The 72089-nt window shown below is 39.5% G+C and overlaps 1 protein-coding gene and 1 pseudogene across 1 annotated transcript; both read left to right on the top strand.

Annotated features, from left to right (window-relative positions):
* The first annotated feature begins 40060 nt into the window (after nt 1-40060).
* On the top strand, nt 40061-48129 carry LOC137282546 (arylsulfatase B-like). Its single transcript, XM_067814309.1, has 14 exons — nt 40061-40157; nt 40995-41106; nt 41471-41522; nt 42920-43023; nt 43242-43348; nt 44109-44173; nt 44341-44442; nt 45028-45091; nt 45599-45696; nt 46481-46617; nt 46943-47001; nt 47174-47297; nt 47495-47637; nt 47957-48129. The coding sequence occupies exons 1-14, from the start codon at nt 40061-40063 to the stop codon at nt 48127-48129; spliced, it is 1437 nt and encodes a 478-aa protein (XP_067670410.1).
* An 11020-nt stretch (nt 48130-59149) lies between these two features.
* Nucleotides 59150-70036, top strand: LOC137280978 (high affinity choline transporter 1-like; annotated as a pseudogene).
* Nucleotides 70037-72089: the final 2053 nt, after the last annotated feature.

Genomic DNA, 72089 nt, shown 5'->3' with positions numbered 1-72089 from the left:
TGGTCATGATACTGCATTTTGACTTGAAGTTAAGTACAACCCTCCAATTTTTCTGTAGAACCTGGTTACTATCAAAGTAAATACAAACACTGCCTTCAGTGGATTGAGTGAGTTTGGTTTTACGTCGCTTTTAGCAATATTCCTGCGATATCACGGCGGGGGGACACCAGAAAATGGGTCTCACACATTGTACCCATGTGGGGAATCGAACCTGGGTCTTGGGCGTTCCTCTCTCTATCCATTTCGTATAGTCGTGTAAGTGCCACAAGGACTTGTTAAATGTGATGCAGTTGATGTGCACTTTTATTGCCTGAAATAAAGTAACTCAACATGTTTGTAACGCGGGCCAATGATGTGACTATGGTGGATGTTAGTGCATGTTGCTCAACGATTGTACACAGAACGCGCAAGGACTTGACAGATTGTTCATTATCCAATGCATTCACATTGGCATTAGCAAACGATGCAAGGAATTCAAGTAACGGTGAATGTCTTTCTATTAGCCACGGTGCCAACGCATAATGAATATAATAAAACCCATCCCTTTGATAATGCCTAGATATCTCTGTGCGCCCGTCATTGTCAATTGTTGTATTGATTGTCTCAATGGCGATGTCCTCTGGTGATAATTCAGGTTGGATTAAATGTTCCTTCGTATAATCTATGCAGGCTGTACCTGCTATATATATACGTGGATTTTACTTTTAGTTAGCCCAGTTTTAAAAGTGTGTCATGGATGGCCTTGGCATGTTTCTTTGAGGAAATTTTATAAACACTGAACGATTTATGTTGAGCAAAAAGGTCGGTCATGACGGCTGCAACTGCACTTCCTATTCATTTTGTTGCAGCTGTATGAAGAAGATTTTACACAGACGTGCCAATAATTCCTCTTTTGTTTATTACATTTATCACAGTTTACATTTATAAGTTACGTTTATTTTGAATGCATGTGTACTTGTTATCATGATGAAATGTTCCGTTACAACTACTGTACTGTGTTATGTATGCGATTTTCACAATGTGGATATGGTAATGAGAGGACACCATAGCTATTTCACGGTTTTCGACCCCTACAGCGCATTACGTCCCTTTGCGGAAGTTTGTGCGCCAATCAAATGCCAGTTCCGAGGAGTGTTCAGAACCGCGAGCGCCCGTATGGGTCCTGCACGGATGCGAGCGCTTGCTTACATCAAACCATTTGTGACCAACTCGTGTTATTCCGGGGAAAAACTTTCCGTCTTCTTGCTGGAGGTTACGGAAAGGACCGAGTGGTGACGAATGACATTAAACATGTATAAGACAAAATGTTACAGATGTCAACTTCTTTATCCTGTACACAACGTTTCTTGGCTATTCCTTGTCCCTTCGTCAGGTGGATGCTTACTAAGGATGATGATTTTGATGGGTTTTTTTCCATTAAACATGGTTGCCATCTTTGTTCGCTTGGCGAGGGAGATGTGAGGATGGCTCGCGGGCGCTCGTTGGGGCACAGGCGTTCAGGATTGGGGGCTCGCGATTCTGAACATCGTTCCACAAGGTGAGTGACATAACTATAGATAAAAACATTTACTAAGCACGTTAACGTTCATAAATGCGCAAAATGGCGAGGCAGACCATATTTCTTTCGGACCAGTCGACCAATATGCGATAAATTCCCGTTTGTTTTTTTTGTTGTTTTGTTGTTTGTAAGGAACGCACGTTGTGCAAACTGTACACATACCATTGCTCGCAAGTGTAGTGTAAGACCGCGGGCGAGCGCAACGCGCGTTTTTATGCCCATAGCGAGCTCGTTCCATCCCTAATATTAGGGATAATCACCGGAATGACCCATTATCCTTGTTTGTAGGGGTGTCCTGAACCTGCGTAACACATCAGCAGGTTAGCATACTATGTTACATATCATGCCTACAAACCTTAGCTCATTATATCAATGAAATCGTCATCCGTAACTTATTACATATAATGCGTAAGAAATATATGCATGAGAGATATAAATGATTTTGATTTAAATTACTTACGGTTTGTGAGCGCATGGCCAGACTAAAAAATAATCCAGGCTGTGAGAATCAGACACGTGTGTGGCAATACTGAACACAAAGCAAGGTTCACGTGCTCGCGCGGCGTGAGCTGTTGTGCTCAGAACGACACTGTTGCTAAATATAGCACATAATGCATGGCGTGCAACTTATTAACACCGAACACCTGTATTCTCGGAAAGAGGAAGAAGGAAGGCGTTCAAACGAAATATGTCAAATAAAGACTAGCATAAACATATCATGGGCATGGTGGGCGAGCTGGCTAAGGCGCCAGGCTAGTGATCCAGCGAGGTTGAGGTTTCGGGATCGAGCCTACCTGTGACCGGGTGTAAAAACCTTGGAGTCAACTATGTGTGCAGACTCTTTCAGAGTTGTCACAACGCCCAGTGTACAGTACACAACCCTGTGCACTTAAAAGAACCCACGAATCCGTTGGTATATTACCAGATGGTGGCCACATGAATACATGCATACACCTAGTTGCGGGTACAGCAACGTGCAGTAAACTTGGACAAAGTGCTGTGACTATGTGTCCCAGTCCACCCAGCTGTCAAATGGGTACCTCGTTAGGATGAGAGAGACACAATAAACTCGGTGCGCCTAGTGGCAGCAATAGTTGTATACTCCCCAGGGAGTTGAGATTGAAATACGATGTGCTGTTGAGATTGACATCCGGTGATCGAGGGAAAATACCTAACGCCTAGAGAAATTGCCTTGCAGTTTGATTTGTGAGCTATACAAGAACACTTATAATAATATCAAAGGAACAATTGTACTTGCACTGACGGTATTGAAAACAGAGTTGTTGGGAATGGTTTTAACAATACCATAACTATTCCTTCCCAACATATACAACACTTATAAACTGAGATTTTACTTGACCATATAGCAGTCGTGTATGCTTTACTGTTTTCTAAAAGCATGTATATCCTCGTCAAGGTAATATATAATTTCAATAATGCGCTGCCTCTTCAACTGAATGGCACTGTACCAAATGCTGATAGTTATTGTTTGTTTGAAAGATTTCCTATCACAACCTCTTTTGGCAAAATAACGTGGATGGTGCTTTACTGTTTCTTCTACCTTTATGCATGGGAGTGATGTCAGATACTGAACTGCACTGGCATATCTTATGTATATGTGAGTGAGTGAGTGAGTGGGTGAGTTTACTTTAACGCTGCACTCAGCAATATTCCAGCCATATGGCGGCGGTCTGTAAGTAAACGAGTCTGAACCAGACAATCCAGTGATCAACGACATGAGCATCGATCCGCGCAATTGGGAACCGATGACATGGGTCAACGACGTCAGCGAGCGCGACCACCCGATCCCGCTAGTTGCCTCTTACGGCAAGCATAGTCGCCTTTTATGACAAGCATGGGTTGCTGAAAGCCTATTCTACCCCGAGACCTTCACGGCTTTTCATGTTCAGATACCCATGCTTGTTGTACGAGAAGACCAACGAGATCGGATGATGGTCTTGCTGACTTGGTTGACACATGCCATTGTATCCCAGTTTCGTCGATCGATACTCATGCTGTTGATCATTGGATTAGTTACAGACTGCCACCATATAGCTTGAAAACTGCCGAGTGCGGTCTAGAACTGAACTCACTCACTTTGTGCAAACCATCATTCCCTGGCAAAATCTAAACCATTTAACGCTCACGTGACAGTTTTTCCATCCTCAATGCCCTCTACACAAAATGTTTGTTGGAAATCATCATTTCAACAATCTTTCGCTGCTATGTACAGTACACGTTTTGAGTATTTGAACGATTTATTGGATACCTTCTGTATCAATTGACTTGCCATGTTTTTTCTTATATATATTAACTGTTCGTTACACATTTACATATTTACTGCATTCATATTCTCTGACAATTTGGTTTATCCACTGTCAGATGGTTTCCACATGAACATTTTATCCTTGTGACTGTTGACACATGTTAGAACATTTCAAACGCATCTGTGTTTGAACAATTCTCGATGTTTTTCTGTGTCCATTAACCACTGTCAAAGGCAACTTCTACAGTCATTGTCAGACTGAACAATGCATTTCAGCTTTTGCTCCTGTACCTTCGTAAGAGTAATTCTTTGATTGATTTTGATATTTCACGAACTCATTGCATGCTTGCTACAAAAGGCGTAAGAATTGGATAACGGGATCGAGTGGTCAGGCTCGCTGACTTGCTTGATACATGTCGTTGGTTAACTATTGCACACATAGATGGCCATGCTGTTGATCACTGGATTGTCTAGTCCAGACTCGATTCTTTACAGACCGACGCCATATAGATGGAATATTGCTGAGTGCGGCATAAAACTAAACACACGCACTCATTCCCGTACTCACGCATGAACATTAGGCTTCCATCAGTGCATTTGAAAATGCAAATTGAAAATGTGCATGTGTATTTTGCATCTGCTGCTGGAAATAACAGTCTGTGACAGAAGTTGTGTTATCCGTTTTCTTTTGTTAACACCTGAGTGTTGTTCAATGAGTGCAGTTAATGGCAATGATGTACCATCGGCGTCCATATCATCCGCATCAATGCCCCCATCCTCAAAGGTCTCCCTGTTGATACTCCTTGTATGTCTCGGACGCTCCTCTTGTCCAAGTGTTCTGGTTTGCGAAATCTGCCCATCAATAGTCCGAAACAGTCTTGCTGAGCTGTGAAATGAATCGTGCCTCTTCTACCCGGCAGTCAGTTTGCCGTTGTCCCTATACGGTACAATCATGTAGGTGGACAAGACATATGCAGAATCGCCAAGAAAGTTTTTATTCCTCGGGTAATTGTTCATTCATCAATCAATTTGATGAAGGAAAGATCCCCCAAAACACAAGTACACGTGTATGGAACCAGGATATGGGGCATATACATTCAAACGGTTGAGTTTATTGTCACACACAACCGTTAAATGGAATGCAGGAAATTCTGTTCTGCATATGTAAGAGTCTCTGCAATCACGAGGTCCTGGAATGAGGATGTATGTTCCATTAAAAAACCAAATGCTCCAAGAAAGCCACAGTGTGCAGTATTCCTTTCAGTAATGGACCTATAGTCCTCTTTTCGAGGCAATGTAGTTTGCTTGGGTAGAATTTGTTTACTGGTCATTGCCCTACACACGTTCATAAAGCAGTACCGTTAAGAACCCTTACTCTCACCACAACGATCCACGACACTTCTCTTGATTGCTGACATACCACCGGCAGGCCAGCGGTCTCATCTCAGACTACTGGGTATCATTATCGGTTGTTGTAAATAATCGTACATATTTCATAAATGTCGACATACAAACTGCACTGAACGTATACATACGAAGTTGTATCATGCACTGTTGCATAGACATTGTCTTCACATACATTGTGTCAATAGAGGGAACAGTTGTAACACACAGCATGCAATTCATATCGATTTGTTATCAGGCACAGACTGATGCTAATTGGCATGCATGCAATTAGTCAGTCACTTATTTACCTGAAAGGGCGGTCTCGTCATGCTGAAGTGGGCCCAAAACATCGGATCGCTGTATCGGAGCAGTGTTTTTGCTACGTAATGTTCGATACGGTTTGTCCCAGGAGCCTCTCGCGTCTCCTCACAGATTTTTTTTCTTTTTCAGAAATGCGTAATGCAGCAGCCACAGCCTCATCAGCATATGATGTATCCATGATCGGTTCAGGCAACTCTGTTATCGCTGCTTGCAACACGATCGATACGAGCGCTTGCGTGCGGTTGTAGTGCGGGCGTTCGCGGTTCGGAACAGGCCTCATCTTTAACCAGTGCGCCAGATGCACATTGAATCATTTTACGACCTCATCAAACAGGGGCAGTCTGTGATTCCAAAGATGAGGTATGCTGCCTGTCCCTCCACATAAAGTTCAGAAAAACGGTGATATTCAAGTCCAAAAATAAAATTCATTTGTGAAACACAGTTTGTTATGAGAAACAAGGATTTTACTGTAAGACAGTTTAACCAGAGTTGTTTGTCGTTCTGTTTTCACTTTCACAAGAGAAAATTCGGATCGGCTGACAAGTAGGTCATTGTCCGAATAGGTTATTCAGACTTATGTTAAAGCACTCAGCCGAGTTTATCTAGTTCCCTTATTATTTCGGTGTTAGTTTCAGGGATAATTATATATTTTCTGACGAGCAAAGTGAGAGCGACTTGACTGTTCAATGGAGATAATTGTCAATAGACAGAGTTGCATAGGCGATCCGTCCCGACCCATCAACGACCAAGTAAAAGAACACCAGACCTTTGTTACCAATTCCGACAGCAAATGAGTCAATTATGACCATATCACAGCACGTCCCAATCATCAAGAATTTCATATAATGGTCATTAATGTATTTGTTACGTCGTCCGCATTGTTGAGAGTAAATGATCAGTGTCAAGATTGTTGATGACGTAAATGATACTATTAACGTTTATAGGTTGATAATCGTATAGTTTACGTTTAAATGTATCAGGCCTGGGTCTAACAAATTTCATATCCACATACATTGGACAATGGTCACTGCAAATAGGGTCCCACACCCCGCGACCCAACGCCGTAAATCCACATTTTGCATGGAGGATATAAATAGATTGATTACACTACTGGACTGAGGGGTAATTCGAGTCGGTTTGTCCGTGTAATGGTTCCAATACCTGAATTTACGTTTACTTTAATTTAAAATATCTTCATTTAAGTCGCCCATAAAAACGGTACAAAAAGATCGAGAGTAATTCCTATTGACTGATCAATTAGATCCGCGTACGCAATGCTCTGTAGAAGGTTCTCATGATGTAGGTACGATGTTTACATCTAAGTCAAACCCATACACCTTCAAGTGCAGCAATATCCTGCTGATGCATATGCTCCGCTTTCAGATCGTCTTTGGCAAAAATAGCCACACCATCCCCGTAACTCCATCTACGTTTGCGGAATGGAGGCTGAATATCCCGGTATATGAATATCATCGTTCGAAATATTTTTATGCATCAATGTTTCAGTTGTGCAAATGATATCAAAAGAATTAAATTCAACTTTTATAGCATACAATTTGTCTTTGAAACTGCAAACATTTAGGCGGACTATCTTTTATTTATCTAAAGGATGTACGTCTCCATAACAGAGTATTAAAAGAGATGTGATAGTATACTGACAGATTTGCTGAAAACGCAAACATGTACTTGTCAAAGATGTACTTACAATAGATAAGTGAAAATATTTCATTAGCTAACAAACTGCATATGTGATTGTAGCCCTACTGCAAATGTCCCTATTGCCTGTCTGCACTTACTGATGTCAACCGGCATCTACATATTCCAATGCCTGTCTGTCTGTTCGTCCGTCAGGCGTGCGTGCATGCATGTACGTATGCAGAGTGAAATCTCTATGAACCAAAGCAACAAACTGTGAATCAGATCTATGTTACTCAAAGGATCATGTACCAGTACCTTCCTCAAATATTCAGTATACACTAGCAATGTATCGGGAAAATGCTACTTTCATAAAAGACTAAAAGGCATGTGAGTAATTTCCCGTTTACAGTCTGTCATTGTCAATAATATAATAATAAATTATAACAGGAATAGATATTTTCAACGAGAAACCAAGTCCTATGAATAGTCAACTTCGTTATTGCAATGAGTGTGACGTTTCAGCGTAGATAATGCTAAGTTGACTATCCACAGAACTTGTTTTTTGTCCATCATTAGAGTTTCTAAAATGCCTCTCAAAGAAAACAAACCTCACACATTATGGGAGTGAGAAAATTTGTTTAAGTATGTCCCATCTCGCACATGCAAAACATCAATACATAGGTTCATGCAGCATAAATGTACAAGCCACAAAGGGCTATAAAAGACACTTGCAATAAACTGGCATAAAATGTTGCAATATATGGTATGTATTCACACCTGATTTCTTTTCACTTAAATCTTTAAGACACAATTCATCAATCAGGACGCGTTTGTATGACTAGTGGCACCCGTGGCACCTCTTCGTGGTGGGTGCTGGGTAACTCTAAGTGCTCGCCACTCGAACTCTTGTCTTCAAGTTATTATAATATTTCTTGCAACCATCCACTTTAAATTCAAATTATTGAACTGTATAATGATCTTGCTACTGGCCAGTCTTCTGTTGGTTACCCACCCATGTAAGTATTTCTGTTAACACAATTGCCGATCTTGCTGCCATGACTGCACTCAACAAATCTGTGACACCACTTCTTATTCCATACTCTGATTTTATAGCTAGCTTTAGAACTTATATCCGTGATCTGATGCAGAAGAAGTAGGACACCCAAGTGGGCATTAATAAGTGGTAGTCCCTACATCGTGAATATAGTTTATCTAACATAGTTAACCTACGTAATTCACACAAAATGTCACCAATGTAAACATGTGATTTGTACATGTGAGTGATTTGTACAATGATGAACAAACTTCATTCAATTCGGATATATCCGAATTGAATTAAATGTGTTCATTATTGTAAAAATGGGTGTCCCACTTCTGCATCAGATCACGGATCAAGGAAGAACTTGATGTCGATCACATTCAGTTTAGGAATGGCAAATGCACAGGTGATTCTACGATTTCTTTCTGCATCTCGTGGTGACAGATGCTTGTGTGTTGGTGGTTGTATGTACAGTGTGAATAAGAGGAGGAATGATTGGATATCCTGAGAATTCACAGGCGAAAGCCACTGCAGAAACCGTCATTGACAGTGATGAAGGTGAAAGGTGTCCATTGTCATCCTCATATCGTAGTAGAGATAAAGATCCGCCTGTTGCAGTTCAGCGGTGGACAAACACGCCAGGACCTTTTAAAGCATGATAGTAGAAACGGACAAATTAATACCAGAGATATCCAGATGCTGCATCTCACCTGCTTGATGTGGGATGATTTCGGATGCGACATAAAATGAACGAAACATTTTCTGCTGTTGTCTGTGCTTTCAACCGCACAATCAAGATTATCACCTTGTGTGAACACTGGACTATTTCTTTGTCTTTGTAATCAGCCGTTATATGATTTAATGTCATATGGAGTGGCCGTCGACCTTTCTTCTTAACGTAACCGTGACATGTCAACCAATGGACGACGTCCTGTGCTGCCACCGCGAGGATATATGCAAGTGAAGGGCTAACCGCATTAAGTAAAAATAGCAGCCCTTTCAACAATGACTGTCGCGTATACGCACGAATCGATTGATATCAAACTGAAATCAATTGTTCGTTTTAAGTTACGTATCAAATACTCATCATTATAAATATTCCAACACTTCCCTGTTAATTTCGAGACGAAAATGCTGAACAGGTGTGAATGTTATTGTAATGTATAGTTCTTTCCTAGAAGTCTCTACGCTCAGGGTTTAATGAACGTAACACCTGCATTGTGCCTTAAGCCACACAGTATTCACTGGATTGAGGGTGAGTATCAATCGCAAATACGGACATGCTAGAACCTCCATCAGTTTGGACTTGGCAGTACTTCCACAACTTCCTTGCAGGCTTGTTAACAAATTATCTGGATTCAAGGTGTTGGAGGTAAGTCGATGTGAACTCTTACGCTGAAATCCGAGTCGAATTTTACTGTCCGAGTTACTTTGCAGTAATTCTCATACATCTGTTTTATCTGTCGTGCTCGAAGTGCATATGGAAGAATGTGGTAGTTGTATCTTGTATGGGGTTGGTTGGGGGCATTTGATTTGATCCTCCGTGAGAAATTGTGATTGGTAACAATGATTCATGGTTGATCCTATGTGAGGAACTGTTATTGATACCGTCAGGGATCCCGTGATTTATGGTCATAATTTAACATTTTACACATATAATAAACAGTTATTGTGATTTTTCCTAACTAATTTTTTTACTTTTTCTCGATAACTTTTTCTCCAGACAAAATGAAATTCATGCGACTTGCATTTCTTAACATTATTACAAATATACTTGATGTCATTAATACAATAAACATGAATAAGAGCACCCATACAGCCAAAGTAATCTTAGTTCTGCAAAAGCCAGATGAAAACTTAAGATTGATTAAGTCTTCTTGAAGTGGCAATAAAATAAAATTATTTACTGATTTGCTAATGTCACAATTTATGTATCTGGGAAATTCTAGGCTACCATGCAGCGCGTCATTTATGTTATATCTGTGTTTGAAATAAAATGAAATTTCTTATGGGATATAGTTGGACTCTAATGAAGATAATGACAGCATTACATACAGTGTCTGTAGTGGATTATTTGACAGAACCAATGTTGATATCAAACCAGAATTAAATATTACAATATAGTGAAGTTTTATTCTTGTATTCATATCGAGATTCTATAAATGTGAGTAAAGAATCCTAAAGTTCAATGGTACAAGGTATATGTGATTTAGCACCCGTGAAGGTGCCGGAGTCGTATAGGTCTTCAACAAACCCATGCTTGCCACAAAAGGCGACTGACGGGATAGTCATAGTCGCCTTTTATGGCAAGCATGGGTTGCTGAAGGCCTATTCTACCCCGGGACCTTCACGGGTCAATTTGAAAATGACAAATGTTGAAAGGTCTATCACAAAAGGTCACATTTTTTACTTAATATTGTCCTGGAAACTATGTTTTGTCGAGAACCATAGATAAGAACAAAACCGTCTCTATACACTACACAAGCGCAAGTATATAGTTCTTGCTCAAAACAGGATAGTTAATGCACGATTTCTCCTACCCAAAGAGCAGATATAGTGTGTTTCAACCGACCCTTCATTCATGACTACAAGTATTCCATAATGACATGCCACCGATGTCTCCTCTCTGACTCACGAGTTGGACTACTGTCATATTAAGATCTTCTTTGGTGTATTTATCTATGCTATAATACAGGTACATCTAGTGTCTCCACAGAATGTATTATGCAATAGTCATTAATCTGTACCAGACTACCTTTAATACAAATAATGACCATGCTGTTTCAGGACAAGCGTCAGGTCGTCATCCACTTGAACCCAGTGGAACAATGGTGACGAAAGGTGTGTAGTTATAGTTTCAATGTGGGGTTTACACGAATACCGTGTTTCAAGTTTTAGAAATATTTGCTACAGTCACGATGTAATAACTTACCGTTCACTCCCTCCCCAACTTTCACATGAAACTATTGGTCTTTAATTGGCATCACTTCTTTTAGCGTGAATGCGATTTGACTTCAGTTATCAGGTATCACCTGTATACCAAAAGATTACAAAAACAGAATCCAGTTGTTAATGCCAGGAAATTATCCATACTCCGACTGTGTATCAGAAAGGCAAATGTAAGTAACCCATGCAACTTTCCATTAAAAGATATACTAAAGTATGGCGCACAATTTCAAAATATTGTTGAAATCGAAAATATTTTCTGGAAGGATGCCTGGTGATTGCCAATGGCTGCCCGTACAGTTTCCGTTGGCATAACAAAACGATTTTGCAGGTGATGACGGACAATCTGCCGATTTTGCCTCAACGTTGTCACAGGCAGTCTTCTACTGCCGGCTGTGCTTCCACTAGCTTGGACTTGTTCCTGCAGGCGCAGCATATAGTTTGAAGATGAACAGAAAAATTGACTTGCAGTCTGGCCAGCATTGAGTCATCCTAAATCTGGGTGAATGATTCAGTGCATGTTCAATGGTTCTTCTTATAGGGATAACACCCCGGGATGCACGTGTATTGTCATGTTTATGGTAATTTGGAAGACAAGTTACTTTCTCTGGTTTTTAAGGTTACAGATTAGTTCCTGTTCTAGTACTGGTGGTCGTGGCTGTCATTCTCAGGACACATTTGACACTGAATAGGAATGAAAATCAGCGCCCAGAGACACTGGATACTGCGGTCCCACTTCGTTCTAGTAAGAGGTTTCAGGTTTTATTCACCAGCTCTTCAACTGAGACGTTAAACATTTGGAACTGAAATTGCTACAGTTGTTACGATTAGATGTGTACCCTGTGGGAATAGATGCCTTTATGGAGAAAAATGAAATTTGATGTAGTCTACCATGAAGGCAAGAGTGATTTCAAAACGATGCTTTTTGCAAAGCTTAAACACACTTGGGTATACAGGGAAATGGATTTAGCATATTCCGTAAAGGGACCAAAGTGAGTTATTGTACAACACATATTACTTATGTCCCAGATAAAAATAGCCGTGACATAGTCTTCTCATTTAGTCAAAGTCACACAATCGGCTCTGCTTTAGGACAAAAAATAATATGGTAAGAGTTTTGACGTTTTCATGCCTACCATTGTTTCAGACTCTCGACTTGGTCAAGAGGGTGACTTCAAAAAGTTGTTAAAACTCTATCAGCAGAAAATGGAAGGTGTGTCTGTTTTTAGGAGTAGCCTGTGCAAGTTTTTTTTAACATATATATCTCCACTTACTCTCCAGATACTAATACCACTATTACTCAGTGCTTTGGAGAAGAGCAACACAAACCTCCACTTTTAATGTAATCATTTGAAACCCGGTTAAAGAAGGACTCAACATTCCTTCTGTGCATAAGCAAGGAAAAAAGTACAGAACAAATGACTGAGTGAATTCTCCAACGTCGAAATATTTCAGACTCTTTATGACAAACCACACATTTGAAAAATAAAATCTTAAATGTTCCTTTTAAATCGCAGCATCGCGGGCATTGGCTGAAAGGTCTGCAATACCTCCGCCAGTTGAATGTTCGGAAAGCTTGCCACCAGGTAAGTTTGTACACAGCTTATCAAATCACTTTAACAGGCATAATTATTGTATCCCTAAATGCTGAAATTCATTCACGCGTTTCAAAACATTTTACAAATATACTCTCATTGTTTGCCAGTTTGTACATGAACATCATATATTCAACGGAATTATCCACATACCAAATTGACAGTTCTCTGTATTAATTTAGTGTAAGTCTCAACACAAATAGTAATGAGTGACTAAGAACGGCCTTTGAATGTCCATTGTCAGGGCTAGCTCCTACATGTGAGCAGTGAAATAAAATAACCAAGAATAATAGTATAACGTTGATTTTTGTTTCTTTTCTTTTGTCCTAGAAAACAAATGTGTTGATCCGAAATGCAACCACACCGAGCCGCAAAGTCTCTCAGCCAAACTTCACAGCATCTTGGATTTGGCGAGTTCTGAAGCCAAGTCGACTTTGAACAGAATTATGCATTTAAAAGAGATGCAAGTGAAGCCTACAGGAAAACAGGTGCTCTTCATCACTGGAGCATCGTCAAACCACTATCTTGAGTCTCAAGCAATGCTGAAGAATTTTCATGAAACTGTCTTTCCAAACATGAAGAATATTTCGCTCATTTACTATGACCTTGGACTTACGCTCGAAGAACGTGCAAAGGTATATCGATCTTAACGTGTTGTAGACCTTCTGGGAATGCTATAGAAATACTTTTGTGAATTTTAGCTGCTGCTTACATCTTGCGAACTAATCTGCAACTATAGGGAAGACGTCGCTGGTCCATTATCATGAACTGTGTTGACGCTTACTAAATGTAATAATGTACTCTTGCCTTGACATGCTCATCAAATTACTATAGAATTGATATACATTACTGGATTAAAAGCTCATCTTCAAATACATAACCATGTGCTATTCTACACTGTTTAGTCGAACTCATACATGATAGGGACCCAGCCATTAATGCAATCCGGGGAGCACACTGCAAACAATAACGTAATGGAAATATCTTAGTAGTAAAGTCCTTGAAAATGATCAATGTTTATAGGTGCAGAAGCACTGTAGATGTGAGGTGATGGTGTTCCCTGTTACAGAACTAGAAGACTGGATGAAGAATCTGGCATGTTTTTCCTGGAAACCGCTGATAATACAGGTAGTTTCGTGTATATCTTAACTATGTGGATTCAATCAATCATTGACAGGAACCAATTGTAAATACGTTATCAACATTACTGCCTGACAATTGAACAGTTATGGCTGATTATTCCCCTTAACACCGTCCTTTACTTTCAGGCTAATATTAGGTCTGCTGACATGCTGGTTTGGTTGGACGCTTCTTCGAGACTCACAATGAAGGGACTGAAGGAAACACTAGAGGATGTCAAATCCCAGGGAATGGTTCTACGACCTGGTGGAAACGTAGCAATGCCTCAACATATTGACACGCAAATGATGCAGTACTTTAATTCCACAGCCTGTGCGTATTCCCCCTACAGAATGACAAGTGGTTCTTTTGTTTTCCTCCATAATGAACAGTTTGTCAGGGATGCAATACTCACACCATGGGCCATGTGTGCTGTAACTCAGAATTGTATCTGCCCTAAACATGCTGTGTTACACTGCAATCGAACTATTCGTAAAAATGGAAAATGCCACAGATACGATCAAGCTGGATTAAGTATGATTGTCACGAAATTATTTGGCCAATATATTGAGACTTTACGACTCAGTAAACTTTCATACGAGGTCAAACGGGGAGACAAATATGAATATTTTGATTACTTAGAGTCACGGGAACGGCTACGTGTTCATTGAGAGTTCAATAAACGATTTAATTCACAGTGCATGTAGTATTGTAATTTAATCATTTCAGTATATGTAACCTTCAAAATAATACAATCAATTCAACAGTTAAGTAAACAATAAAGAAACGCCTTACAGTGATGTGTCCTGCTTTTGAAACCAACCATAAGTCCTTCATTTAATCAAAAAGGCAAGAAACCGCCAATCGTCAACAGAAGCTGACAAATGAGAACTAGGCTAGTACGAACACAAGAGTACCACAGTTGGCGTCCCTAATATTCAACGAAATGATAAGAATATTGCAGCCCGTGAGTGACCTATTCAGCCATATTTCGGCCACATGCACTGAGAGCAAATGTATTAATGTTTTAGAGCAAATCCTTACTGGAGGACATAAAATCTTTTTCATGGATCACCTGCCACAAAACGTGTCCCACCAGGATGAGAACAGTGGAGATTTACAATATTTCTGCTTCTTGGAATTATTTATTGGACCTGATGTATAACCCTGTCCCATCTCCATGGAGTCTGACAGTCTAACAGTTTACAGTTTGGAAGCTTGCAGCTGACCATGACACTTGGAGACTAGATGGCCATTGTGCAAGGTATATGTGGAACACCAACAAAATTATCTACACAATACAATACAACTAGATATTTGTATAGCGCCGATATCCAGTTAGTTCAACTGCTTTTTCCCTTCGATCATTGGATGTCCATAACAACGGCACATCGTATTTTCAATCTCAACTCCCTGGGGAGCATACAACTCTTTCAGTCTTACCAGGCGCACCAAGTTAATGTGGCCTTCCCATCCTTACGAGGTACCCATTCACAGGTGGGTGGACTGGGACACATAGTCACAGTACTTTGTGAATGTTTACTGCACGTTGCTGTACCCGCAACTAGGTGTTTGTACGTATTCATGTGGTCACCATCTGGTCATCTACCAACGGATTCGTGGGTTCTTTTTAAGTGCACAGGGTCTGGCTTCTGCTTGAACATGCTCTGGTTACTTCTATCTCGATCATTCTCACTAGGTTTAATCTTGTATGTCTCAATTACATTACAAAGGTAAACGTGTTTAATTGTTGTGCCTATTCATTTTAGTTCTTTATGACTGCTACGAGTAGGGACACAGCAGTTGCTTTTGGGTTGTTTGTTTTGTGAAGTTCTTTGTCTACAAACTGTGCAAATTCAAACATCAAAGACGACATGGCCGACATATATTCGATGTGACGTTATTCTTAATACTATTGTTAATGCTATCGACAATTTATGTTTACGAAAGAATATTTGCTTTGTGATAATGGCTTAAAACGTGAATGCATGAACCGTATATAAAACAGCCCTGATCCAATTTAGATCTAGCTGATGTTCTGTACAGATAGGATTTCCTTCTTCATGGTGTGAGGCTATAGTAGTTCCAATACCTAAACCTGGACGTGATCATACGACCATCTTATTATCGTCCGATTTCATTAACTACTTGTGTTTGCAAGACCATGGAACGCATGATAAATAATCGACTCGGTACTTGGAAACAAATAACCTCATAACAGATATACAGTGTGGTTTCCGTAAAAACAGAAGTACTGTCGATCATCTAGTGCGACTGGAATCATTTGTTGAAAACGCACTAATTAACAACACGCTGTGTCTATCTTTTTTTATCTCGAAAAAGCATATGACCCAACCTGGAAATATGGCACCTACATGATGTACATGATTTCGTAGAAACCAATCCTGGTCCTGCAGGTAAAGGGTTAAGCAGCTCAGAGGTCAATGAGTTGAAATCGGACATTTTACAGGAGTTTCGATCAGTGCGATCAGATTTATCAGCAATAACTCGTGATATTCGTGAAATTAAAACACAGAAGCGCAAGTTAAGCGCAACTGTTGAGGAAATAAAAGAAAGTATAGAGGAAATTCAGGGGCAACAAACAATATTTCGTTTAGATATTGATGCCATAAATGAATGGCTTGAACACTTGGAACAAACCACAAACACGGAAACCTCTGGATGATCCATGCTTGATATCCAGAATGAAATTGAGAAATTGGATCAGTTTAGGAGAAAAAATAACGTGTTGATTTTTGGCCGAACGGAGAAAGCAAATGAGACATGTGCTGAAGCTGTGAGTTTAGTCTGCGACAAGATAAGCGATTTGTTACCGGAGGACAGTGTCCAGCTGAGTCCATCTCACATCGCCGAAGCCTACAGGATCGGTAAGTGGTCTGCAGGATCCAAGAGACCCAGATCCCTGACTGTTTCATTTCTTAGTCGAGATTGGAAACTATGTGCGCTAGGGCTACGAAGGGTGCTCGGAAATAATGGATATGGTATTTCATGTGATCTTACATTTAGACAGAGACAAACCATGAAAGATATCCGTGCACAGAACAAACGCGGATACTATAAGAAGGATATTTTGGTTGTAGAGGACATTGTTACTAATAACACTGCAAATACCACTGATAATAACGTTGATAACAACACTGAAACCACTGACAACAACACTGACAACGAGGTGCTAGACCCCAATGTGACAACCGGCGCTCAATCCCCACACGAGGTCACCGACATTGTTAAATAGCGATCTGGCCATGCCCATGATAAAAGTGATGCAATATCAAACACAAACTTTCCATTTTGGAACGTTTCTGGATTTGCTAATAAAAGCAATGATACTGTCTTTATTCGCTTCATTACCCAATTTGAAATTGTTGGGCTGACCAAAACTTGGACTATTTGATTTCCCATACGAGGACACATTCCATGGCTTCATCTCCTGTACTATCAACGCGATCAAACCCGTTCACAGGGGAAGACCTTCCGGAGGATTAACTCCGCTTGTGAATAGAAATATTAGTCATTTTGTCAAGTGGTTCCTTAAATCCGACAATGCTATTTTTCTTCTCATGGATAAACGTACATTTAACCTCGACAAAGATATTCGTGTTGCCTGTGCTTATGTTAACCCACCCGGTTCAGTATGGTGTGATCAAAACCATTCGAATTGTGGTGTTGCTCTCTTCTTAAATGCTTTAATTGACTGCACTGAAATGATTGATACAGATATCGATCTCATCATAGGAGGGGACTTTAACGCTAGGACATCGTCGCTTCCTGACCACGTCGATGATGATATTGCTGAAATTCTTGGAGAAGAAGGTCTTTCAACTCTTTTTGATAAAGTAAATATAAACAAAGCGTCATGTGATCACGTTGTAAACAGTTTCGGGCGTGCTCTCGTAAATATGTGTGCAATACTGGGCTTATCAATTCTTAATGGCCGCTATGGATCCGATCGTGGCAAAGGCGACTTCACATTTATCAGTCACACTGGGGCAAGTGCTATTGATTACGTTATTGTGTCAAACAAAATCTTCAATCGCTGTCAAAACTTTGACATTCTGTCGAGGGCGGAGTCATCACATCTCCCGCTATGGTGTACATTGCAACCACGTGACCAAACTCGAGCCGTCGAGACAGCCGATGCAGCACGTGCAGGTCGTGAGAGCTACCGTTTCGTCTGGGATATTGACAAGGCTTCTACGTTTAGGGATAACTAGCTATCACCGGATGCTGTTGACGCACTTGACCGATGTACGTCACTCCCTGATGGCATAGATGACGCCGTAAAAAAGTTCACCGACATAATATGTGATGCTGCAGAGGACATGAAGCGCTACAAACGGCCCCGACACACTCGTTCGGAGCCGTGGTTTGACTCAGAGTGCCGTTACAACAGAACCGAGAAGGAACGCCTTCTCAGAGTGTATCGCCAGTGTAAAACTGACATACATTTGGCTGCTTACATTACAATGAGGAATAAATATACTAGTCTACTACGTACCAAAAAGAATGTTTATTTTGAAAATCTCAGTGATAAAATTGCTTCATGTGTTACAGAAAATAAGACCTTCTGGTCTACGCTTAAAGGTTCATCTAATTATTCCAACAATATGCCTGATATTTCGATGGAACAGTGGTTTGATCACTTTAAGCAGTTGCTTGTGTCCTGTGATACGCCAGACACTACAGATCTACCCGTGCCTGATCTAGCTGACGTGGACGAGATGACACGCTCTATACTAGACTCTCCGATTACACAAGATGAACTTTTGCTGTTATCAAAGCGTTAAAGTGCGGCACGTCCGCTGGAGCTGATTTATTAATTGCTGATTTTTTAAAAAATATGCCTCAGATATCCTAGTACCTTCCCTTACAACTCTATTTAATATTATGTTTGAAAATGCATATTTTCCTGAAGCCTGGTGTGTCGGTGCTATTATGCCCTTACATAAAAGCGGTAGTATCCATACTCCATCCAACTATAGAGGTATATCTCTGCTGAGCGTCATGAGCAAACTGTACACTTCTATTATTAACAATAGGTTAACCTACTGGTGTGATGTATATGGTAAAACCGTAGAGTCTCAGGTTGGGTTTCGGCGTGATTACTCCACTATTGAAAACATTTTCGTTCGCCAGTCTGTTATACAAAGGCATCTTGGGAAGAGTAAAATTAAAATATATGGTCTCTTTGTGGATTTTGCCAAAGCTTTCGATAGCCTTAAACATATGAAGCTGTGGTCAGTTTTGAAACAGCAGGGTGTTTCTGTTAAAATGATTAGGCTAGTACAGTCTATATATAAATCTGTCAAAGCTAGCGTTAAACATAACAACGCCTTTTCGGAAAGTTTTCCATGCTCAGTCGGTGTTCGTCAGGGTTGTGTCCTTAGCCCCCTTTTATTTTCTATCTTTATTAATGAGTTGGCAGTTGAAGTTGAGCAGATTTCGGGTCCAGGTATACAGCTACATCCTGATATCACACAGTTGTTTCTGTTACTATTCGCTGACGACGCTATGTTACTTTCAGACTCCATCATAGGGCTACAGAGACGTATCGATGCATTGGTCTTAATATTAATTTGAATATGTCTTAACGTTAATTTAGATAAAAATAAAGTAGTTGTCTTTAAAAGGGGTGGATCTTTATCTCGGAAGGAAAGATGGTTCTATAATGGGAAAAGGCTAGAATGCGTCAATTCCTACAAGTATCTTGGCATTACATTTACTAGAACGTTGGCTTGGTATAGTCATTTTATAAGTGCTTCTATTCAAGCTAAAAAGGCTCTGTTTGCAATACTACATTCCCTAAAACATATAAAGGGTGTATCTTCAGATTTATTCTTTCGCATTTTCGACGCTAAAATTGCTCCTATCCTCCTTTACGGTGCAGAGGTGTGGGGGTTTTATCAGAATGACTATATTGAGTCTGTTCATACTCTGGCGTGCAAGAAGTTCCTAGGAGTAAAACTAGCAACATCCAACAATATAGCTCGGGGTGAATGTGGGCGTTTTCCTATGTACATTCAGGTGTATAAAAGGTCCATTAAGTTTTGGTTGAAATTAGTGTCTATGCCAAATTGTCGTAATCCCAAAAAGTGTTATAATATGTTCGTGCAAGCTTCTAAATCCGGTAAAGATAATTGGGCTACTAGGTGTAAGAAGTTGTTGTACAGTTTAGGTTTTGGGTATGTTTGGGAACAAGAAGACGTTATTAATCCAGGTGTATTCTTATCGCAGTTTACTTCTCGTTTGAAATTTGTTCATGAACAGAATTGGCGAAATTCACTCAAAACCGGTAGCAAATCTTTCATATATTCTTGTTTTAAATCTTATCTTTCAAAGGTGTCTTATATAGAGTGTGTAAATGTAAAGAAGTTCAGATATGCTCGGTTCAGGTGCTCCTCTCATCAGCTTCACACGGGGCGGTATTCAGGTATTAGTAGAAATAGTAGGGTTGTAACATGTGTAAGCTTGGTTATGTTGAGGACGAGTTTCACTTTCTTTTAGTTTGTCAGTCTTACAAGGAACTGAGGCAACAATATATACCTTGTAAATATTATACCTTTCCAAATATGGAAAAATTTAACATTGTAATGTCAACTTCTAATGGTGATCTATCTACATCTATGAAGCTATGCTCTTTAGATCAGCAACATTTTATTATATGTACGCCTTGACATGTCACAGCATGTACTGTAGTCATGGGCCGATGGCCTACACTATTGGAAATAAATGAATTGAATTGAATTGATAAATAATCGACTTGTTGGGTACTTTGAAACAAATAACCTCATAACAGATATACAGTGTGGTTTCCGTAACAACAGAAGTACTGTCGATCATCTAGTGCGACTGGAATCATTTGTTGAAAACGCACTAATTAATCTTTTTTTGATCTCGAAAAAGCATATGACCCAACCTGGAAATATGGCACTTACATGATTTACATGATTTCGGCTTGCGAGGTCGTTTGCCTGAATTCATAGCCAACCTTTTAAATAACAGACAATTTCAAGTCCGCGTGGGTTATACCCTGTCTGATCATTAAAATCAGGATCAAGGTGTTCCACAAGACAGTATTTTGTCAGTAACACTTTTTAGTATAAAGATATACAGTTTATCCAAAGTTTTAAACGATTCAATTGATGGATCGTTATTTGTGGATGATTTTAATATTCCTTGTCGTGGTAAAAATGTGCATACCATTAAACGGCAACTACAGTTGTGTGTAAACAAGATCAATAAATGGTGTCTTGAAAACGGCATTACATATTCTAAATCAAAACTAACTGCATACAATTTTGTCGTAAATATAAACCACATAACGACCCTGAACTATCTCTAGATGGCACACCAATTAAAGATGTGGAGGAAGCTAAGTTCTTTGATCTCATTTTTGACTGACACTTAACGTTTTTACCGCAGATTAAGTCACTTAAAACTAAATGCCTGAAAGCACTTGTCTTGTTTGAAAGTGGTTTCAAATTCAAAATGGGGAGGGGATCAAGTTACTCTTCTCCATCTATATCGATCTCTCGTGCGTTCTAAACTTGATTACGGCTCCATCGTCTATGGTGGAGCCTGCAAAAGCAACTCGAGGCTATTGGATTCAGTCCATCATCAAGGTCTAAGACTATGTCTTGGCTCCTTTAGAACTTCACCTGTTGACAGCCTGTATGTCGAGGCTGATGAAATTAGCTTTACAGCTAATTTGTAACAAAACTATATTCAAATGAGTCAAACCCTGCATATAACTGTGTTTTCAATCCTCTGTATGAGGATTTGTACAATAAGACATCTTCTCTTGTTCCGCCTCTTGTTTTAAGAATAAAACCACTTATTTCTGCTTCCCGTCGTCTTTCTTCTCTTCCTTGGCAGTTGTTTAGTCCACAAGTTGACCTGGCACAAAAGTCCAAAAACATTTGAAGTAAATTTAAGTTTTCCAGCTTTTTAATCGTAGAATAAGTGTGTTTTTACTTTATGGCTAGATTTGTCTAAATGGTTAACAGGTGAAGGGATGATGTAAATCCAACTAGGGTCCATGCAGGAAGCAAATGTACTGTAAGTCCCCATGGTCCTTAGTATGGTGATTTACCTTCTGTTGTTGGCAACCTATAGTTCATTTTTATATTGTACTGCCCTGTATAGATACATTGTTTTAGGTCTATTCACTAGTTTTACATTCTACTCTGTGATATTCTAGTCAGTTTTACTGTCCTTCGTTGACAGGGTTTCACAATGTATGTGCTATTAATTCATTTGTATTTTCAGACCCGTGAAGGTCCCGGGGTAGAATAGGCCTTCAGCAACCCAGGCTTGCCATAAAAGGCGACTCAGCTTGTCGTAAGAGGCGACTAACGGGATCGGGTGGTCAGACTCGCTGACTTGGTTGACACATGTCATCGGTTCCCAATTGCGCAGATCGATGCTCATGTTGTTGATCATTGGATTGTCTGGTCCAGACTTGATTATTTACAGACCGCCGCCATATAGCTGGAATATTGCTGAGTGCGGCGTAAAAGTAAACTCACTCACTCACTCACTCACTTGTATTTTCATAATTACTCGTCACGATATGGCTGCAACATTGCCGATGTGACGTTAAATATTAACTCACTCACTCACCCACAAGTTGACCTAACACTAACGACATTTAAAAATCAGAAACTAATGAATTACAGGACAAACAAGAATATAATCAACTAAAACATAAATATAACAATTATAAATCCTTATTTACAGATGGGTCCAAGGACGGTGGTGCAGTAGCATGTGCCACTGTCATTGGATCCAGAACAATATCGTCTAGATTACCAGATAACAGTTCTATTTTTACGGCAGAAGCTAACGCCATATTAACAGCTCTTAAATATATTCAGAGACACCCTAAACATAAACAATATATAATCTATTCAGACTTTCTTTCTTGTCTTCAGGCTGTTAAAAATATCTCTTGTAAACATCCACTTTAATTGAAATTATTTAATTGTAATAATTTTTATAATCTTGCCACTGGCCAATACGACATCGTCTTTTGTTGGTTACCCAGCCACGTAGGCATTTCCGGTAACGCAATGGCCGATCTTGCTCAACAAATCGGTGACACCACTTCTAATTCCATACTATAAAGCCACCATTAGAACTTACATCCGTGATCTGATGCAGAAGAAGTGGGACACCCAAGTAGGTGTAAATAAATTACATGAAATAAATCCGTATATTGGTTACACCTACTTCGGCTGTCAGTCCAGATTTGAAGAGGTTATTTTACGACGGTGTCATATTGGCCATACTAGATATACGCATGTGCACCTGTTAAAAGGTGAGGATCCTCCGTTTTATATCCCTTGTGATGAGAGAGCCACGGCCAAGCATATTCTGCTTGACTGTGTTGAATTCTCAATCACAAGGGATACGTATTTTATAGTGAAAACACTGAAGGATCTTTTTACCAGCGTTAATTCACATTTAATTATTGTGTTTTTTTAAAAGAAATTGATTTTTGGGTGGAATTTTGAATATTATGTTGTGTAAATAGATTTATCTTAATGATTGGTGGTTTGGACTAGTAACTTGAATTGTTGGTGGCTGTACCCTCAAAGAGGGTTGAAGTATTGTAAAATTATTGTCCTCCTGAGAGGGTACGTAAGTCCACAAACATTTGATGTAAATTTAAGTCTACCAGGATTTTAATCGTAGTATTCAAGTGATTTTAATTTCTCGCCAGCAGCTGAAGGGATGGTGTAAATCCAACTAGAGTCCATGCAGGTAGCAAAGGTACTGTAAGTCCCCATGGTTCCTAGTGTGGTGATGTACCTTCTGTTGTTGGCGATCTATTGTCTGTTTTTATATTGTATTGTCTAAATAGTACTATTAGTTTTAACTGTCCATGCTAGTTTTAATTGAAATTGTGATATTCTAGTTGTTTTACTGTCCTTCGTTGACATATTTTACGACATGCATATATTTCATTTAAATGTTCTCGTCACGATATGGCTGAGAACGTAAAATATTAACTCACTCACGCACTCACTCACTGATTACAAAGCTAGCATTAGAACTTACATCTGATCTGATGCAGAAGAAGTGTGACACCCAAGTAGGTATAAATAAATTACATGAAATAAAACCGTATATTGGTTATACATACTTGGGTTGTCAATCCAGATTTGAAGAGGTAATCATGCGGCGATGTTGTATTGGCCATACCAGATATACTCATGAATACCTTTTAATAGGTGAGGATCCTCCGTTTTACATCCCTTGTGATGAGTGAACCACGGTGAAGCATATCCTGCTTGACTGTGTTGAATTCTCCATCATAAGGGATAAATATTTCAATGTAAAAACAATTAGGGACCTTTTTAATACCGTGAGTTCTCATTTAATTCTTGGATTTTTAAAAGAAATTGATTTCATAACTGAATTTTGATTATTATGTTCTGTAGATAGCTGCATTTTAATGATTGGTAGTTTAGATTAGTAACTAGAATCGTTTGTGACTGTACCATCAAAGGGGGTTGAAGCATTGTAAAATGATTGTCCTCCTGAGCGGGTACACAAGTTCCAAAACATTCCAGTTACGTTTAGACTTTCCACTGTTTTTAATCGTAGTATATGTGTATTTTCAATTTGTGGCTAGATGTGACTAAATTGCTAACTGCTGAAGGGATGGTGTAAATCCAGGTAGGTTCCATGCAGGAAGCAAAGGTACTGTAAGTCCCCATGGTCCCTAGTATGGTGATCTACCTTCAGTTGTTGGTAATCAATAGCCTGTTTTGTCCGAATAGTGCTATTAGTTTTAAGTTTCCACGCTAGTTTTAATCCCATTTGTGATGTTCTAGTTGTTTTTGATGTCCTTCGCTGACACGTTTTTATAATGTACATATGATCTTTTTCATTGTTGAATGTTCTCGTCACGATGTGGCTGGGATATTGCCGATGTGACCTTAAATATTGATTCACTCTCTCACTGTATAGATAGGGGAAAGACTTTGTTGGCCGCTGCCTTATTTAGCATTTACGAATATGTAATGTACACATGCACACCAAACGTTCAGGGCGGGTACCGTAACATATTGTCCTCCTGAGAGGGTACGTAAGTCCCAAAGCATTCAAAATATATTACAGTTTTCCATAGTTTTTAATCGAAGCATATGTTTAGTTTTAATGTATGGCAAGGTGTGTCTCACTTACTAACAGCTGAAGGGATGGTCTAAAGCCAGCTAGGGCTCATGCAGGAAGCATATGTACTGTAAGCAACCATGGTGGTGGCTAGTATGGTGATCTACCTTCAGTTGTTGGCAATCTATTTTTATACTGTATGGTCCTCTATTGTTAAAACGCTACAGATGTGAAATGAATATCTGTGATATACTGGGGGTTTCACTGGTCTTCGTCAACAAGGTTGTAGTTTCTAATTTTCTTGATATACAATGTATGTAATCAACAGCTTCGCCGAAACTGACTAAACTGGTCCTTCACCAGTGCCAATTTATTAGAGTCATGCCTTTTAATTTAATCCCTTTGAACTGTTTTAAACTTATCTGGCCTAGCAGCAAGTGTTGTTTTTAGGAAAACATCACTGACTGCATGCATGCGGAAGTACTCCAATGAATGGTGTTTATAATTAGCGGCATACGTTAATATGTGATTGGATTTACTCCACATAAAACTTTCAGATGCAAGTAAGCTTTGAAACTGTCAAACTAAACTATGTTTTGAGAATTAGGCAAGTCGCAAAAATATCTTGACGTAAAAACGTCTGTTGGTCGCCACTCGCAAAAAATTTCGTGACGCAAAAATTTCGTGATTCACAGTATTAACTGATCTCGTCACAAAGTGGCTGCAATATTACCAATGTGATGAGAAATGTTAACTCTCTCACGCTTCATCTGAGAAATACATTGGATCAAATGTGTTCTGAATTTGTTACCAAATATATAATATATGTGTTTTGCCGGCACGTTTTTACAAGTGGAAGACTTGTTTGGGACTGTTGTGTGGGCCTTTCATGGCATTGTCACCTGATGCTACAATATGTTTGTTTACAGAGTCCCTTGGAAACCATGTCATAGTTAGACAAACATTCCTCCGTTTTGTATCTCTTGTGATGAGAGAATCACGGTCAAGCATATCCTGCTTGACTATTGAATTCTCCATCACAAAGGATAAATATTTTAGTGTCAAAACTGTCAAGGATCTTTTTAACACTGTTAATTCTCATTTAATCATTGTTTTTTTTAAAGGAAACTGATTTCATGGTTGAATTATGAGTAGTATGTGCCGTAAATACATGTATTTTAATGATTGGTAGTTTATATTAGTAACTTGAATTGTTTTGGGCTGTACCCTCAAAGGGGGTTGAAGTATTGTAAAATTATTGTCCTCCGGAGAGGGTACGTAAGTCCACAAACATTCACAATAAATTTAAATCTACCAGGTTTTTAATCGTAGTATTCTTGTTGTTTTAATTTTGTTTAGCATTTTGTACCCTCGCCAGCAGCTGAAGGGGTGGTGTAAATTCAAATAGGGTCCATGCAGGTAGCAAAGGGTACTGTAAGTCCCCATGGTCCCTAGTATGGTGATCTACCTTCTGTGTTGGCGATCTATAGCCTGTTTTTATGTTGTATTGTCTAAATATTATATTAGTGATATTAGTTTTTCATGCTAGTTTGAATTGAAATTGTGATATTCTAGTTGTTTTAAATTTACTGTCCTTCGTGGACAGATTTTTACAATATGTATATATTTCATTTAAGTGTTCATTTAAATGTTCTCGTCACGATATGGCTGAGATATTGCCGATGTGACGTTAAATATTAACTCACTCACTCAACTCACTAATCATGTATATCATCGGTAGGATAACGTTCAACTAGGAAGAAGGAATAAAACATGCCCGCATGTGCACATAGTTCATTAAACCCACACGGACATTCCCTGATCAGGGCACGATCTCGTTTTGCTAACATCAGGTATCATGAAAATAGTCATTCCTAAAAACACACAGCATGGGGCAATAGGAATCATGCTTTTTCTTGGGGTACCCCATGGTGACAGAAGTAACTTATCTTCCTGAATATCATTGTTTCCTCTACCATAAAGAGTGTACGTTCAAGATAACAATGAAACGTTTCCACTAAAGCTTGATGCAATCTGATACATGGACATCAAAGAAGTAGCTAAAGCAGCAATCAACAAATCTGTGACACCACTTCTTATTCCTTACAGTGATTACAAAGCCACCATTAGATCTTATATCCGTGATTTGATGCAAAAGAAGTGGGACACCCAGATAGGTATCAATAAATTACATGAGATAAAACCTTACATTGGTTATACCTACTTGGGTTGTCAGTTCAGATTTGAAGAGGTCATACTACGACGATGTCGTTTTGGTCATACGAGGTATACACATGCACACCTGTTGAAAGGTGAAGATCCTCCGTTTTTCATCCCTTGTGATGAGAGAACCACGGTCAAGCATATCTTGCTTGACTGTGTTGAATTCTCCATCATAAGGGATAAATATTTCAATGTCAAAACTATCAAGGACCTTTTTGCCACTGTTAGTTGTCAATTAATTATTGTTTTGTTAAAGGAAATCGATTTCATGGTTGAATTTTGAGCGATATGTTTCTGTAGATAGATATATTTTAATGATTGGTAGTTTAGATTAGTAACTAGAATTGTTTGTGGCTGTATCCTCAAAGGGGGTTGAAGCATTGTAAAATCATTGTCCTCCTGAGAGGGTACGTAAGTTCCAAAACATTTGATGCAAATTTAAGTCTACCAGGTTTTTAATCGTAGTGGCACCCGTGAACGGCCACCTCCTCGTGGTGGGTGCTGGGTAAGGCCAAGGGCCGTTCAAACCCCCGTGTGGACCCGGGTCAACTAGGTCCATAGCACCCCATTGCTGGTTGCAAGGAACGACCGAATTGGGCAACCTGTTTGCCGTGGGTTGTGTCCAGTGTCGGTGGAGGATGGTAGTCTGGTGGTTGAGGGCAGTAGGAGCCTGAACCGTGTTCCTGTTGCTCAACACACCACTTTGGCCCTTACTTCGCTTAGACGGGTGGTAGAATCGGCCGGTCACGCCAAGCCCTGTGTGTGTGGACTATATTTATTTGTCATTATACAAATTGGATTTGTATTGTTAACCTTTTGGTCTTGGCAAAATTGTTCATATACGATGTTTATAATTTTGAACTATGATATTTTGCACTTTGCCTAGAGTCCTATGCCAGAAGGCGGTGGCTCATGGGCCAATCTGGTGGATTTGTTATTTGTAACTCTTCTGCTGGAGTATATCATCCGAGTATCCTTGGTGCTCTGCAAGACCCACTTGCTTTTACCATTGTCCTTGTGAAACTCCGTGGTGGGTGGGGAGCTCGGATGATGAAATCTAAACTATAAACCATGGCTTATGAAAGCCCAAACAAAAAAACTAAACGTCCGCTCGAAAGTGACCTTGCTGACAACGATCTCAGAATGTCCAAACCAGTTGATTACTGGCCACGATTTGTTGTCATGGAGACAAAGGATTTGACACCATTAAAACTGAACCCTTTTGCCGTGTCTGAGGGTATCCAAGGAATTGCCAGCGATGTGAAGAATAATAGAAGATTGCGTTCAGGTGCCCTGTTGATTGAGAGTGCCAAGAGACAACAGTCAACTAATCTTTTGAACACAAAAACTTTTGTTGGCATTTCTGTTACCGTCTCAGCTCATAAGACCCTCCATACGAGCAAGGGAATTGTTAGAGATCGTGAGCGATTGCTGGCTAACTTGTCGGAACTAGATATCATTTCTGAGATGAAGGATCAGGGTGTACTTTATGTAAAACGTTTCTCTACCTGTAAAAATGGCACAACCATCCAAACTTACACTTATCTGTATTCCTTTTCTCTACCTTATGAAGACAGGTTATTGTAACCTCAGTGTTGAGACATACATTCCAAACCCTCTTAGGTGGTTCAAATGTTAAAAGTTTGGGCATGGTGTAAATACTTGCACATTGTCTGTTGTGTACGCTCACTGCAGTGAAAAGACACACACAACAGAAGATTGTGACAGTAATGTCAAAAAATGTGCAAACAGCAAAGGGGAACACCCATCATTCTCAAAAGACTGTCCTGTTTGGAAAGGGCACATGGCAATCAGTCGAATAAAATTTACACAGAATGTTATCTTTGCAGACACAAAGAAACTGGTTCAAAGCTCAGAACAAACACAAAGCTATTGCCGGAACGTCAGCAACCACCCCTACAGTCACCAAATTATCTGTAAGTTGCCAGACCAACTTAACATGGATGACAACAGATACTCCACAACTTATTTCACCTGCCATATCCACTCAAACAGCAGAGCCACTTCCCAGTACATCCCAAATCCAATCACAGGCATCGTCTGATCATGAACCATCTTCTCAGTCAACAGTGAAGTCTCAACAAATTACTACCAACAAAAGTAGAAAGCCCGATTCCTCGAAAAGGCTCATTGGCAGAACCCGTAAAGGTTCAGAAAACAAAATTCAGTTGTTCAACAAATATGGATCACTCAAAGACATGGACGTGTCTGAAAACGTCCGCTCTGGGGCACACGGCTTGTCTCCCACCAAAAAAGTGCGGGGTAGATCCCCAATGAATCCCCCCCCAAAAGATAGGTTATCATAATAATATTATTCAGTGGAATTGCAGAGGACTAAGGACTAATTTTAATGAATTGCAGCTTTTAATCCAGGAGTTTACACCGTCAGCAATCTGTCTACAGGAAACATATTTAAAACACACTGATACTCTCGACCTCCGTCATTTCAATGCATACCATTATTTTTCACCTCCGGGTGATAGGGCAAGTGGAGGATCGTCAATCTTGGTACGGCAAAATGTTATACATAGTTCAATAGCGCTTAAAACAAATCTCCAAGCCGTACCTGTGCGACTTACATTGCAAGTTGCATTTACGCTTTGTTCATTGTATATTCCACCTTCATCTACTGTCCAGTTAACTGATCTACAAGCTCTTTGCAATGAACTGCCTAAGCCCTGTATAATCATGGGTGATTTAAATGCCCACAACCCACTCTGGGGTAGTACTACTACGAACACCAAAGGTAAATTACTTGAGGATTTTCTTTCAAATAACGATCTCTGTATTTACAATGACGGGTCTCATACATATTTACATCCTGGCACAGGAACATATTCAGCTCTTGATGTATCAGTTACTGACTCTAATCTCTTAAATGAATTTGAATGGTTGGTTCACGATTACCTGTGTGGGAGCGACCTTTTCCCTACAATACTAAAGCCTGTGAACCCATCTGATGTACCTCCATCATCACGATGGAATTTTAAAAAGGCCAACTGGACTCTATATAAATCTCTCTGTACTAGCAAACTTAATTCAGAACGTTTTATTACTGTTCCTGATGCTATTAAATGTTTTTCAGATGTACTCAGTGACTCATCCCAAAGTCTTCTGCAGTTCCATACATAAGAAAACCATGGTTCAATGATGAATGCAAACAGGCGAGGAAAGCAAGGAAAAAGGCAGAACATTTCCGTCGCCATCCTATGGTGCATAATTTAAATAAATTCAAAATTTGAAATGCTAAAGTACGGCGTATTTTTTAACAGAATGCACGCTAATCTTGGCAAAATTATGTATCCAAAATAAATTCTCGGACACCCCTGTCCAAAGTATGGAACATGGTCCAGAAAATTAAAGGTAAAGGTACTAAATAAAGTATCCAACATCTTAAACATAGAGATCAATTCCTTACCGAGAAGTCAGATATTGCAAATAAACTGGGTGAAACTTTGGCTAAACACTCTTCCTCTTCTAATTACGTGCCTAAATTCCAGCAGTATCAGAAACAGCAAGAAAAGAAAACTATTAATTTTAATTCAGATAATGGGGAAGATTATAATGAACTATTTTCTATTCATGAACTCCATACTGCTCTTGATCAAGCTCATGATACTGCTACAGGAGCTGATAACATACATTCCTTGAAACTCTTCTAAATATTTTTGATGATATTTGGACATCTGGTAACTTTCCTTCCTCATGGCCTGAAGTCATAGTAGTACCAATACGTAAACCTAGACGTGATCATACGGATCCGTCCAATTATTGACCTATTTCACTAACTAGCTGTGTTTGCAAGACCATGGAACGCATGATAAATAATCGACTTGTTTGGTACTTGGAAACAAGTAACCTCATAACAGAAATACAGTGTGGTTTCCGTAAAAATAAAAGTACTGTCGATCAGTTAGTGCGTCTCGAATCATTTGTAAAACAACGCCCTGATTAATAAACAACACGCTGTGTCTATCTTTTTTGATCTTGAAAAAGCATATGACACAACCTGGAAATATGGCATTTTGAGAGATTTACATGATTTCGGTTTGCGAGGTCGTTTCCCTGAATTCATAGGCAACTTTTTAAATAACAGACAATTTCAAGTCCGCGTGGGTTCTACCCTGTCTGATCAATACAGTCAGGATTAGGGTGTTCCACAAAGCAGTATTTTGTCTGTCACACTTTTTAGCATAAAGACACATAGTTTATCAAAAGCTTTAAACGATTCAATTGACGAATCGTTGTTTGTGGATGATTTTAATATCTCTTGTCGTGGGAGAAATATGCATACTATTCAATGGCAACTGCAGCTGTGTTTAAGCAAAATAAATATATACTGTCTTGAAAACGGCTTTAAATTTTCTAAATCCAAAACTATACATGTTTGTAGAAAATATAAGCCACACAAGGACCCAGACCTATCTTTAGATGACACTCCCATCAGAGTTGTTAAGGAGGCCAAGTTTTTGGGCCTAATCTTTGACTCCCACTTAACATTTCTGCCTCTTATTAAGTTCCTTAAAACTAAATGCCTGAAGGCTCTTGACTTGAAAGCTGTTTCAAACTCAAAGTGGAGAGGGGATCAAGCGACTCTCTTACACCTATATCGATCACTCGTCCGTTCAAAACTTGATCATGGCTGCATCGTATATGGTGGAGCCTGCAAAAGCAACCTTAAACTTCTTGATTCTGTCCACCACCAAGGCCTAAGACTTTGTCTTGGGTCCTTCAGAACTTCACCTATTGACAGTCTCTACGATGAGGCTGATGAGCCGTCTCTTGAGCAGCGCCGTATAAAATTAGCTTACAGTACATTACTACGTTATACTCTAATGAATCTAACCCTGCCTATAACTGTGTTTTCAATCCCCTTTATGAGGATTTATACAACAACAAATCTTCGCTTGTCCCTCCTCTAGGACATAGAATTAAACCCTTTCTTTCTTCGGCCGGCATTGAGCTGGAAAACAGAACTCCCTCTCGTCTTCTTTCTTCTCCTCCTTGGCAATTGGTTAGGCCACAAGTCGACCTAATATTAACATCATTTAAAAAATTAGAACTAATGAATTACAGTACAAACAAGAATATAATCAATTCAAACATAAATATAGCAATTGTAAATCCTTATTTACAGATGGGTCCAAGGACGGTGGTGCAGTAGCTTATGCCACTGTCATTGGATCCAGAACAATCTTCTAGATTACCAGACAACAGTTCTATTTCCACAACTGAAGTCAATGCCATACTAACGGCTCTTAAATATATTCAAAGACACCCTAAACATAAACACTATATAATCTATCCCGACTCTCTTTCTTGCCTTCAAGCCATTAAAGATGTTTCTTGTACACATCCACTTTTAATTGAAATAATTGAATTGTATAATGATCTTGCTACTGGCCCATACGACATCGTCTTTTGTTGGTTACCCAGCCATGTGGTCATTTCTGGGAACACACTGGCTGACCTTACTGCTAAAGCAGCACTCATTATGTAGCTGATTATAAAGCTATCATTAGGCCCTACATCCGTGATCTGATACATGAAATAAAACCCTACATTGGCTACACCTACTTGGGTTGTCAGTCCAGATTTGAAGAGGTCATCATGCGACGATGTCGTATTGGCCACACACGATATACACATGAATATTTGCTTAAAGGTGAAGATCCTCCTTTTTGTATCCCTTGTGATGAAAGAATCACAGTCAAGCATGTCTTGCTTGACTGTGTTGAATATTCCATCACAAGGGATAACTTTTTTAAATCAAGAACTATGAAGGATCTTTTTAGTAATGTTTATAAAAGAATTAGACCTGTTACATGACTGGTAAATAGATTAATATTTTATAATTGGAAGTTGAATTAACAACTTAAGATTGTTAGTGGCTGTATCCTCGAAGGGGGTTGAAGTACCGTAAAATTAATGTCCTCCTGAGAGGGTACGTAAGTCCCAAAACAGTTGAAGTCAGATTTAATCTTCCACTTTTTTAATCGTAGAATATGTGTCATTTTAAATTGTGGCTAATCTTGCATACAGTCGCCAGCAGCTAAGGGACCATGCAGTTAGTAACGGTACTGTAAGTCCTCATGGTCCCTAGTGTTGTGATCTACCCTCTGCTGTTGGCAATCTATGGCCTGTTTATATATTGTACTTTCCAAATAGTGATATATTTGTTTTTCAGTTTCCACGCTAGTTCTTCATAATATGCATATGTATTCTTTTTTATGTCACGTATGTTCTCGTCACGATATGGCTGCAATATTGCCGACGTGACGTTAAATATTAACTCACTCACTCACTCATTTAATCATAGTATTCATCTGATTTTAAGTTTGGCTAGCATTTCATACAGTCTCCAGCGGCTGAAGGGATGATGTAAATCCAACTAGGGTCCATGCAGGTAGCCAAGGTACCAAGTCCCCATGGTCCCTAGTATGGTGATCTACCTTCAGTTGTTGCAGATCTATAGCCTGTTTTGATTTGTTTAGTCCAGATAGTGATATTAGTTTTAACTTACCACACTAGTTTTAAATTGTAACTGTGATATTCTAGTTGTTTTACTGTCCTTTGATGACATTCTTATTTATGAAATACATATCTTGCACTTCAGTATTAAATGTTCTCGTCACGATATGGCTGAAATATTGCCGATGTGACGTTAAATATTAACTCACTCACTCACTCACTCACTCATTCACTCACTCAAACAAGTATACATATTTATGTTCTAGTTCATAAAATCAATCGAGCATTAAATATTTACAACTTATCACACACCTCTGTGCGCATGGATACGTTCCCGTGGGCAAAGTTTACAAAGAGCATCCATCCGTATGGCTCCGTAGTGCTGTATTATCTGGTTTCTAGACCTGTCCATGTCCTCCATTAGAGATTGATAGGAATTCCGGGACTCTTGAAAATTTAGAAATCTTAAATACAATTCTAAATTACTGTGCAAAATTTTCGATATTCATAAATTTTATACCGTCTTGCATTGTGAATCAGAAATAATCTTCAACTGATTTTTAACTTTCGTGACTATAGATGACATATGACATTGGAGGTCCAGGTTCAGTGACCTCATACATGTGATGGGTAGTGACGAAAATTCAACCTGAATTCAGTTTTGCTATTACGAACCACTGATGTATGTTTTGCATGTCCAATATTTACCTGGCCTGGTGGTTGGGAGGGTGATCTGCCCCCCGGCAAGTCGTGATTCTCAAGAGTTACATGTGCAATCCACCCTTTTACAGTACACTAATCACGTGGCTTACTGTGCGGATTCAGGTTTATTTGTACTGTATACTCTCGAACCCAAACACTTGTTAGTAAATGTATTGATCTGCTTTGTCAAACATTGTTCAAAGAAATCCTACTTCAATATTTCGATACTTGACACAGGAGCCAAATAATGACGTACGTGTGTGTGTGTGTGTGTGTGTGTGTGTGTGTGTGTGTGTGTGTGTGTGTGTGTGTGTGTGTGTGTGTGTGTGTGTGTGTGTGTGTGTGTGAATGAGGGGATATCAAAAAGAAGTGAGCCCAACTATATTCTTTAGTCGAAATCCAATATTTGTAAAGTTTCCCTTTCATTGTGATGGTATCATTAGCAAAGCATAGCCAAAGTTTCACATATGTGTGTTATGTGGTTCCCGAGATATGAGTCATCACAACACATTGGCGTACAATATTTTAAAACAATTCCAAAAATGAAAACTATATGTCATTTGGTACCTCTTGGATAATGCTGTGCCCTCAGATAATATAAAATAAAATATTTTATTTAGACAGTGGCTGTTTTTAACGACACCACGACTTTGATCTGTCACAAACATTATGCCCGGATATTCAAGCAGACAGTGTTTACAATTTATTGAGAACTGACACTTGCGTGAACATTCAGTGATATGTTTAAACCCCTGGCAGCATGTATGAATAGTGAAAACATTAAGATCAGCTATTAGAATCCTAATGGTGACGTCATCTGGAAGAGGGTGAGTAGTGTCAAAAGACAACCTCCGTCAGTAAACATGAAGGGGAAGTCATTTTCGTTTCATGAAGGGGAAGTCATTTTCGTTTCATGAAGGGGAAGTCATTTTCGTTTCATGAAGGGGAAGTCATTTTCGTTTCAAACTGCATTGTCTTTTTAATATTTAGGTTTGAGTCTACTTTGCTCAAACACACAGCATGATTTTGGCATATTTTGTTTCCTTAAGTTTGTGATGCATTTATTGCAGAGTTTGCCAATCACATTTGTAAAGAACACAATTACTGACTGGTATTCTCTTCGAGATAATGACTAAAGATGATGATTGTAGTGACACGGAGTTGAAACGGTAATGTATTGTCTGTTTGGAATTACAGAAATATGGATCCGTGCAAGAAGACACCATTGACGCTGAATCCCTTTTCACTCACCCGATTGCCTAATATGTATACAGTCAGGCCGTGTTAATCCGTACACTTCTGTTTCTCATCAAAAACGTTCGGATAGTGAAACGTACGGACTACTGAAACGAACTTTTATGAACACAACTAGAGTTACTTCCCTTTGACATGGCAATTCAAAAACATACGAGCGTATGCAAGTTTCAAAAGACTTTATTACAGTTTGTAGACATAACAACTTGAATATTCATATAATAACCAATCAATGCATGCAATCATGTCTGGATAGATTAGACATACACGTAACAAAACTCACTTGTAAAAGAAATCTACATGACGGTAACAGTTCTGAATAGTGGAACTTTTTACTTCGGACCAGGCAGTTTTCTCAGTGCTTCTCGGAGATTAAGCGTCTGTCTCCGGTCGGCACACTGGATGAAATGCTTGACGAGATATTTCTTGTAGTGGGCCTTGAAAGTTCTCATGATGCAAGCATCGATTGGCTGAATGTGCGATGTGTTGTTTTGGGGCAAGAAAGTAACTTTCACGTTGGTCAGTTTGACATTGGCACACTTTTGTGACTGTCAGCATTGTCACAAAGTAAGATCACGTGTCAACCACGTGATTGCATCTGTTTGTCAAATGATCGTAGCAAATCACAAAACATATCCGATGTCTGAAATTGAGCTCTTGCCGATCGAATGTCCGAATTCTATTATCAAAATTGGCTTTAGGGTTTTCTCTTTGTATCTACAAATTTCTCTTTGTATGTGCGGCAGTAATTTCACATCTTTTACCCCTAGGGGTGGGACTTGCCATTATGACTGACAAGCGTCAGCTGATCTCATTTTGCCAAAGAGGTTTATACTTGTACTCCTAGTAGTCTTCTTCAAGCAACACGGGTGTATCAGATCCTGGTAATGCATGCTGATGGAAGAATAAGAGAAGTGAAAATGCAGGACCAGATGTTACACGAGAACTAAGAAGACGTTTATTGGTCTTTCGTAAACGTGCAAATGACCAAGAGAGAAAATAAGGTGCGTGTGGTCACAATATCCACGTGTGAGTCGGAATAATGGATGGGCGATCTCTTTGAATTTATCTTCCCTTCACTAATCCGCTAGATGTGCTGATCCGGACAGTCCAACCTTAAACCGACAGCGCATGTCGTATGCGCGGTGTGAGCTGTACGTGTTACTATCTCACTTAGAGACAGTTAACCAGTATAGCCTTCACAGTCACCGGGAACGTTCACGGTGATGAAGGGACAATGTATCCTTTCCCTTTTACGATGGTATATCAAGTATTACGTCCAGGGATATTGCCATGATTTTATGATACACTCGGGATAGTCATGACTGCTTATATTGCAAGAATGAATCGCGAAATGGCAGTTCGAAGCCAGGCGGTGGAATCAGCCGATCGTTTGCAGGTTACGTTTTGTAGTTTTGTTGACGTTTTGCAATCGGTAATGTAAGACTGGCACTAGATGTCTGAACATTACACATTTAAAACTGCAGAGTAATTTCATTCCATATGTATTCAAATCGCTTTCATATTACGACCAAATAGGCTGCATTCTTGTAATACATTACGGCGTGGAGCTGATGTGAAAGTCTACTTTAAGTGAATTTCGTAGGGTCGTACATGATGGGATTATGATTTTTGACAACACAAATATTTAGCAGGTACAGAGAGAAGTGAGAAACAATCATCACGCAATTGTAAAATAACAGTAACGTACGAATTATGTCAATCATCACATACACGTAGCATGTATTCAAGTACAATAAACATGGGAATAACTGAAATCTACGTTTTATGTCTCTAACGGTTTGTGATGCACGAAATATAAAATCACTGTATGGATAAATGGTACATAAAAACATTGCAAATGACTGCATTTTAATTATCTTGAATTAAGGGTATACCCTGAGCAGTTTTGTTGTTCTTATTTGTTTTATAAAAGGAATAATAAAACGATATTCATTTATTAAATATATTTCAGACACGCACCTAAGAAAGTGAAATCCCATATATGACATATGTTGCATTTGACCACTTTCTAAATGGCATCGTGTAATTATAGCTTTCGGCCGTGGGAGCCGCGCCAGTTTACACTTATCAGAGGGGTACACAAAGTACGCAGTCTAGACTACCAGTTGTCCGACTTTCATTTTGTGGAAGTCGCGGTGGCTGAGCAGGCTAGGCGGCTGACCTTGTGTGCTGGCGATTAAGTGCCTGACTCTGAGGGTGCTGGTTCGAATCCCGGATGGTACTCAACCAAAATTTTGTACTTTACTGAGAAAGTGAAATCCCAAATATGACATATGTTGCATTTAACCACTTTCTAAATGGCATCGTGTAATCACACAATAAGCAGTACTACTACTAGGAAAAGTACGTCTTGAAGACCACTTTCCAATTTCTATTTTCCATTACATAAATATAAATACATATATTCATACTGATAATATATTTCAGTTTCTGGTATACTGATAGGCACTGTTAGGGGTTGTAAACATCATTTTATATTTTACTGCAGTGTTTACATACAGGTTGCCTTCACAATACTCAGATTATTACAATAGTCATGAAAAAGCTCATATCATTTTTTAGTCAATATCTTTTCCCATACTACATCAATAAATATCTGCACTGTACAATGTTGTACTTTCATCTCATTTTTGTATGATAGTGAGTGTATACTTTAATATTACATTAACATGCCTGAGTTTATTCAGTCACTGTACATGTTATTTGTTAAATTTGCTAAAACATGAATACATCCATAAATCTATCTTAAGCAACCAAGGCGTAGAAAGCATTTTGCCAACTACAATCAGTCCTAAATAAAGTTGATGTTATAACACCCCAGATATTCATTAAACTGTTTAGTCCTAAGGATGGTGATCTACCTTCAGTTGTCACGATATGGCTGCAATATTGCCGATGTGACGCTAAATATCAACTCACTCAAATATTCCTGATTTCTCCTTAGTCACTCACAGCCAAAGCTGGAGTCATGTTTAGATCTTCACTGAAGTGTATTTCTTTATGCTGTTGTACAGACAGTGTGCCATGGTCCATAGTATGGTGATCTACCTTCAGTTGTTGGCGATATACAGCCCGTATTATATTGTATATTATATATATTATATTGTATTGTCCAAATTTGTTTTAACTCTCCACACTAGTTTTAATTGTAACTGTGATATTATAGTTGTTTTACTGTCCTTTGACGACAGGAATTTATAATGTATACATATTTCAGTTCAATGTCAAAATGCTGAAATATTGCCGATGTGACGTTAAATATTAACTCACTGACTCACAGTCTGTTTAAATGATTTAACAATAGGTATTGATGTGTGCAAGATTTCCTCTAAAACAAATGTTGAATGTTTCAGGACATGAAACAGAGAGGTCGTCATCGAGTTGAACCGCGTGAAACAAGGGTGACGAGCGGTACATGCAGACTTTGTACAGTTTTCAAGCGGCATGTAGATAGACGATGAAAGACGTTATGTCAGTTTTCTGTTTAAAATGGCGATATGATAGATGTAGCTCACCTACTTTTGGTTTTCAGTTCCATGTTAGAGTGTGTTTATACAATGTACGAGACATATGTGGCAATTTTCCTTCATTTAATGCTAAACATGCTAATCATGCTAAACAGATGCACCTACAAAGGAATATTTGCAGCCTAGTGTGTACTGAAAGCAGAATGAGAGTAGTTGAACAGGTCATGGCAAACGGCCAAGAAAGACGAAAGCTGTGCGTGGTGAAAATGAATCATGAACCCTTGAATATCCAGACATGCCTTTGAGTGACGTGGCATGATCCAAATCAATCTCCAAATGACAACAGGAAGGTGTGTGATCCTGTCCTTTTGCTGCTCATGACCCCTACATTGGTGTAGAGCTGTTTAGCTACCGTTAGTGCTGGACACGTGTGTAGTGGTCTCTCGGAGTAAGCGGTGACCTTTCATGATGAACATGTGTCCCAAAGATAATAGTTTACTTATGCTTATGTACTGAGAGTCTCCTTGTTTTAACCTCATGAAAGAATGCAAATATCTACAATATTGAGCATATTTTCCTTATCTGACAGGAAAGTATGTCACAGTGATTGTCACCTGCCCGGAGCCAATGGACAGAGAACTGATGTTCCTCAGGTTTCATTACAATCAAGATGCGTCGTTCATTAAATTTCATTGTATGTATTTCAATGTTCCCATTTTATTGAGCTGTATCGAGTGGGAATCTTACACATATCAGAACAACCAGGGCAGGTTATAGAAAATAGATATGGCTTATCAGTTGTTTCTCTTACACCGAACGATCTGTGTATGGAGAGATATGAGCCAGATAACAGAATTCACTCTCATTTAGTTTGAACAAGCAAACGTGATGGGGGTTCAACAGCTCGTGATTCTGTTTCTGTTTTTCCTCCCGTTGACATCGACAAAGCGCCCCAATATCGTGTTCATTGTGGCAGATGATTTAGGTGAGTGCAGATGTTACATATTGATTTCTGAAATACTGACCAACTGAAATATAACGTTACTCTTAAAGCGTATCATTTATAACTGAATGAGTGAGTGGGTGAGTTAATATATAACGTCACATCGGCGATATTGCAGCCATATCGTGACGAGAACATATGTGACATAAAAAAAGAAATATACATGCATATTATGAAGAACCTGTCGACGAAGGACAGTAAAACCACTAGATTATCACAGTTAGTATTTAAAACTAGCGTGGAAACTTAAAAAATAATAGTATCACTATTTTGACAGTACAATATAAAACAGGCCATAGATCGCCAACAACAGAAAGTAAATCACCATACTAGGGATCATGGGGACTTACAGTGCCTTTGCTTACTGGATGGTCCCTAGCTGGATTTACACCATCCCCTCGGCCGCTGGCGACTGTATGCAAGATTAGCCACTATTTAAAATGACACATATTCTACGGCTAAAAAGTGGAAGATTAAATGTGCCTTCCAACTGTTTTGGAACTTACATACTCTCTCAGGAGGACAATAATTTTACGGCACTTTATCCCCCTTCGAGGATACTAACAATCTTTGCTGCTAACTTCCAATCATAAAAGATTTATCTATTTACACGTCATGTAACGGGTCTAATTCTTTTTAAATCGCAATGATGAAATGATTACTAACATTACTTAAAAGATCCTTCATAGTTCTTGGTTTAAAATAGTTACCCCTTGTGATGGAATATTCAACATATAACTTAATGAATTAACAATAGGCATACACTCTCACAAAGAAGCTGAGTAATCAGGGTTACTTTTGTAGGGTTTTTTTTTGCAGGATGGAATGATGTTGGTTTCCGGAATCCTGACATGATAACCCCAAACATCGACAAACTGGCCACAGAGGGAATCATCTTCGATAATGCATACGTCCAGCCTCTTTGCAGCCCGTAAATAGTTCTACTAGTTTATAGGAAACATACATGTTCTAACAAAAGATATTCCATCAACTGACGCGGGTCTGGAAAACTTTAAAATACTGGAATAATGCATATTCTAATTGCCAAAAGTTATTACATTCAATGTTCCAGATATCCTGTTGTCCAGCCTTTAACAGTACGTTAACAAACAGCATTACGTCAAATACATGCATTTTAAAAACACATAAATTCACATTTGTTCGTTAACTTTGTTATTTAGTCAGTCAAATGTATATACACCAAGGACATATAGAGACCAGCTAGAGTTTGACGAAATTAACTGATTATGTGATGGCATTACAATTTACACAGAAGTCATTTGAAACTCTTTCAGATCGCGTACCGCTTTCATGAGTGGAATGTATCCTTTCCATGCAGGTATGCAGGTAATTATTCAGTTTTAATCCAGCCAGCGTATTTACCCAAGACATAAGCGTAAGACATGAAAACATCTCACACCACTCACGTATGACAACTGGAAGTAGCACATATTTACCAAGAACTCTCTGGTGACCACGCTGTGTCTGCTGACAAGGTTACTGGTGGAAACAAACCGACTTATCTCATGAAACTATCATGTCCGATTCCACTCTCAAGACGCCAGATTGTCATTGATAGTGACACCGACTAAAGCGTGATCTGACAACACAGGCTATCAGTGGAATTATTCAAAATAATCAAATCACACAGAATCATTGTTGTCACTGTTTTTAAGTTTAATTTATTTTGCCAAACTCTGTTTACGTAAATAATAGGATGATCTCCCTTTTCAGCGGATAGATATGTCATCAGTCAACAGGTGATGTTTGAAAGGCATTTGGAAGTTGGACGAACATGAATACATGACACGTTTTATGGATAACAACATCTTTAGAAACAGATGATTGAATGAAAACGAAGTTGTTATCCATGAAATGTGTGATGCATTCAATCAACAGGTGGTTTATTTTGGTTCACAACCGAACCAGTGTTTGCAATGGAAAAGATGTATCACCCCACAGGATAATTTACTGATGCAGTCACTTATTATTGAGGGAGGGTGGGAGTGAGTGAGTTTAGTTTTCACTCAGCAATATTCCAGCTATATGGCGGCGGTCTGTAAATAATCGAGTCTGGACCAAACAATCCAGTGATCAACAACATGACCATCGATCTGGGCAATTGGGAACAGATGACGTGTGTCAACCAAGTCAGCAAGCCTGATCACCCGATCCCGTTAGTCGCCTCTTACGACAAGCATAGTCGCCTTTTGTGGCAAGCATGGGTTGCTGAAGGCCTATTCTACCACGTGACCTTCACGGGTCTGTTATTGAGAGAAGCAGCAATGCGAAACCGATATATGAAAGGCATCACTGGTGTGATATTTCCACGTTTAAAATATCGATCTCACCAATTTCGGGAAATAAATAAATAAATAAATAAATAAATAAATAAATCCCGTTTCTCAAATATGTAACATTTGTAATGAAATCCCGAAACAGTTTATATGAAATAAATATTAGGACGTGAATAAAAGCATTGAAAGAAATATCTATACTGTAATTGATTATTCATGAAACAATGCTGATTGAATAAAGGGATCTCCATCTGTCCTTTCAGGTTACACCTTTCACTTACGCTTCTTTTGGAGCTGTTGGAAAGGCGTATCGTCTGCTTGTACGTTGGGGGTGGTGATGCTCGTTGGTCTATATATACTTTTCCTCTTTCCTAACATTAGAAGAAACATATTTCACTTCACATCATTTACAAGTGTATAACATGTGACAGTCAATTTGATTTTCAGCATATGGCACTTGTCCGTGACCAGTCAGTATGTGTGCCCCTCAACTTTACATTCCTCCCCCAGGAACTTAAGAAACTCGGCTATGCTACGCACATGGTTGGAAAGTAGGTACCACAAGGGAAAACAAAAATCTCAAACATTACATGGAACACTTGAATCTTTATTTCCTCATTCTTAAATACACCATCGATTCATTAATGCCTGCTGTTGCTGCGTTTTGATTTGTGTAATAACTGTCATTTTAGGATACACCAAAGGACCTATATGATTATTTTGAACTGGCATTTTCAAACGGTAGTGTCATTTATCACTTTCATTTCAGATGGCATCTTGGGTTTTGCAAGTGGGAGTGCACCCCAACATACCGAGGCTTTGATACTTTCTTTGGTTATTATGTTGCGGTTGAAGACTACTTCACTCACTCTGACGGTGCGAATTATACCGTTTGTCTGATGCATATGATTGTAAATGTACTTTTCGTACAATTATGTTCATGTTGGCAGGAGTCCACAAACATTCAAAGTAAATTCAAACTTTCATGTTTTTAATCGTAGCATAAGTGTCTTTTTATTTGCATGGCTAGGTTTCCCAAATTGCTGACGGCTGAGGGGATGATGTAAATCCAGCTAGGGTCCATGCAGGTAGCAAAGGTACAGTAAGTCCCCATGGTCCCTAGTATGGTGATCTACGTTCAGTTGTTAGCAATCTATAGCCCCTTTTTATCTTGTATTGTCCTCTATAGATCAATTGTTTTAGGTATAGTTACTAGTTTTATATTCTCATCTGTGATATTCTAGTTGTTTTACTGTCTCTTGTTGACAGGTTTTATAATAGATATATATATATATTTCATTTCAGTATTAAATGTTCTCGTCACGATATGGCTGAGATATTGCCGATGTGACGATAAATATTAACTCACTCACTCACTCATGTTGGCAGGTGCACAACATTTCCACTACTTTTCGTTTCTTGTATCAAGAGGGTACTTGGACAATACGACTTCCACTAAGGTACTTGGACAGTTGTTCCGCTACTTTTATTTTATCAGCGGGGTACTTGGACAATAGTTCCACTACTTTTCTTTATTTCATCAGGGAGTACTTCGACAATAGTTCAAATACTTTCCTTTCAATTTATCAGGGAGTACTTGGACAATAGTTCCACTACTTTTCTTTTATTTTATCAGGGGGGTACCTGGACTTCCGAGACAATACAATTCCCGCAAGAAACTATTCCGGAGAATATTCTGCCGTAAGTATTGTAAGAGATTGACAATGTTTTTAACACCTTTGCTATATAAATGAAGATTATGTCTATCATTCATGCTTTCTGCGATACTAGTTTATTTATCTCCTCTAGTCTGTTTCTTGATTTGGTCAGTGTAGACGTCCCTAGTCATAATCTGTTTCTCCTTCCAGAACGCATTCGCACAGAGAGCCGTTGACATCATCCATCGTCATAATGTATCACAACCGCTGTTTATGTACCTCCCGTATCAGAGTGTACATGCTCCTATTGAGGTACATGAAATCCACAGTGTATTGAAAACGGGTACCAGTTTACTTCGACATCATTTATAGCATTGAAATGATACTGTTTGTGGGCGATTTTCCATTTCCTTGTTAATAATGCATATAGAACTAAACCAGTTTTCATGTGACTCCATCATCATTGTGTACATGGTCACAATGAGCCATATATGAATCACAATGAAAGCATCTGTTATCTGTTTGGATATTTACGGTATTGGATAATGACGGTATTACTGAGGATTTTCCTTCATTTGTTTTCATTGGATATGGATATGTTTTGTCAACGGACCCGTGAAGATCTTGTTAGAATTGATCTTCAGTCACCCATGCTTGTCGTAAGAGGCGACTTACGGGATTGGGTGATCAGACTCGCTGACTTGACAGACACAAGTTATCGTAACCCATTTGCTTAGATCGATGCACATGTTGTCAGTGTCAGTCACTGGATTGTCTGCCCCAAACTCGAACATTTACAGGTAGTTGCCACATAGCTGTAATATTGCTGAGTGCGGCATAAATGTAAACTCACTCGCCCTTTTGTCAGTGTGAGTACTTCACGCTTTCACATCACAGGTCCCGAAGAGGTATGAGGATATGTATCCAAATGTGATCAACAAAGGGCGAAGACAGTACAGTGGTATGTAGTTTATACCCGTATTTCCATCGTTTTCCCTATACAGTTATCGATGTAAATCCAACTAGGGTCCATGTAGGTAGAAAAGGTACTGTAAGTCCCCATGGTCCGTAGTATGGTGATCTACCTTGAGTTGTTGGCAATCTATAGCCTGTTTTTATATTGTATTGTCCGAATAGTCATATTAGTTTTAACTTTCCACGCTAGTTTTAATTGAAATTGTGATATTCTAGTTCTTTTACTGTCCTTCGTTGACAGATTTTACTACATGCATACATTTCATTTCAATGTTCTCGTCACGATATGGCTGAGATATTGCCGATGTCACGTTAAAGTTTAACTCACTCACTCACCTATACATTTATCACTGAAACTTAAGAAACAAAAGAACCAATTTGAAATTTACTATTTAACATGCATTTGATCGGAGTCCCCATCATTACGCTTACACACAATGTAATATCTTAAATCCTGTTGAAAGCATTGGCCAACAACTTTCATTCCCAACAGGAATGGTGTCTGCACTAGATGAGGCAGTGGGGAATGTTACCAAAGCCCTGAAGGATCGGGGCTTGTTTGAAAATACTCTGATTCTATTCACTGCAGATGTAAGTATTTGCACTATTTACAGAATGATCTTGAAGTCGACTGTTCAGCCTAGAATACACATTATCAGTATTCAGTAATGTTTGTCTAAAGCCAATAAACATCCAACAAGCATACAACAGAAGGCAGCAATGTCAGTATCCAATCATGAACTGCAAATGGATCACGCAACAAGTGAGACACGAGTGAGGTCAAGGGTATGCATTACGAACATCAACGTTTTTCCTGTTACAACATCACGAATACGTCGAAGTGCCTATTTGTGACCATTTGTTTCAGCTAATGGCAAAAGTAAATTGTCGTGATAGTACTTGTTTATCTCGAAAGTAATGTTCCATAAAACTGCTGATTGTATTGTCGTCAATGGATAGATATTTCAATCAATCATGATTTTTGACTTGAACTCTATGGGCAATTTTATGAATTATGAACGGTCAGCCAAAAGCGTTTGATTTTTACCATCACGTATAACTTGCCTGAAACGTATAATTTGTAATTACACTTTCACTTATCTTTTTATGAATGAGAAAAAATGTAATTTTAGACTTGGCCAAATTATAAGCATGAACCATCTACCGGCTCTTTGGAAATACATGAACATCATACTTTTTAATTACGAATATGAGATTGAAAAACACGTTGAACTGCTACATGAGTGTGTTTAGTTCAGCTAATGAAGGGTTAAAAAGTGTTTAAACGTAAATATTACTGTATAAAAAGATGGCCTTGTGTCATCAAAGTTCTAATCTTGTCAATCCTTCTTGTAACAAACCAACGATCATTCAGAATGGAGGCCCAATCCAATCATATGCCAACAACTGGCCTCTAAGAGGAGGGAAGTACACGATCTGGGAAGGGGGGACGAAGGGGGCATCCTTCATGTATGGTGCTGGGCTCCAGAAGACTGGAACGACACACGATGGGTAACGCCACACAATCTATTTAAACATTTTACAGAAGTGCACATGCCATTAGGGATGATCCAAAGTAAAATGAATTATCCTACGAAGTTTAGGAGACTTGTGGTTATTTAGCAAAAGACAATAGCCTAGACATGAACTTGTTACATACGCAAAAACTAAACTAATTTTGCGGCAGGTTAAACAGTTAAAATACGAAATACATTTTCTAACCCCCTCTCTGTTTATTGTGTACACGAACTTAAGATGGAAGACTGTCATTGCTTGGGAAAGTCAAACATATATGTATGGTATATTTTCTAAGTGATTACCTTCTACCTCCTAACAGGATGATCCACGCCGTCGACTGGAAGCCCACTTTGGTATCTGCTGCTGGGGCAACTCCAGGTGGGGAGGTTCTTGAATGTGGCCCCTATTTTCTTGAAAATGGCAACAATAACGATCATGTAAAAACTACAAAGAATTTGCAAGAATCTTTCAAAGTGTCTTTTGTTTGTTAATCTCTTTCTCGTAGCAAGTTACTGACATGTTTTCATTCCTTTCATTCTATGTGGTACAGAAACTACCATTGATGGAATAAGTCAGTGGGATTCCATTCGAAATGGCCTCCCTTCTCCAAGGACAGAGTTTATCTACAACATTGACTACTTTGAAGGTGCATTCGAAGGACATGCTGCAGTAAGGTATTTTCAGATGTCTTTTGTTATCTTTCACCTTCCATTACGAGCAAAAGAGGTTCCGTGTGACTTACATGTATGTACTCCTTTGATACGACATTAGATGCAACTGCATTTAACCAACTAGTTAAACTAGTTAACCAACTTGTTACAAACAAACAGTGTTCATTGAATATGACAGTGTCTGCATTACTATGTATTAGGGTAGGAGACTACAAACTGATCTTGGGGTATCCTGGAGCTTTTGACGGCTGGCACAAACCCATGAACAGAACCGAGGATGATATCTATGTACAGCCAGTTTTCTATGCGGGAGATGAACCAGTCCAGCTCTTTAACGTTCGAGGTACGCAATCAACTTACCTGCGTAGTCTTTTATAGTAAATCTAGGTGAACGTTGATGAAAACGTAACTGTGTGCTTAGATGGAACTCGTAATTATCACCGATCCCTAGATGCATATATACATATAGCTGTTGGAACCGACACATAACGTGTTTTTATTGTCATATTCCGATTATAACATTACTAATATAAGCTTGAGACAGAATTCATCTTCCGATTATAACTAATATAAGCTAGAGACAGAATTCAGGGCGGTGACTGAGTCCACCATTGCTTTGAATGCATGTTTTTCCCGAACCAAATATTCTGACACGCTTCTAGAGGATCCTACTGAGCACAACAACATTGCACCAACGATGCCGGATATGGTGGCGAAGTTGCGCGCCAGGTTTGAGGAGTACAAAAAGACCATGGTGCCAGCCAGTTATCCTGATGGAGATCCAGCTTCTGACCCAAGTAATTTCGGAGGTGTCTGGAGCCCTGGGTGGTGTTAGACAGATGGAACCAACAGATATTGATCAAACAGTAGTGTGTACTTCATCCGCCGATAATAAAAATGATTTGTCAATATGCCACATAAATGTAGATTTGTATTAGAATATTGAAAAGGACAGAGCCAGAGTGATTAGTTAATATCTGATCAATTGACTGTAGCACAGATATGAAGTCTGACTACATCATGACGACATTTAGACGTAGCTGTCTGACCAAGATCTGTTATGGATTAAACGTTTACCAGACCCTTCATCAGGTGAGCTAACAGTTAATGCTATGACGTCGACCCTGTTATGTCATGACTGTGCGATGACGTCACAATGCATGTGACATCACAAACACAGAGAAGGGTACAGCATAAGTGTAGTTAAAACCTGACTTGTTACTTACATAATGGTGATGGATTGAACGATTTATGTATAATGTTGATGGTTCTCGTCACGATATGGCTGAAATATTGCCGATGTGAAGTTAAATATTAACACACTCACTCACTATGTGTGTGTGTGTGTGTGTATGTGTGTGTGTGTATATTAATAAATGTAGGGGCAATTTTTAGTTTCCGGATGAAAATAAAATTGGAGACAAATGGAAGTTAGTCAATGTTGAGGTCATAATAATGTTTTGAGTGTCACCACCTGCTCTTCATTGTTGTACAATTATCGCTGAAGGAAAGACAAGTATGGAGCTAGTGCGTTGTGTTTAGAGGTGGTGACAAAGAGAAATGGCGACGTGTTCATGAGATGTCTGTCTCTGAAAAGTTTGTTTACGCATGTACTTCCTGTTCAAATTGAACGTTGGGGGTTCCCCAACGTTTTAAAAAGTATAAATATAAATTAAATAATGCAAATGTGGTTATCTGTGGCACTCACTTATCACAAAAGCATGTTTAAAAGTATGAGAAATCGTTTGAACATGGTGTAGGTGAAGTTGGTGTTTTCGAAGCTGATATTTATTCTGACAACTGATCATAGCATTTCATGGCCTCATGCTTACTTTTCTAATTTAGAGTATATGTAATATCATGTTTTCCTTCTATTTAATAGGTGTGGTGCAGTAAACTAGTAGTTATAGCGTTCGTTCGTCACGCGAAGACAAGGGTTCCACACCTCAAATGGATACAATATAAGTTGTCCACTGGTCTCTAGCTCGGGAACATAAACATAAACATGAGCCCATGGACCCCGAAGGACAGTGGACAACGTATTTATCTTACCGAACACCTGAATTTAATTCTGAACTGTTTGAAGCACTTCTATTGAATGCGAGGAGAATCGCCATTTTGCAGACGACACAAGGTAAACATATTGAGAGTTATCTCCCTTCCATCGCAAAACATCGGTAATTTCCGTGCTTGATGCGCCATTCAATGTTATTCGAGGTTAAAAAGTACTACTATGAAGCACCAGAAGAGTTCGGAATTACCAGCGGTGTACATTGAAAATAATAGAATTGCGCTTCTTCATGTGTGAGGTGAGATAATGTGTGAAGCCCATTTCTGCTGTCCACCGCCGTGATATTGCTGAAATATTTCGCAAAACTGAGCTCACTCGCTCACTTTGATCTGGCAATTTGCTAGGTTGACCATCACTGCATACTGAATCTGTGCGTCTCTGCCCCAAGCTTGAGTGGCTGACGTTTCCTTTCACAGTACATGTATGTCCTTTTGCTGATAAGACTCTCGCTTGTTCAATCATAAAACATGTTTTTGACGTACTGTCAAACAGCAGTACGACAATGACTTCTCAATCTGCCCTGGAATTTCTCATAACACCAACATGAGTAGGAATTAACAAAATAGGATCTCAAGGTTAGCTGCAGACAGATTCAAATGCCGTTTTCAAAATAGAATACCGGATGGTCAGATTTAACGTTGCTGCTTGCTTTCGGGTAGTATAAACTATGTGGAATTTAGGGCTGGGACGGGTAACCCGGATATCCAGGACGGGTGTGTTCGGAGGACTGGAACGAAAAGTTAAAACGGTGTCAACAAAACAATGATAAAAGAGGCATAATGCGCACTCGGAAATGCGCGAAGGAAAGTTGCACAGGAAATGTATTCTCTGTTCACAATTTGTGAGAACAGCATCTGTATTAGCATTCCAGTTCAGTTTACTATATATAACTGTGGCAAGGTGCTTATAACATTTACAATGTCCACATCATCATCACTGATACACACGATCCTGAAATTGATAATAAGTTCTTTAACATTTTTGTGTACTTTTTTCCTGCACATTGATAATTTTTATGTTTAATGGTATGTACTTTTTTATCTGTACCTTCAATAGTATTTTGCCTGTAGATTGTTGGAACGGCACTTATTTGTAACTCCTTGTTTGATACGGAATGATGTTTGTTTTTTACATGTTTGTAACTTAGCTGCACTGAGCATAAAATTCTTTTATCTTTGTGATTGATGTGACGAATTTATATATTTAGACGCCGCTCTTGGTCTGGGTCGTCAAAGATTTTGCTGAAGGAGAATAATTCGCAATAAGAGTTTAAAGGTGTACCCGGGTCGGGTCAGCTAACAGGGGGTCATGAACCCGGGTAGGACCCGGGTAGGACAATATTGGACATATATAATATATCTGCTTCACTTATAAGTTTAATAAGTTGCAAATTTAATTACTTTTCCCCTGCAGGATAAAATATTTTATTTCAGTGATTTCAGGTGTAATGTTCGATTATATGAACTTAAATTTCTTTCTGGCGGTGATGTACCCGAGCTGACTCGGGTTGATGATTTAGGTGTGAATCTTCCAATCTCCCTATAGGAGAAAATATGGAAAGGTGGGTATGTCAATCTATCTCTATTGCTGAAATCAGACAGGGAACTGGAGGATTATGCATATACGTCAGCAGTGTTTGTGAACATGGGAGGTCAACTCGAACTCAAACCAGTGTCAACAGGTAAAAGGGTGCAGAACATTTTGGAGTGGTCAATAGCATTTACTGTTAGTACGAGCATTTACATAGTCGCAGACCCCGAAGCTACTCAAGACATGCTTAAATACATGAACACCATTAGAATGGCATTAACTCGACATCCCGGGTATGGATGGAGATTATGTGATGAGCAATTTAGGTTGCGGCAAGCTAGGAGTCCAGGCAGCCCTTGGGGCACCGTCAATGTAGAGCTATGGATGTTGTATGTGCAAGTTTCCTTAGCACAGCAAACCCCGAGTTCTACCACACACAGCTGAGGTTTGAGTAGACAGTTTCAGCGACCAGGTAATAAAAGGCTGGCCACATGCAACGCCTTCAGTTACGCTTCCTGTTCTCGTCGACAATGCAGATTCAAGCATGCATGTTCAAGATGTGGGAACGACAGCCATCCGGCCCAGAATAGTCGAGGAAACCAGATCTCGAGGTCAGTTAACCCTGGGATGAACTCCAATCACACAAGTGGTTTTGGCGGAAATGGCGAAAAGTTATCCTAGCCAGGAAGTCACCCAGGAGCTGGTAGCAGGGTTTCGAGAAGGATGTCGGTTAAACTACAGCGGTCCCAGAAGGATGTCCGCAGCACGGAACTTAAGATCTGTCAGGGAGTATATAAGTATTACAAAGAAAAAGATTTAAAAAGAAGTTGAATAGGGATAATAGCTGGTCCTTTCACCTCTCCCCCATTTGCTAATTTTAGGGTATCTCCAATAGGTCTAGTACCAAAATCAACTCTGGTGATTTCAGGGTAATTCACAATTAATCTTATCCCCAAGGTGAAAGTGTTAATGACTTTATTGAGCGGTCACCAGTGCATTATGCATGTTTTGACAATGCGGTTTCAGTTATTCAGAAAGTCGGAAAAGGGACATTGTTAGCCAAAGCTGGTATCAAGGTTGCTTTTCGATTAATGGTAGCATCGCCAAAAGACTTTGACTTACTTGGCTTTGTGCTGGATAATAAGTACTACTATGACAAGTGCCTCCCAATGGGCTGTAGTATTAGTTGTCACCTTTTTGAAAAGTTTTCGACTTTTATTGAATGGATGGTGAAGGATAGGGAGCAATCAGGAGATACAATGCACTACCTGGATGATTTTCTGTTCAGTGGTCCTGCAGATTCAGATGGTTGTCAGAGATCAAAAGAGGCATTTTGTGATGTGTGTGAGGGGCTAGGTGTACCCATTGCGTCTGAGAAGACGGTTTATCCAACAACATCACTGTGCTTTCTTGGTCTGGAGCTTGAGCGTATGACATACAGTCCGTTTGATTCCATTTGAGAATTGCCAACTAACGCAAAATCTAATAATTGCAACAAAACCAAATTTTGCACAATCACATGAAATCTACAGACCAACTCTGATGACGTGCCTCATAATTTGGGAGTTTGACAAGTTTGCAAGTTTGCAAGTTTGCATAATCCTCTCTTATCCCTTCCCATGACCTTTAACATTAAGTACATTTAAGTAAATTTATCTATTTACGATTGGACTAAGAAAAGTTTCTTTCAGATGTTTGGATCACCGGGTTATCCTTTATTTATCGAGCTCAGAGACATAGTTCAAGGTTGAAGACAGGTAATCAGCTGGAGCTGGACATGCTAGGGCTCAGTGTTGTATGGTAAAAGGGGTATGAAATGGGCTGACCTGAAACCAGTTTCGTTGACAGAAGACCACCACCAAGTGTCATCTTGATCCATCTGGTATGAAATGATCATGGAAGGCAGCCAATCAAATCCCTTTTAAATAGTGTACGATCAGACATTGCTGAAATTGCGAATCTGTTGCAACACACTGTTCTTATTTGGTCCCAGATTTTCACCAGACTTTACTGGCATGGTGCCAGCCAAGTCACAGAGCTATGGAAAATGAAAGGAGGCGTCTGAATCGTGCTTGTATTAAAGCAGCATTGAGGTTTGAGGTCAGGACAATTCAGCATGCAATTAAATCAAGTGACACCGGTTTGTACAGAGAAGATGGGGTGAACTTGTCAGATGTTAGCAATACTGTATTTGTGAATGCACTGCAGGAGAGTTTGGAGACACTCCCAAAATAGGAGCAAATAAGGTGTATTTATGATGCGAGTTAAATGTATCTATCCAGGTAGGGGCTCACGTTTCAGGTATTTCCAAATGGTATTTTGGGTTTTGGTTTTTATTTTAGTTGCACGTTGCAACACAGAGAGGATATTCCCCTAGATACAATTGTTTTTAATTTTTAACTATTTTACGGGGACATAGCTCTAGTACTTAAGTGTTATCCCGGTGTATATCTGTATTACTACATATGTTCATGAATTACAAGTACACGTGCAAGTATTGGGGGAGCTGTGTTAGAGACACAGTCCGTGGCTTAATACTTGCAGTCTGAACATAGTAATTCACTGACCGTGCTTTGGAAATGTACCATTGTTGTACCGTTTGTTGTACTGTTAGAGTACTGTTTGTACGATTGGGGTACCGTTTTGTACTACTGGAGTACCTTTAATATCCTTACCGGTCAGTTTAGCATAATGTTAACATGTATTGTGCACTTTAATAAGGCATCTTTTGGTTTACCCTGGGAGGTTGCTTTCATTATTGTTGCGTGTCAAGGTAGTGATGGGGCTATTGGGGCTTCATCATCTCATTACATTCTGCCCTATGCTGTAAAGACGGTAGTCTGTACATAGTTTAGGCCTAGCCCAGACTGTAGGTGTTGCGCGACACTCTCGCTACCTTGTAAGTTGTATTCAATGAATAAAACCGTGGCCTTACTCCACATTTGAATAAAGAAGTCTTTTGTTCTTTGTTAGAGACAATGTTCTTGATATAATACCTATTAGGATAACCCTAACCCCTGTCATAAACAATATAACTTCCATCTGGTTATAGCAGGGCTAGAGTATCACCCTGAGTGACAGCTGGAGCCGACAAGATGTCTCCGTTCTTTGTTAGAGACAATGTTCTTGGCTAGAGTATCACCCTGAGTGACAGCTGGAGCCGACAAGATGTCTCCGTTCTTTGTTCCGTGGGTGTACATCCTCGTGTCATCGACATATTCACACAGAATTTCAGGGAAGGCTTGTTCATATGATTGGGATTGTATCAGTCTTTCCAGTTTGCTTAATTCCAAATTGACGTCAGGAGGTATTGACTGACACGGTGGCCCTTCAATTTGAAATCAGCAATTGCAGACAAATCTATATTTGCATCAGCTATATGGTGTTCAATGTTGGGCAGTTGAGGTGTTTGTTTGTCTCCGAATTATTTATCATTCGACACTACCTTTAAGTCGGGAGCTCAGATGTTTCAACATAAACAATTAAAGACGAAAAATAGTTTAAGGAAGGAAACGAAGCCAAGTTGAATATCTTGGGGGGTTGTTTTCGAAACAAAACAATACGACACAGCATACTATTTACCAAAACATGTATGGGAACCAGGGTACTGTCACTCAGCGTGTGACATAAGTAGTAATACCAGAATGACCTTTTGTGCTTCATGCTTTCAATGAAATCAATAACTGATAGTGTTTAAAACAAACCGTTTTACTGGAATTCTGTTTGATCTCGTCTCGAAGTTAATAGCATTAACGTTTCTAAAAACAATAAATAATGAGCTTGGTCTCTGTCACGAGTATCACTATATTTGAGCTTGATTATGCTGATGGGAACGTATTTCATATTTTGCCCAGAAGCTAACAAAACTCTTTAAGCACGTTAACAAAACGTAACATGCTGGAAACCATTCCATGTTCTTTAAGTACGACATGATATACTGCCAAAGGACTATCAAAATAGAGATTCGGCAATTCGCAGATGGTCCCTATCTATGACACCAGAGATCAATTTCTCAACCAGAAAAACACTCAACAATATTTGTGCTTTCATGGTCAGGTTTCGCAGAGCAAGTGCCCGTTGGTATTCTCTTCAAGTACGTACGTGTCGTTTGCTGTTAAATTGTATATATTAGTATTTATTTCGGCAGATATCAAAGATTTCATGCCGACAACGTTTCGAATGTTGAGTTTTGAATGGGGTATTCCATGTAAATGCACGATGTTGTAAAGGGAAGCATAATAACCTCCCTTGAACCATCGGATGGCTTATCCCCGAATCCGATGACATCGAAGGAGTCTAGTTACGTTGTTAATGGTATTAAACAGTGCTTAATCATCCCAGTTTTTTGTTGTTGTTTTTTTTGTTGTTGTTTTTTAGTAATGTGTATATTTACAAAGGTAGGGGATATTGGATTTACAAGATTGATAAAATGCAAATGATGAAGAAAAGGAGGAAACAGACGATGAAGAGAAAATAAGAAAAATGGGACAATTTATTCTATTCCCTGTTCTATCTCTCTCTCTCTCTCTTCTCTCTCTCTCTCTCTCTCTCTCTCTCTCTCTCTCTCTCTCTCTCTCTCTGCATATTTGTGCATTCATTTGCAGCCAGCAGGGTATTATCAATCATCATTAATCATCCCAGTTGCTCTTTATTCCCAGTAAACGCTTTCAGGTTTTACTACATGCATACATTTCATTTAAATGTTCTCACTCACTCACTCAGATGTTGGTTAATGTTGCTGAGTATTAACACGACACATATTCGTGGTGAGAACAGATATAAATTTACTTAATATCACATACAGGCAATACTCTACTTCAAGGGTAGAACCAGGTACAATCAAATTTGTTCAATCAGTTATAAAATAAAATCCGCCATTAAACACAAACACGCATCAATAAAACGTTATTACTCAGTTCAAGTTTTTTTCAAAGATACATATAATCGCCTTCAAATTTTTGTTGAAAAGTTAATGAATTCGTGCATATTATTTTGTCAGCAATGGTCTAGTTAATTCCCAATATTTCGACCCGTGAAGATCCCCGATGGAACTGGTCTTAAGTAACCAATACTTAACATGGGAGGCGACTAACGGGATCGGGTTCTGATGATCACGGGATTGTCTGGTCCAGACTTGATTATTTACAGACCGCCGGCATATAGCTGAAATATTGCTGAATTCGGCGTTAAACAACAGAATACCGGGCGATAGCTGGTCACAAATTATCCTCTAGGGTTTCTTGATGCTTTGTGACATTGATATAGCCATCAACAGCCGTCAAGGTCAGGCGCCAGACTGTATGTGGTGGAATATACGCATATTAACATCAGTGTATTAATTTCGTGTTTTGGTCGTTTCCCTGGTTAACTTTGTAGGTCTGAAAATCACAGTTTTGACCTGCCTTGATGCTGCTGAAATTACATCGGTTAAAACAGTTGGGTCTGGTCCTTGAAATGAGTACTGTGAATGTACAGTTCCGGGCCTAAATCATCTTTCCTCTGTGGCCAATGTCAACAGTATCAGTACAACTTTTTAGTTCAATTTTAATTATTAAATGTACGGCAACATACAGACACTTTATAGTGTAAATGTTATATGCCATGTTCACGTGAAGATCATGTGAAACGCGGTTGCACAAAATTGGCGTTTTGGTTTTTTTTGTAAAGTTCAACACACGTTTTTTGACTGAGTAATCATTTAGAATATACAATTCTACACCTTTGCTCCCTTACAATGTCATGACTACTCACCTTATGAAGTATACATTAATGTCGTTTGTATAGTACTGATATCGGAGTGATTTGATCCGTCACTCCATTTCACACTGTCTTTGTAATTGCGTTGATGTAGTTAGCTATCAGGACAAAAGAAAGCGTGCTCATCCCTGATACTTCCCCACCAAAATTTGTGTCGATGAAATGTTCATTTATCCAGTAATCACTTTTTTAAAAAAATCAAAATGTTGACTCTTTATGCTGAATGTGACAACAACAAAGTTTATGCTGGTCGCATTTTGTGTGGAACTGGGGAGATCGATTTAACTTCCTGTTGTCGGAAAAGGGACTGCTGAAGTTAATCGGTCTTAGGATTGTCTTGCTGCTTTACGGCCAGATTATACACAAGTGTACATATAATGGCTGTTGAGGACTAGTTAATTAAAAGATATTGTGTTACTACAGGCAGCAGCTCTCGTCACCGGGCTACGATGACAACATGAGGACCACCAAAAACATATGCTGAGCTGATGCATGAAACGGGAGCGTCATCTGCGTCACCCTGACCCTTTGTGTTTGTCAAGTGCATAATCATAATCATACGATCATAATCGTATGCTTGTATACACAGAGTGGACGAACCTTTGAACCTTTCGATGTCTGTCACAATGCAAAAGCAGGGTAGGGCAGATGAAGGAAGAAGTCGCGCGCCGCTCTGTCACGGCAAGAAATTGAGGCTCAAAACCAGGGAACGCTCTCTTTCACTTTTATCCTCAGGACCCTCACTCAGACATTTTGTTAAACCTCAGGCGGTGGTATTGTTGCCGCATGTATTGTCGCACCCATACGGCGTGAAGTGTTGTCAACAAAACATCGTATAACCAGTAGGTTCGCTCATTTGAACAAACAGGTCCCAGATACAACTACATACAAGGGGAGCTAGGACAGGTACGTACGAGCAGGCAGGTCTGGGATTTATCACTACTCTTGTCCTCTTGCAACGCAATTTCACGACGAGCAACTTTTCTCCAGTGACCCCTTGAAAGTGAGTTATGGGGTTTATAACATGGTGACTGCAATTAACTGGAAGATTATCTATGTCTTCTACACGTCAATCCTTACATATGCTTTGCGGTACGTTGTAGTGAATGGGGTTTGTTTACAAGCTGTCGCGGCGTGGCTTTGATTGGTGACTTTGTGTTCCGAATATTAGGTGCATTACTTTAAGAGTAGATTTGAATCAAGGATGGGAGTCAACCACCAAAAGAACAAGAGATCTGCACTTTAATGAGAAATGGTAATCCCAGAATTTTGAAATTTACCCTAGTGCATCGGGAGCCTTTAAACATCTAACTTTGAGATTTTAACATAAATTATTACAGATGACAAAAACATGCATGTCGCCCATTGGTCATGTAGATTCTACTTCTTGTGTATGCAGGCTTGGTCTCGTCGCTGTGTGGCTTAAATTATACCAATGAGACGTAAAAGTCAACTCAACAATTTGTAGATTCGTCCCTTACCAAAACGTCGAAAGAAGAGTCGTACTTTCATATCGAGAATGTTATGTGCGAAAATGCGCACAAGGATTCAGGTATGTACTTTTTAATTCATACAATCCCGGTTACCTCATTTCGTTATGATTGTATGCGATCTTAAAAAGGCTGTGTATTGTCACTTCGACATTTCAATGTAAATAGATAACGTAACTAGGTTGCATGAACCTAACGTGTTCATACAGATAGGGCCACGCACCCTAGGATGTTCAGTTCCACACACCTGTGTTTGTTTACATAACGGTTCCCGTGTAGAGAATTGTATCTTCGTTGGGAGGACAGTGGATCCTACTCGATTGTCTTCAAATTGTTAATTATTCCACATGATCCGATGGGATGTTAGCTCAGGCTTGACTCTGACCTGGTCCGTCGAGGGTCGTTAAATCAAAGAGGGAGGGAGCGTAGGACCGTGACTCCCAACTATCCAGATTACATCTATCTACTGTCACACATACACTCGAAGATAAACAGAACACATGGCTCTATAGTCGCATAGGTTAACACTGCCTCATTTCATCCCTCTTGTTACAACTTCCACACAGGACAGGGTGAGCTCGTAGGTGAAGAGGTTAGTTTCTAGTGTAATCTGTGTTTTTTTCAACTTCATAGCCGTAATCAGAAATACACATTGGTAATACAAAATGAACAATGTACTGACGTTCAGTACTATAGTCAATGTAACTGCGCAAACATGTAATGTGAACTTTCAAGTGCAAATCATTTCACAGCTTCCCTAACCCTAACTCTCTACTGCCATAATGTATTGCCACGCGATCCCGAAATGGTGTAGAAACTGCAGCTGAACATTTTGAGAAATTTAGTGGTGTAAATTATATTTACCGACACTTTTTGAAAAAGATGTACTTCTTCAGCAATATTAGTTTTGTGTGTATGTTAATCTCTCATTTTGATGTTGTTGCACCACATCACCTCACTGACGATACTCTTGGCATACATTTACATTTCAGCTCGGTACATTCAAGATGGAGATCAACGTAGCTGGTCTTGTCGTGCTGATTGTGTTCTACGTCATCGTTTTGGTGGTCGGAATCATTGCAGCCAGATGTGTAAAATTAGAGGAGGAGAATAAATCTGAAATGGCGTCCGTTTCTGGTCGTCAACTTTATGGGGTCGTTGGCATATTCACCATGATAGGTGAGGAGGTATATCTTATGAGTCACTGGGGTTCGTTTTGGTATGCCGGGTGTCGACGTGTTCTTGTTTTATGTCTGACCTATTTAATAATGATTCAACAATGTCATTTAAAAAGTAGTCAACTATACCATACCTGGGATTGCGCTTTCTGAACAAAGTACAAAATGTAGTACGTCTTTTGAGTTGAGTCCCATCCAGATTCGAACCCGTACCCTCAGAGTCGCGATGACTGAGCGGGTTAGACGGCTGACTTTGTGTGCTGGCGATAAGCTGCCTGACTCTAAGGATGCGGATTTGAATCCCACATGGAACTCAACTCAAAAAGTACTAAAATGTGTACTATATTAAGAAAGCGTAAGCCCAGACATAACATATGTTAAATTTAATATGCTTTTAAATATGTATCCTTTTGTTACAATATGTGCTTTAAATTGTAGAGATGCCAAATACTTTCTATATGCGTATAGAAAAAATGCATTCCTCTTTCATAAGGAGTGGCGTGTAAAATTCAATGATTATGAGGTCAAATCGTCATATTAGACATTTTAAAGAATGACAATTGTGTTTTCAGCTACTACTGTTGGTGGAGGTTTTATAAATGGGACAGCAGAGTCTATAGCTACTGGTGGCCTTGCTTCGACGATTCCCCCATGGCTATCTTTGTGGCTCTCGTTATGGGTGGGTTGACTCTGCAGTAGTTACTTGTGTATTGTCCTGGGGCGGTTGGTTAGAATAGTGGTTTAAAACACTCGCTCGCTCACTCACTCACTCACTCAAACACTCACTCACTCAGTGCCCTTAGTGTGTTTAGTCGATCCAGCGAGTTGGGTGTAACACGGAAACAGTCTTTTCTCCGGGTTGTAACACTCACTATTCGGATCAGATACTCGAGGAACTATAACACTGTCACTTATATATACAAACCAAATACACAACCACAATATAGATATCTAGATAAACTATAGTACGGCAATGTTCATAACATATACTGTGTAAAAGGGTGTGTCATGTTGCCCCAAAGTCTATATGAGCAATGAAACCACTCGCTTATTGTCTTTGCTTTTTAGGCACCCGTGGCGAGCCACCTCCTCGTGGTGGGTGCTGGGTAACGCCAAGAGCTCGCCAACACCCCTGTTGTGGACCCGGGGGCATATTTGGTCCACCAACCCGTTTGCCGTGGGTTGCGGCCCTGTGTCGGTGGAGGACGTGAGTCTGGGGGTTGAGGGCGCTGGGGGCCTGTAATCGTGCTCCCTTTGCCTAACACACCCCTTTGACCCTTACTTCACCTAGACGGGTGGTTGAATGGGCCCGGTTCAACCAATCGGCTGGTCATGCCGAGCCCTGAGCACTATATTTCGTTGCTCAATAACTATTTGGCTTGGACACAATGTTGACATAATTGGTTTTAAGTATATATTGTATGATATATGAATTTTCAAATTTGATAAAATTTGCCTAGATGCTGGTGCCAGAAGGCGATGGCTCATGGGCCAATCTGGTAGACTGATTACTTGTTTAATCCTTCTGCTGGAGTATATCATCCCAGTATCCTTGGTGCTGCAGGTCGGAGATCCACTTGTAGATAGCATTGTCTTTATGATACTCGGTGGTGGGTGGGGAGCTGGGATGATGAATCTTATATACATTAACATGGAACCTGAAACCCCCCTGAGAAAAAAACGTCAGCTTGATAATGACCCAAGCACAAATGACAGTTATCGACCATTGAAACAGGTAGACTATTGGCCGAGATTTCTAGTGATAGAATCTGTGGATAAAAAACCAATTAAACTCAATCCGTTTGCTGTTTCCAAAGCAGTGTATGGTATTGCAGGAGACGTGAAAAATATCAGGAGACAGAGATCTGGGTCGTTACTCATAGAATGTAGTAAACGACAACAAGCAACCAACCTGCTGTCAGTTGATACGTTGGCCGGATGCCCTGTTTTAGTGTCAACCCATCGTACACTGAATTCAAGTAAAGGCATTGTCAGGGATCGAGATCATCTTTTAGAGGACACGACGGAGCTTGACATCATGGTTGAACTGAAAGATCAAGGTGTCACGCACGTGAAACGTTTTACGAAGCGTCACAATTCTGAAGTAGTTCTCACAAACACATATTTATTGTCATTTGTCTCTCCAACGGTACCAAAGTCAATCAAAGCTGGGTATTGCAATCTTCCAGTTGAAGTGTATATACCAAATCCACTGAGGTGCTTTAAATGCCAGAATTTTGGTCATGGGATAAATTCTTGCTCCAACCGTATTACTTGTGCTCATTGTGGGGAGCAATCTCATGTTACAGAAGACTGTACAAATAACTTTAAAAAATGTGTCAACTGTTCAGGAAAGCATTCCTCCTCATCAAAAGATTGTCCGATATGGAAGAGGGAAATGGAAGTCAATAAAATACAACATTCTCAAAATGTCAGCTATGCTGAAGCTAAGAAGCCTGTTCCCTCTGTTTACCCAAATGACTCTTACGCTTCTGTTAATAACCCACGACCACACTCTCAGTTGAATGTCAGACAGAGCTGACATGGATAAAATCTAATTCTCCTGAACCCATCACAAATCAAGAATTATTACCACGAGGAGACTCTGCTACTCAGACTGCAGCCATGACGCCATCTCAGCCTCAGCCTATGCCTTTGTCACAGGACTCCGCAAGTCCAAAGACTCAGCTAGATGATAGAAAGTCCTCTGGTCGAAATGTTCATTCCAAATCCAAATCAGATTCGTGTCAGTCAAAAGCTGTACCTGGACATCAAGTCGCACAAACTGTGAAAGGAAACCAAAAACTTACCAGAATCAACCAAAGCGATAGAGTCGCAAAGGGTTCAAAAGATGAGATTCAGCTTTTTAATAAGTTTGGGTCCTTCGAAGATATGGATACGTCTGAACTTATCCATCACCGGACAGGGAGTTTATCGCCTTCTAGATCAAGGCGTGGTAGATCACCAATAAATGCACCAAAGTGATGCATCATTCACCAAATATAGTGCAGTGGAATTGTAGAGGGGTAAGAACCAATTTTAATGAATTGCAGCTATTGGTCCAAGATTTTGCACCACGAGCAATATGTCTGCAGGAAACACATCTGAAACAAACAGATATTTTTAAGTTACGTCAATATGATGCGTATCATTATTTTTCACCTCCGGGTGACAGAGCCTCTGGGGGATCGTCAATACTTGTCAAACAAGACGTTATTCATAGCCCTGTAACTCTTACAACTAATCTCCAAGCCGTTGCAGTGCGACTTACTCTTCACGTTGCACTTACATTATGCTCTTTGTATATTCCGCCTTCTTCAGCACTCCAACTATCTGATCTACAATCTCTCTATGATCAACTTCCGAAACCGTGCCTTATAATGAGTGATTTGAATGGCCACAGCCCACTCTGGGGTGGTACAAATACAAACAGTAAAGGTAAAATACTGGAAGATTTTATATCCAATAATGAACTCTGTATATACAATGATGACTCAAATACATATCTGCATCCTGCAACTGGCACCTACTCTTCTCTAGATTTGTCTCTTGCAGACTCTAATCTACTTCATGAATTTGATTGGACAGTCCACAATGACCTCTGTGGAAGTGACCACTTTCCAACTATTTTATCAGAAATTTCCCCATCTGAAGCTCCATCTTACACAAAATGGAATTTTTCTAAGGCAGATTGGTCCTTATTTAAAACATTGTGCTCATCTAAACTCCAACCTTCATGTTTCAGTCAAATACGTGATAAAATTCAGCGTTTTTCTGACGTTTTAAATGAGATAGCTGCAGTATGCATACCACAATCCTCTACAAATCCACATGTACGGAAGCCGTGGTTTAACACAGACTGTAAACAGGCTAGAAAGGCGAGGAAAAGAGCAGAGAATTATTTTCGAAATCATCCAACTGTCCATAACTTAAATAAGTTTAAAGTACTAAATGCGAAGGCACGTCGTACGTTCAAACAAAACAAACGGCAGTCCTGGAGGAACTATGTCTCCAGGATTAATTCACGCACACCAGTGTCCAAGGTATGGAACATGGTTCAGAGAATAAAAGGCAAAGGTTCGAAATCTGCTGTTCACCATCTTAAAGATGGTGATAGGTTGATTACTGACACATCTCAAATTGCCAATAAACTTGGCGAAACGCTTGCCAAAAATTCTTCATCAGAAAATTATGTTCCTGAATTTCAGAGATACCAGACGTTACAGGAAAAGAAAAACCTTAATTTTGAATCAAATAATGGTGAAGATTACAATGAAGTGTTTTCCTTAAATGAGCTACATACAGCTCTTGAGCAAGCTCATGACACAGCAGCGGGTGATGATAATATCCATTACCAGCTACTGAAACACTTACCGGAACCATGCCTATTGACACTTTTAGATATATTTGACAAAATATGGACGTCTGGAGAATTTCCTCGTTCATGGCGTAATGCCATTGTAGTTCCAATACCAAAACCTGGTAAGGATCATACAGATCCATCAAATTACAGACCGATATCGCTTACTACCTGTGTCTGCAAAACCATGGAGCGTATGGTGAATAACAGATTGGTTTGGTATCTTGAAACCAATAACCTAATAACAAATATTCAATGTGCAACATATGTCATATTTGGGATTTCACTTTCTTAGTAAAGTACAAATTCTAGTACTTTTTTCGGTTGAGTCCCATCCGGGATTCGAACCCGCATCCTCAGAGTCAGGCACCTAATCGCCAGCACACAAAGTCAGCCGCCTAGCCCGCTCAGCCACCGCGACTTCTTTGTGTGCTGGCGATTAGGTGCCTGACTCTGAGGGTGCGGGTTCGAATCCCGGATGGGACTCAACCGAAAAAAGTACTAGAATTTGTACTTTACTAAGAAAGTGAAATCCCAAATATGACATATGTTGCATTTGACCACTTTCTAAATGGCATCGTGTAATCATAAATATTCAATGTGGTTTCAGGAAAAATCGTAGTACCATTGATCATTTGGTCCGTTTGGAATCCTTCGTTAAAAATGCTATGGTCAATAAACAACATGCTGTATCAATTTTCTTTGATCTTGAGAAAGCTTATGATACAACCTGGAAGCATGGCATTTTGAAGGATTTACATGAGTTTGGTTTGAGAGGCCGTTTGCCTCTTTTTATATCAGAGTTTTTAAAAGACAGGCAATTTCAAGTCCGAGTGGGTTCAACCCTGTCTGATCATTACAATCAGGATCAGGGTGTCCCACAAGGCAGTATTTTGTCCGTCACTTTATTTAGTATTAAAATCAACAGTTTATCCAAGGTTTTAAATGATTCGATTGATGGATCACTTTTTGTGGATGATTTTAATATTTCCTGTCGTGGTAAAAATATGCATACTATTGAACGACAACTGCAATTGTGTTTAAATAAAATAAATAAATGGTGTCTTGAGAATGGTTTCAAATTCTCAAAGTCGAAAACTAATTGTGTACACTTTTGTAGGAAATATAAACCGCATAAGGACCCTGAACTATATCTAAATGGCACTCCTATCAAAGTCGTAAAGGAGGCAAAATTCCTGGGTCTAATATTTGATTCTCACTTAACCTTCTTGCCTCATATTAAATCTCTTAAAGCTAAATGCCTGAAAGCACTGGATTTGTTAAAGGTTGTTTCAAACTCAAAGTGGGGAGGGGATCAGACTACCCTCCTTCACTTATATAGATCATTGATACGGTCTAAACTTGATTATGGCTCCATCGTTTATGGCGGAGCCTGCAAAAGCAACCTAAAACTTTTAGATTCTGTCCACCACCAAGGTCTAAGACTTTGTCTTGGATCATTCAGAACTCCACCTGTTGACAGCCTTTATGTTGAGGCTGATGAGCCATCTCTTGAGCAGCGACGTGTAAAATTAGCTTTACAGTATGTCACAAAACTATGTTCCCATGAGTCAAACCCTGCATATGACTGTGTCTTCAATCCTCTCTATGAGGATTTATACAATAAGAAATCTTCACTTGTTCCGCCTCTTGGTTTAAGAATACAACCACTTATTTCTGCTGCCGGCATTGAGCTGGATCATATAGCTCCCTCCCGTCTTCTTTCTTCTCCTCCTTGGCAATTGGTTAGGCCACAAGTCGACCTAACATTAACTACATTTAAAAAATCAGAAACAAATGCATTACAATATAAACAAGAATTTAATCAATTGAAACATAGATATAGCAATTATAAATCCTTATTTACAGATGGGTCCAAGGATGGTGGCGCAGTGGTTTGTGCCACTGTCATTGGATCCAGAACAATATCTTCTAGATTACCAGATAATAGTTCTATTTTTACAGCAGAAGCTAACGCCATATTGACAGCTCTTAAATATATTCAAAGACACCCTAAACATAAACAGTATATAATCTATTCCGACTCTCTTTCTTACCTTCAGGCTATTAAAAATATTTCTTGTAAACATCCACTTTTAATTGATATTATTGAATTGTATAATAATCTTGCTACTGGCCAATATCGTTTTTTGTTGGTTACCCAGCCACGTTGGCATTTCTGGTAATACAATGGCAGACCTTGCTGCTAAAGCAGCACTCAACAAATCTGTGACGCCACTTCCTATTCCATACACTGACTATAAAGCTATCATTAGGTCTTACATCCGTGATCTGATGCAGAAGAGGTGGGACACTCAAGTAGGTATCAACAAATTACATGAAATAAAACCGTACATTGGTTACACCTACTTGGGTTGTCAGTCCAGATTTGAGGAGGTTATCATGCGACGATGTCGTATTGGCCACACACGATACACACATGAATATTTGCTTAAAGGTGAAGATCCTCCGTTTTGTATCCCTTGTGATGAAAGAATCACAGTCAAGCATGTCTTGCTTGACTGTGCTGAATATTCCATCACAAGGGATAACTTTTTTAAATCAAGAACTATGAAGGATCTTTTTAGTAATGTTAGTTATCATTTAATCATTGCATTTTTATAGGAATTAGACCTGTTAAATGACTTGTAAATAGATAAATATTTTATGACTGGAAGTTGAATTAGCAACTTAGATTGTTAGTGGCTGTATCCTCGAAGGGGGTTGAAGTACCGTAAAATTATTGTCCTCCTGAGAGGGTACGTAAGTCCCAAACAGTTGAAGTCAGATTTAATCTTTCACTTTTTTAGTCGTAGAATATGTGTAATTTTAAATTGTGGCTAATCTTGGATACAGTCGCCAGCAGCTGAGGGGATGGTGTAAATCCAACTAGGAACCATGCAGGTAGCTGAGGTACTGTAAGTCCCCATGGTCCCTAGTATGGTGATCTACCTTTGGTTGTTGGCGATCTATGGCCTGTTTTTATATTGTACTGTCCAAATAGTGATAATATTAGCTTTTAAGGTTCTACGCTAGTTTTAAATACCAACTGTGATAGTCTAGTGGTTTTACTGTCCTTCGTCGACAGGTTCTTCATAATATGCCTATATATTCCTTTTTATGTCACGTATGTTCTCGTCACAATATGGCTGCAATATTGCCGACGTGACGTTAAATGATAACTCACTCACTCACTCACTCACTCTTTGCTTTTTATAATGCTTAACTGATGTTCAAAATTATCTTGATTTTCTTCCAAACTGCTATATAGATATAGTAATATTCCCTGCATTTTCGATTCCAAGGAGGCATAATATATGCAGGGCGCATGCGTGAAAGGAAGTACGTCACAATGCTACAGCCAATCGAGGAGTGTTATGGCCGTGTGGTCACGTGCCTCGTGTATTGGGCTTCCCTCTGCGGAGACGTCTTCTGGACAGCGTCTATCCTCAATGCACTTGGTAAAATTCTATTAAAGTGTATACCGAAGGGAACATGTGTACGAGATTTGGGTAAAATTCTCTGTGTGCTGTGTGCTCTGTGTGCACCCAACATGTAGGGTCAGACGCCCGTGACGCACAGACAGTTATCAGTTATATTATTAAGACTAAAATGGCAACCTTTAAGGTATTTCTTGCCCACTGTAGTACATACTAGCAACAGATTTGAATCAATAAAATATTTTATTGAACTTGCACATTGTTCGTGATTCACTTTGTGTCCTTCGTTTGGTTTATCCCTGTTTGTGGACAACATAAATAAACGCTTTGATATATGTCGCATAAATGTTCTTTAAACATGCATCAAACATATTCTGATATTACTCATTTGTTTTCTGTTACAGGCACCAGCCTGAGTATAATACTCGCTGTCAACGTTGAGACGGCCATTGTCGTGTCCGCTAGTATCACTGTTATCTACACGATGATTGGTCAGATGATATCAGTTGCATATACTGATATAGCACAACTAATTCTGATCACCATCGGTCTGGTATGGATAATTCATTTTCATAAGAAAGACTGTCCAATGTATCATTGCCCACGGGACTGTGGGGTAGCGTAGCGTTAAACGGTTCGCTCGTCACGCCGAAGAGAAGGGTTTGATTTCCCACATGGGAACAATGAGTGAAGCCCATTTCTCTTGTCCTCCGTCGTGATATTGTTGGAGCATTGTTAAGAGAGACGTAGGACCATACTCACTTACTCAGAGTTCTCAAATCAGCATATCACCACCGCCTTTAGATGTTTACTACAACAATGGAGTGTTTTGGTTCCAGAATATTGTTATTTAAAGAAAGTGTAATCATTCATCTACTACAAAGGGTTATGATCCTCAGAATAAAAAAGCTGATATCCATAGATTATTTTAATGATATTGCAGGTGCTTGGAATTCCATTCGTGGTGACGGACGAGCGTGTGGGTGACGTCAGCACTACGTCAGACACGTGGCTTGGTTCCCTAGATGGCCGACATGCTGTAGCTTGGGTCGACCTTGCCCTTGCCATGGTACGTACAGCATGTATAGTACTGTACAGTGTATGAGCGGGTGTGTATGTGTTTGCTAGGGGAGGGGAGTGTTTTACAATAAGAACATAATTACAAAGCAGATCCCACAGCTAAATGGTTTGAAACGTTTCCGAAAGTCTATAACGTGTATCTTGTTGGTAGCTAACTTGTTTCAGTTCTAAGATGGCTAAAGATTTAATTGTGTGTTGTGATCTCTTAACTAGAACAGCAACATCGGTGTGTCGTTTAGAAACGACCAATACTTAGTTGTTCCTGGCCTGTAAGCTGTTTTAAGGTATTACTCAATGACTAATCAGAATTTATAGGATATCGTAAGAGGCGACTAACGGGATCGAGTGCTCAGCCTCGCTGACTTGGTTGACACATCGTTGTCATCGGTTCCTTATGATCGATGCTTATGCTGGTGATCACTGGATTGTCTGGTCCAGGCTTGATTATTTACAGGCCGCCGCCATATAACTGGAATATTGCTGTGCGGCATGAAACTATAGTCACTCTGTGCGGTGTTTTTTTGTGTTAATGTGTTTTGAAAAGGTCTTGGAGCGATCTCAGCGGCAGTCATGTCTTCCATGGACAGCTCCATCCTCGGGTCCAGCTCCATGTTCACCCACAACGTCTAGGGGACGACGATCAGGACAATGTTTCTCAGATGGGAAAACTCATGGAATTCATTGTCAGTTGTAACTGGCCATGTTTAGTGGGTGGCGTATTTCCTAAAACTATCATTCGTCGAATGACTACCAAGCAAAAATTACAATATGGACATCTTGTCTAGTTTTCTATTCCTTGAATTGTAACATGTATAGTTTCTTGAGTATGATTATCGAATAATACATCGTTAGAATACTAATATTCAAACTTGTGGCGTCAGCGCCCAGTGTGTTGTTTGGCATGTCTTCAAAGAACCAAGGACATATTTGAACAGATATTTGAACGAAACCTTTCAATTGATATAGCGAACAGTACAATCGCATCATAAACAGACCAGGTGTATTGAAACCATCAGTAAGTACAAAAGTATTTACAAGTCTTTAAACCAGAGAAAATGCTGGTTGGAACTGATCTTCAGTAACCCATGTTTGTCGTGAAAGGCGACTGACGATGTGGGGTTGTCGGACTTGGTTGACGCATGTCATCGTAACCCATTTGCGTAGATTGATGCTCATTGTGTTGATCACTGAATTATCTGGTCCCCACTCGATTAGTTACAGACCGTCACCTTAGAGCTGGAATATTGCTGGACGCGGAGGAAATTTACACCAACTGGTAACTATTTAACTCCTCCGTGTTCCCATTTATTTCAGGCATCAGAACAAGAGCTGATGTGGATACAAAGAACATCAATCTTGATGATCGGAATAATAGCCACCGTACTGTCCATCTTGGTTAGGACAGTGTGGGGACTGTTTGTCTTAGCTGCGGATATAGTGTTCGTCATCGTGTTACCTCAGCTGACATGCGCACTCTTCCTCCCAGCAACAAACGGATACGGCGGAATTGTGGGATTTGCTCTTGGCACTGTTTTGAGGATCGGCGCTGGTGAAAGCTTTCTGGATCTCCCTCCATTTATATTCTACCCATTTTATGCCTATGACGTGCCGGAACAACTGTTTCTATTCAGGACATTCGCCTTTGTTGTATCGTTTCTTGGGTTGCTCATCATTTCTTACATGATGAAGTTCTTGTTCGAGAGGGAAATCCTTCACCCTAAGTATGATTTTCTTGGCGCTCTGAAATCAGAATCTGCTGACATAACATTGAAATATACAGACAAAAATTGCCTTGAGCTTGACAATGTTCACATGTCTGAGAGATTGCCCAGTTGAACCAGTATAACTGCTGTTTTGCCATAAGGAAACAGTGACAGGGCATCGGTACTGGTAGAGTTTCATGGCGTTCATTGAGCATTTTGGTGTTACGAACTCACCTCCAGCTGGATTTCTACATTGTATTGATAATTCAGGTCCAATCTACTAAAATGTTTTTTTTCGTTTTGTACTTGTAGTCATTTGACTGATTGATAACTATATACATCCTGCGTTGACATATGCTGAACAACAAGAGAAACACTACTATGTTTTGGTCAAGGTTTTAAATAGAAGACTTATTTTTATAAGATTTTATTTTACGTTTCTTATGCTGCTGTATATAAATAAACTCAACAAAAAAAACCCAACTTTACACTCGTTTCAAAGTCAATAATTTGAACATTTTGGAAAATGGGTTTGAATAACGATTGCATTCAGTTCTCTTATTAAAGATGCTATAGCATACAGATCATTTTTGTCATGGAATCGGTTGCACCGTAAATGCGACTACAATGTCCATGATCAAAAACTGAGTCACAACTTAATGAAATCATGTCAATATCAGGTGTGTCCTCCATAGGCGTTCACAACTGCGATACAACGTCTCCTCATGGATTGGATGATGCGTATGAACACAGCTTGGGGAATGCGCCGCCATATTTGTACCAACATGGCACCAAGTTCCTGCAAGTTCTGTGGAACGTTCCTTACTTGACGGAGTCGCCTGCCTAACACATCCCACACATGGTCTATGGGGTTGAGGTCGGGAGATCTTGAGGGCCACTCCATGATATTGATGCCAGCGTCCCTGAGTAAATTCGTTGTTAAATTGGCCGTATGAGGTCTGGCGTTATCCTGTTGGAAAGTCACACCTGGGCCATCTGCGGCCATGAATGGCAAACGCTCTTAAACGAGCACCTGATCCCTGTATACTGCCACATCAAAGTTTCCCTGGATGACTATGAGTCGGGATTGAGCATGACGGTCGATATCAGCCCAAACCATAACTCTACCGCCCCCAAATCGATCCACTTGCATTCTCTTCTCCAAACTCTAACCCTTCCATCAGCAAAGGTTAATGTGAACCTTGATTCATCACTAAACACAACCCTATTCCAATTTCGCTGGGTCCATCTCAGGTGCAATCGTGCCCAGAGAAGACGTTGGCGTCGGTGGAAACGGGTTAGAATTGGTCCACGATATTGTCGCCGTGCATGAAGACAAGCAGAGGTCAGGCGATTTCGAATGGTTTGGGTAGTCACTCGACCTCCAAACAATACATTCCCAGTGGATGTGGCAGTGACAAACCGATTACGCAAATGACGTAACACAATCTGTTGGTCTTACTGTGACCTCACACGTGGTCGACCAGGACAGGGGCGGTCAGCTGTGGTGCCAGTTTGATGGACACGTGTCTGGAGATTATGAATCGTCTGTCGACTGCATCCCATAACCCTCGCAACATCAGTGACGGACGTTCCCGTATTCAGCATGTTCACGCTGAAAGTTTGACAGTCGTGGCATTGCAAATTAATGACTAATTAACCATAAAACCGTGTTTTTAGATGACACTCTACTCTGCTACCGTGTATCAATAGGTCACGTGACTTGTGGCACGTGGAAACGTGTTTTTAGCGTGCAGTGCTCTCCCCCTTGCAACGTAGGCCCGACCAGTAGAATGAACGTGTGACGTAATTCCCTTGACAATGCATTTAACCATAATCACAACAAGAACTCTTTCAAGAATAGCTTCAAAACACTATTTGAAAAATAATGAGTGTCAGGTTTATATTTTTCCTGAGTTTATATGCAACCTGGTTATCACTGTGTACTTTAAAATAATCAAACACAAATAATGATGTCGAACGTAACACTGTCTATATGGTTAGCCCATATGTAATTGTTTGTTTCTTCTTTAGCGCCACACTTTCCTATATTCCGGCTGTTTGTAAATCATTAAAACTGGATCCAACAATGTAGCGGTCAACGGATCTTCACGGGTATTGATATAATCATTGTATGTACATGTATTCTTGGACCTCTGAAATCAGAATCTGCTGACATAACATTG

Source organism: Haliotis asinina, chromosome 4, assembly GCF_037392515.1.
Source record: "Haliotis asinina isolate JCU_RB_2024 chromosome 4, JCU_Hal_asi_v2, whole genome shotgun sequence".
Lineage (NCBI taxonomy): Eukaryota > Metazoa > Mollusca > Gastropoda > Lepetellida > Haliotidae > Haliotis > Haliotis asinina.
Note: the sequence above shows the minus strand (reverse complement) of the source record. Positions and strands in the feature narration are given on the sequence as shown.

Coding starts and splice junctions, on each gene's coding strand:
- LOC137282546 (XM_067814309.1), top strand. CDS start 40,061: ATGGGGGTTCAACAGCTCGTGATTCTGTTTCTGTTTTTCCTCCCGTTG. Junction 44,174..44,340: donor ATTCCGGAGAATATTCTGCC/GTAAGTATTGTA, acceptor TTCTCCTTCCAG/AACGCATTCGCACAGAGAGC. Junction 45,092..45,598: donor AGGGCGAAGACAGTACAGTG/GTATGTAGTTTA, acceptor CATTCCCAACAG/GAATGGTGTCTGCACTAGAT.